Source organism: Trematomus bernacchii, unplaced genomic scaffold, assembly GCF_902827165.1.
Source record: "Trematomus bernacchii unplaced genomic scaffold, fTreBer1.1, whole genome shotgun sequence".
Lineage (NCBI taxonomy): Eukaryota > Metazoa > Chordata > Actinopteri > Perciformes > Nototheniidae > Trematomus > Trematomus bernacchii.
Genome location: NW_022988111.1, coordinates 3,234 through 75,322, shown reverse-complemented (window position 1 = coordinate 75,322; position 72,089 = coordinate 3,234). Strand labels below are relative to the sequence as shown.

At 43.2% G+C, this 72,089-nt stretch overlaps 1 protein-coding gene and 1 long non-coding RNA gene across 2 annotated transcripts; one reads left to right on the top strand and one right to left on the bottom strand.

Annotated features, from left to right (window-relative positions):
* Nucleotides 1-41,475: 41,475 nt before the first annotated feature.
* On the bottom strand, nt 41,476-47,579 carry LOC117475739. Its single transcript, XR_004555197.1, has 5 exons — nt 47,505-47,579; nt 46,457-46,510; nt 45,767-45,807; nt 42,843-42,941; nt 41,476-42,005 (listed from the first exon to the last, which is right to left on the bottom strand). It is a non-coding gene; the product is annotated as an uncharacterized LOC117475739 (long non-coding RNA).
* Nucleotides 47,580-58,367: 10,788 nt separating this feature from the next.
* On the top strand, nt 58,368-62,451 carry egr1 (early growth response 1). The gene is given in 5 exon segments (XM_034122089.1): nt 58,368-59,053; nt 59,901-60,563; nt 60,566-60,835; nt 60,838-61,140; nt 61,143-62,451. Coding segments are annotated over 5 exon segments (1,503 nt in total). The 5' UTR covers nt 58,368-58,842; the 3' UTR covers nt 61,199-62,451.
* The last annotated feature ends 9,638 nt before the right edge of the window (nt 62,452-72,089 follow it).

Here is a 72,089-nt window from a genome sequence, read left to right as displayed (position 1 = left end):
GCAGTCTGCGTGATCTGCCTGTAGGGAGGGGCGGGCCGGCCCTGCGAGTAAAGTAACGAGTAAAGTAACGAGTTACTTTATGTAGAGAGTAACGAAATAGTGTAATATATTACTTTTTTTTAAAGTAATATGTAATATGTAATATATTACTTTTTTTTAAAGTAATATGTAATATGTAATATATTACTTTTTTTTAAAGTAATATGTAATATGTAATATATTACTTTTTTTTAGTAACGACCCCATCTCTGTCTCTGTGTTAGCTGATTATTTTGTAGAATTCTGTTGAGTATTAAACAATTGCGTGAGTGTGAGGGTATTAAAATAAATTGGTCAGTAAGTCAGAGATGTGCAACTATATTTAACTTTTTGTTTTACATTTTTCTTTATAAATGATTATGGGAAGTGCCCTTTTTCTCACTTGAGCACCTGCCCCCCCCAAATGTCTGTGCACGTCCCTGGTCAGTCCCATCCTTTATAAAATTGACATCAAGCTGTATTGAATCACACTTCAAACTAATGATTTAGACCATTATTTTGTCAGGAAATTGTTTAAGGAGGTTATGATTTTAATTGAGAGGGAGACATTTTCTTATAGACTGCTAAACAACCGTACTTCTTTTTGCAACAAGTGGTGTCGCCCCCTTATGGCCATTACAGTAACTACAGGTTTAGCTCTAAACCTACAAAGACTGATAAGCTCCACGCTCATACAGTCATGGATTCAAGAATCAATTAAAGATTCAATTACTGTGAAAGAAAATATTATTGTCCGCAATTTACAAAAAAATGACATACCAAAAAACATTGTACTAATGTTTTACGGCTTTCAGTTTCAAAGGAGACTGTCTTGTAAATATAATGGTGTGAGAAACACTCAGTGTCGAAAGCCATCAGTGATGTATTGGTTGACAGAATAATTATGGACTGTGGCTAACAGGACTTCAATCAATCTGGAAATCATTTATTAGCCTTAGGCAGAACGTGCCTTCTAGCTTTTCTTTTTCTATTCTGGTGTGGAAAACCTTGCGGAAATCAGGAAAGGAAGGACAACTGAAGATAAGAAAGGTAAACTTCTGCACATGACATAATGGGTGTTTGCAGGAGATCCATACACACCTGTGAGACAGCTTTGCATTTAATTAGGCTCAAAACCTGAGCACCAAACGACAGTCCTCGGATGTCGGTGGCCCAGGAGCGTGAGAGCGAGGTGAATCCCAGGAGTTTTAGCGGCACTTATGTAAGCTCTGATCTGATGTGCTGGCAGGCCCTCTCTGCTTACTTCTCCACACTCTTTTATCTCCCCTTTTCCCCGCTCTTCTTCTCCCAGAGATTACCTCGATTACTCTGGCAAGACATCAGAAGGAAATCAGAAAACATGGAGAACGAAAGCAATGAATTACTGTTGCATGACTGAAAGTGTGGCTTTATCGTAGCTAGAGGGCAACTGCCATCTCCCAGAGTAGAGTACTCTTTGGTCAAATAAGAGATTCTGTTTTTTCCCCTCGTTTTCTTTTCCTGGATCATAACAGATGCATGTGAGCACTGACAGGACTGACAGCTCTATGTGCGTAAATAGCAGTTTAGCCATGTGGTTCATGAATAAAGTATTCGTTTAAGATCAAACGTACAGCAAACTTCAATTCAGTTGACAGTCTCTTCAAAGGCCCCGCAGAAGATGGAGCTGTGGAAGATACATTATTGTAAAGCTACATCACAACAGATGACAATATTTCTCATGCCATACTGTTTTCCGTGTTTAATTATAAATCTATATGTAAACCAAACCCTATTTTTTGTCCCACTGTGTTCCTGCGTTTACACACACCAGCATATCATCGGGAGTGATTGGCTCATAAAACATGTCTTATCTGCTAATACGGAATGAAGAAAGCCCATCATCTCGCCAAGACTTAAGACAAGCCTTTGGTTCCCCCCTGCCTTTGTTTTCATCTCTGATGGAAATAGCAACACATGGACCACTGTGTTTGTCTTTAAGATGGCACACAGCTAATCCTGTGTGAAGCTGGAGGGATCTCTCCAGCTACTCTTGTCAGCGTTGATTTGTCAACAACAATCTTTTCATTTCCTCTGTAAGCTGACACCATCTTGTCTGTGCGATAATGTGATAGAATCCGAGCGGGGTGCGCTCAAAAAACCAGCCTGCCACTCTGCTACAGAACAAGTGGTGCCTTTGTGGGTTCCTGCACTGTTGCTTTAAAAATAAAAGCTCAACAATTTAACAAACAAGCCAACCAAGAAAAATAGTTGACTTAACTGTAGGAACACAAAAAAAAATCATATACGTATATGGAGAGCCCATTTAATCATGCAATTGTTTGAAATAAGGGGACAAGCATTGAAGGTAATTAAAGATTTCTACCATGTCTGCCTGGCTGGTGAATGTGGAGCTATGAGCAGAAAAAGCAAAACAACAATTAAAAAACCTCAATAGGAACACCCAGCTTAAAGCAGGCAATCATGTCCGAGATGTTGGGCCTAAATGAGGATGTTGTTTTCTCTATTCTGTTCTGTCAATCTCAGCCAGAAAGCGATTTCCTCCTGAAGAGTGGCGGCCAGGGCTAAAAGCATGTTTTAATAAGCGCACTGACACATCCATCTTTGTTTCTGAGAGATAAGTCACAACGAGCGCAGAGCAAAGCATCCTGGGCTAGCTGGAAGGATGCCCATTGCTGCATATCAGTTGGATGTGCTTAGGCACACAAAAGCACACAAACGTGCACTTACATTCAAGCACACATGCACACACTTACATACAGAAGAGCTGTCACCCTAACTTAAATCCTATTTATCACCAAACCAATGGAATTTTTCCTTGGAGCCGAAGGTGGTTGGCATGTTCACTTTATGCCTTCTCGGAGATTAGTGAATTCAGCCTTGCTCTGTTCCCACTGTGTCTCCTTTTAAGTCTTCCCTCTCATACTCCCCCTTCCTCTTCTTCTTCACATCATTGCGCTGCATTAAATGTGCTTTTATTTGTTTATTTATTTATTTGTTGTTTTTCATCTGGGGGAAAAAGGACTGAAGTCTCAGATACCTGGGACTTATAGCTGGCTGGGGCTGGCAGCTGCGCTTGTGATTGAGGAGCGTGACAGAAATGTCCTCATTAGGTCTCCACAAATGCTGTGAAAAGAGGCATGCTGCACAGGAGAGGAAGAGAGAGGGGAAGAGAGGAGAGGAGAGCGAAGGAGAGGAGAGGAGGAGAGAGGAGAGGAGACGAAGGAGAGGAGACGAAGCAAGGAGAGAGGAGAGAAAAGTTTGCAAGCTTTTGACACTTGGCGCCTTTTATCTGTGCAGCATCTCAGGGTTTAAAGTAATGTGTGAAAAGATATTCATGCACAAGCACACACGCAGAGGCACAAGTTCACTCTCTCCCTCTGACACACAGTCACATCGTGCATTGGAGTAACTTTATGTCATTATTATACACTATTAATTAAAGAGAAATAATAGAAGCCAGATGAACTTCTGTTCAGCCTAATTATCATGTCTTTGATACCAAATTGCGCATAAAAAAGAGAGAGTTAAAGCATGGCGGTAAAAGAGAGAGAGAAATTAGTGTATGGTTCAGACTGGGACTTGGGACTTGGAAGTTGGTGAGAGGAGGATCTTACGCTGCATCCCAATATGGCACCCATAACCCTTCCTGGAAATCAAAGCTCAATTCTTTTTAATTACAGCATGAGTTGAGACACACACACACACACAAAGGAAGATAAAGACAGAGACAGACCACAGGGAGGAAAAAAGGGTGAGGAAATGAAGGGATGGAACAAAGGGGAAACGGCAGGGGGTAAAGGGGTTGAGGGAACTGTTGCTCAGGGGAAAAACGGCAACAACAAACAAACAACAATCATCCGTTTTATCTTGCTGCCTTTCTTCCACATCTCGTCCTCTGCGTGCATCTAGTGATCTCTGAACTCGGCGCTTCCACACCAACTCCCCTGTTGCCTTGTTTACATGTTGTTGCCGCTGCTGCCTTCGCTGCACATTGATCATTAACATCATTATATGTCTATGATACTGCATGTCGAGTTACAAATCAGCTTTCCTTCTATCCTTTCTGCTGGTCTAATGATCAGACTAACTTTGCAACCTTTGTTGAAATGTCTCTTGCCTTTAAAGTGCCGTGAAGAAACACCTGTTTGTTGTCGATGTGACCGCTCTCACTGCTGGCAGCTGCGCCGCCTGTGTATGAGAGATGAGATTCCACATATGAGAGTGAGAGGCAGGCGCAGCGATGCCGGACTCAACAGGAGTGACAACGGGGTGATCAGCAGCGGCTTTCGGGAGAGGTATTCAGCAATAAATGCAATGTGAATAAGTCAAGTAGGGAGAAGACACATGGATGGAGATGTGGTAAGAGAAATAGGAAAAGTCAAAGAGATTGGGGAGAGGGAGAGAGGGAGAGAGGGAGAGGGAAGGAGAAAGAGGTGGCACAGCTGAGGTTGACACTAATGAGGAGCCTTTGTGATGGGACCTGACAGAGGAGAAGAAAGCAGAATCCCCCGACACCGATGCTCCACAACACTCCTCCGCTTAATTGGGAGAGCCAGAGCCCACAACGAGGGTGTGTGTGTGCGTCAAAAAAGTGTGTAAATGTTTTAGGAGGAGTAAGTGAATGTAAGACAAAGTATACATTATATATTCTCACTTAATTAAGCCTACATATTGTATATTGGTGGATACATTTATAAAAGTGCCAATGTAGGTATTCACAGCTTGCTCCGTGTTCTTGGTGGATTTTCACACTTTTGGGTCCAGAATTTCACGCTTTTAGTTGATGTTGGCGAGATACGCAGCTTAGAGCATTACATGCACGCTGATGGCTCTGAGGTTCACACATCGGATATCTGCCATCTTATCACATTCTTTAAAAGTGTCAGGAATCCAATGTAATAAGCCTTTCCGTCTTGCAGCACCCACAAATATACATGCATAATGTACTCACGCACTCCAGAGCCCGCACTTACACGCTTGCATGAACTGAGGATTTGCACTCGGCATTGCAGTGCAGCACTCGTGCACAATGCATGCACTTAAAACGTGCACTTGTGTGCGGACACAAGTGGGGACACTCGTTCGTTCCCTGCGGTGCAGTTTCCATCTTTGACTCTGAATCAATCATTTTTTATTTATCAGAGGGGATTTGTGTCATGAAGGCTGATGCCAACTCCAATAAGAGGAAAAAACAACACAACAGCAGTGAAAAAGCCAAAGCAAATCCCTGCTCTGATGCGATTATAACACACAACCAAATCAGGGCTGACTTGAATAGACACAGAACACAAAATCATATTAAGGGAAATTCGATGTGCATGGCATTACATTGCTCTCAATCTCCCCTCTGTTCTTTTTCTGCTCTTCTCTCCCCTAATTCTCTCTTTGACTTTTTTACTCCATTTCTTCCTGTCCTTCTTTCTATCTGTCATCATCACCATCGCCTCCCGATTTTTCAATGCCAGTGACCTGAAAAATGTGTTGCCAGTGACTTATACGGTCGCTTCCTCCTCTCTGAGCTGATCCGCTGTTTTCTGCTGCCTGCAGTGAGTCTTCTATCCACCCTTTCCCCAGGGACAAACTGTGTTAGCTACTCATGTCACAGGTAGCACCCAGGCTTAACAGCAACGGATTGAAGCCAGACACCATATTATTTTCAACAATACCTCAGTTTTACGGTAACAGATGAAAGACAACCTCTTAAACACTGTTGAAATGCGGCCACAGCAAAAGCTCTTACAATAATGTTTGATTTTAATGACAAAATAGCTATGCTGCAAGCAGGTATCTTGTGAAAAAAAGGAAAACATCAGCTTTGCGATCAGCAAGAGAGGTGAGTCAGGGAGAGAAACTGCGAGGGGTGTACAGTATGGAGAGCGCGAGAGAGAAGAAGCTGAAGAGATAGATAGAGTAGGGTTGTTATGTCAGAGGCAGTCGAGCTGCTCTCATCTTGCCATTATCTCAAGCACCCTCACATTACCATAATAATGGCTTTTAACCAAATGTAACACTCTACAAAGCAGCACAGGCAGAATCACTTTTAACCAAATGTAAAACACTCATCGAAAGGCAGAATCAGAGGGGCTTAACGTTAACATCACCACAGACCCGCGAGTGCTGTGTGGAAGGCATGTGTGGGTTTGAGTGGGAGTTTCAGGCTAGATTTAGTCTAATGATGTAGTCTTGATTATACATATAATGTACAAAAATCATTTCTGTGTCATATAGGCACCCACAGATATACATCATTGTTCCACTGTAAATGTTCTGCAGCCACACAGAGACGTTTTCGATGTGTTGGTGTGTGTGTGTGTGTGTGTGTGTGTGTGTGTGTGTGTGTGTGGGTGGGTGTCATCCCCAATCATGCTACACGTGCTGTACATACATGTGTCGTGTATACGTTCGCGCGAGTGTGTGCGATTGTGTGAGTCAGAGTTGAGCTCCAGGTCTGGCCAGGTACTCTGCATGTGTTTCCCCCGTCCAGATGGCCTCTCGGCAGGCCTGGGCCGGGGCGCAGGGTGTCCTCCTGCCCTCCCACCCAGCCACCGCAGAAGGTCGACTCGACCGCGCCGCCCCCCCCCCGCCCGCCCTGCGATCCCGCCTTCCAGACCAACTGCTCATTGCCAGAGGAGGAAAAACAGCCAAAAAATGGCATTGAAAGCCAGTTTTTGCCATCTATGTCATTAAGCAGGTGCATACAATAATGACCTTCTGACCAGGTCAACACCTATGGAAATTACATGTGTCTCCTCTTCTTCTTTCTCTCTCATTGCTCACATTTATTTCTTCCGTCTTTTCACTACATTGCTCTATCTTCTTCCTCCTCGTCTTCCTTTCTTCCGCCGTGTCTCTAGTGTTACGGTTATGGTGCGAGTGTGTGTGTGCAGTGTGAGGTGCCAGGAGGGTGTGGAGACCCACAGATGGTCAGGGTGGTTCCCACTCAGTGAGATCTGGGTTGAAGCCCGGTCTCAGATTAGTGGGCCTCGCTCGTGAAGCACCTCCCACAGGTTTCTGGGCAGACCTGGATTTGACACAGAGGTTTTGTTTTGTTACAGAGCGACACTCATCGGGAAATCATATTGTTTCTGTCAGCTCTTAAAAACAGGCATCTCACCTTTGTGTGCACCAGACTGTGTATTTGTTCTCATTGTTTACATTTGAGTATTCCTGGAAGGGAGATTTAGCTGTCTGACCAACATGTGCATGTAAGTATTCATCTAAATTGCTGGGGTGCTAAAATCTTATTTCTTTTGTATTCTTTATCTAAATGTTGGGGTCTTTCTTGGCCTGCAGAGTTAAAAAAACAATGCAGTCCCTTGACAATTATTTCCAATGTCTCCTATGGCAGAAAAACTACAATAAAATAGCAAAACAAAGGCAACTCTCCAGCCACCACGACAAAAACAACAAACAACAAATCTATGGATACACATTATCGCCAAGAGGTTCCTGAATTTTTAAAACAGATTTAGACAATAAGTTAGAAAAAAGTTTCGGAAAATATTTTCACAGGTTAAACGTGTGCAGAGGGTCAGTTTGGGAGCAGAGGTGTCGCTGGTGTCTCTCTGGCTCTGTATTTAGTGTGTGTTCAAGGCAAGGGTGTAACTTTGGTTTGAGAAGTGGGGGGGACACAAAACAGGGGGTCCTCCGCAATGAAATATTTTCTCAATTTAATTCCATTTCCTGCCTTTCTACAAATATATTAGGGACTATAGTGTTAACAAATCCAAGAAAAATGTGTAGTGTATATAATGAGTGTGCACACTTATCTAGTATCCTATCCATGTGAACCTGTTTTATTTGTGATTACCTGACATCCTCTAGGGGGGTCCGGGGGCATGCACCCCGGGAAGATTTGTTTCTTTAAATTGAAGTTGAATGCATCAATCTGGTGCACTTTGAGGGCAACATTAAGAGATTTATGGATACAGTTCTCAACACTCATATGAAACAGAACTGTATATATTTCAATAATCTAAAAGCCATTAGAATATGCTCACAACCAATAACAAATCATTGATAAACTCCTCTCTCCTATCTTTATCTTACCTAGTCTGCATTTTTTCTTTTTATTTATGCATATTTGACTAATCACTCCCCTTTCAAACTGTGTTTTTTTTTTTTGTACTGACCTATAGTACACATTGGAAGGATTTCTTAACTTATTTTATATACAACTATATATTACATAGATGGAAATATTTGTTTACATAGATGACCAAACCGTTTGAGACCCACTGAGATAACTAGACTAAAGTTTACAACCGAATCACTCAGAGAGTCCTTTACCTCCCTGAGCTGACGTTATCTCTCTCAGTCCGACAGGAGAGGACTCTCCCTCTCCTTACTAATCTCCGTTAGCTCCGAGCTAGCACCAGATGCTAACAACAACCCACGTAACTCTCTCAGTCTCTCTCTCTGTCTCTCTCTCTCTGCTCTCTCTCTCTTCTCTCTCTCTCTCTCTCTCTCTCCTCTCTCTCTCTCTCTCTCTCTCCTCTCTCTCTCCTCCTCTCTCTCTCTCTCTCTCTCTCGCTCTCTCTCTCATCTCTCTATTCTCTCTCTCTCTCTCAGTCTCTCAAATGTCCGACAGGAAAGAGCTCTCCCTCTCCTTATTGTTGAAACAGCTACTAATCTCCATTAGCTCCGAGCTAGCACCAAATTGCTAACAACAACCCCTGTAACTCTCTATGTCTCTCTCTCTCTGTCTCTCTCTCTTTCTATCTCTCTCTCACAAGATTGCGCTCGTGCCACACACACACACAGACGCTCCTCCGTGACGATGACCGCTTTGCGTAAAAAAAAAAAAATTAAAATAAAAAAAAAAAATTAAAAAGTGGGGGGGACACAAATGGGATTTTGAAAAGTGGGGGGGACATGTCCCCCCTGTCCCCAGTGGAAATTACGCCCATGGTTCAAGGACACATCAGCACGATGAATGCCCCGCCAACACACCTCAATACTCTTTTTGGTAAATGCTCAGTAGATGCTATAGAACTGGCCAGACAGTAATCCTGATTAATGAGTGGACATGACAGAACGTATAGCGGGGTAATGGTGTCACAGTGTGTGGAGCAGCATCCCATTGGTTTAACCCGCAGCGTGCCATTACAGATCCTGTCAGCTCTCATTCTATGTCGCTCACATCCTTCACACACACATATATGTTCATGCACACACATGAATACATGCTGATACATACATGCAAGATCCCACACACACTCACAGACAAGCCCTAATGAATGAATTATAATCACAGTCAGTCTGTTTCTGTGTATTGGGTACTAATAGGAAGTGACAGGGGCTGCGGCGATGTACTCATCACTCCAGGCTCCCTGCCTCCCCCCCCCCTCCCCCAAATCACCCCGGTTTAGCTTTGACATTTCTATCTTTGTAGTGTGGTCACCTGTCATTCTTTGAGCTGCCTGTTAGCTCATCACTAACACAACTGCATGAGCATGAACACACACACACACACACACACACTCACACACACACACACACACACACACACACACACACACACACACAAACACACAGCAGGCACAAACTCATGCATTCTGCTCTAATCTAGTAGTTTCGTACAAATAATGTAGAAGTTTAAATGCCTAAACCCAAATACATTTTTGTCCGTGTTCAAAGTTCATGCAGCCTCATGTTGCTACATGTAATTGGTGTGTGATACAATACAATATTCTTTGTAGGGACATTTGTTCTGGATTCCTTCCTGCAGATCCAGAGAGGATAGAAATCATACATACTAAATACTACTTAATGCTAAAAGAAAAGACATAAAGATGTTTACAACATATTGCTTCTGTGCACAGACACACCTACAGTACTGACTATTGCCAAACACGTATGGCCTACATCAATGTTACCTTACATGTAAGTGTTGAGGAGTTTACTGTAATGGACAAAGTCAGGAATAAGTGTTTGTAGTGCTTTAGACTGCTCTTGGGAACAGGTGATGTCATCTATTTATCCTGATTTCGAAATACAAAAATCAGAAAAATCCACAAGGTAAACCATATTTTAAAGTGTTAAGGGTTACGGTTATGAGTTATTAGTAGGTTAACCTTTTTACAGACTTACAATGTCCCCCGCAAGTATAGTAAGACACGTTTGTGTGCATAAAAAGGTGCAGGGTTCAGGGTCTCCAGCATACAGCAGAGTATAATAAATTAAGCCTGCACAGCAAATATGTGGCTTCTCACCTCATTCATTATGTAATGGGAGTAACAGCCCTCCTCCCCTCTCCTCACCTCCCTCTCTCCACCCGGTCCTCCCCTCAGCCTTCCCCTTCTGTTCACCACCTGTACGGGAACAGACTCTCTCCTCTCTCTGCATGACACTTCAATCTGTTCTTCTGCAGATAGAAGCATTGAGTGTTGGAATTTAATAACACATTTTATTTGAAAGATCTATTTCTTGTCTCCTGCACGTGCTGGTCGTGGACTGATATGCCAGGCAGCCACCTCAGGTCAAATTCAAAAGGTTAAAGGTCTGACATTTGAACACAGAGCCAGCAGGGTTGATGTTCACATACACGTGATGCTTCACGCACACATGCACTTGCAGGCATTTCTGCATGTAGTGTGTAACTCTGTGTCCATGTGTGTGCGTATTCGTGCATGTGTGCTTGTCTGTGACCTTAAGCAAATGGCTCACCGAATTCAAGATGGTCTGTATTTGACATATAGGCTTGACAAGCTTTGCCGCTTTATTACTACTGTCATTTTTCATGTTTGTTATGTCGCAGCAACATTTTATCAGTACTGTAAAAAGGCTGATAATCCAAATGTGTGACTTGAGAAAAGGAGTAGAAAAAACGTGAGCGTGGGTTAATACAGATGGATACAGATTGAACAGCAGGTGAAAGGAAAAATCATTTACATACTCGCTCTCACACACATGCAGGTTATCGAGAGGCGGCAACAGAGGGCCGATGGTTCCTTCTTATTGCTAAAGATACAACTGATGACAATTTCATTAATCCTGTCAGTCCTCTCCCTCCATCTCTCTCAATCCCCCTCTTTTTCTCAGTCCCTTTATAGATGAAAGGCTTCCTCTTTTTCTGTCAATGGCCTGGAGTCATCTGAATTAAACATTGATTTTATCGAAGGTTTAGTTACTGCGCCCGTGACGGCTCGCTGCCTCCTCAAAAAAAAAAACACGTCTCATCGCAGAGGAACGCAGGGCCAAGGAGAGAAGGATGAAGGAGATGAGAGAGGCAACAGTGGAAGTTAGAACAGAGAAGACAAGGAGGGGGGAAGGAGTTTTTCGAGGAGAGGACATTAAAATGAAAGAAAGGAGACAGACGGGGACAGAGGGAGCCGAGGAGGCAGACACGGAGAACACAGGGGGGATGAGAAGAAAGAACAAGGGATTTGGCGAGCAGCAATTAAGAGAAGAAAAAGGGAGAGGAAGAGAGACTCAGCGGTGGATGAGGCAGGGCTCACAAAGAATAGAAAGGGGAAAGGGTTTTTTGAAGTGCAATGTTCAAATCTCTCTTGTGGTCCCGTCATTGTCCAACATCTGCCACAACTCATCTCTGTAAAAACCCCCTCCCTTTTCCTCCCATTCCCATTCTCCCTTACTCCCACCATCAGCAAAGACACATCGTTGCTTATCAGCTGGGCCACCACTGCACAGGCCCACGTTCTTCTTCTTCTTCTAAAATATTAAAAAAGCTACTGTTACAACATCCTCTCGTGCAGGCAGTCACTGTTGCTTGCAGCGAAAGGATCACAGATGAAATAATTGTGCTTTGACGTGCATGTAAAAACTCCTCTGTTTCAAATCCATAACCTCTAGTCAGAGAGGGAAAAAAAGGTTATGTTGACACCCAGCTCTCGAACGCACCAGCCAAAGTAAGATAAACAAAACAGGTTGACCCCTTGCTAGGAATGCACACACTTTGTAGTCACCCCCCTCTGGCCAAAACTTTTCTTCCTCTATGTTTCCTTCCCTGCTTCTTCCATTGGTGGTTTGTTGTTGGGCACCCTTAGGAGATGGGGAGATGAAAGGGGAGCCTGTCTCACGGGAGAACCAGCGTCGAACGGGGAGGCCCTGTGCCGTCTCAGTACTCACCCCCGCAGCGGCAAGCCAACTCTGGGATGAAACATCTCCACAGTGGGGCGACGAGGAGTTGGGTCGTCTGGTTCACGGTCATCCCTGAACAAAAGAACATTGTACACACACATTTGCACACAGACAGACTTTGGAGGATGTGCGTTCCAAGCGCGTTCACTGATAAAAAACTTCCTGCGCATTATTCATGTTCATAGGGTGTGGTAGACTCTAGGGACAGTGAGAAGCGAATTCAACATGGATAACAGCAAAAGTGCGTTAAGGAAGCAGAATAAAACTAATGGGCTAGTTTTCATAGAACTCATGAATATCTCTCTCTTCTCCTTCCCTCCCTCTACCCTCCTCTCTGAAGTCTTCTGGAAGCTAATGGCGGAGTTTCCCTCACACCCCTGGCCCTGGGGTGCCACAGCTTTGACTCCCAGAGTGCACTTCTGCCCGAGGAATACCTCTGCACTTGGGTCAGTCTTTCTATCTCTTTCTATTTCTCTCGTGGGGTTTCTCACTCCCTCACTTGCTCTCTTTTTGCTGCAGTAGGTATGAATAATTAAACCTGCGTTTCCTCTCCTCTCATGTCATGTCTCTGTCTGCCACCCCCCCTCCCTCCCTCCCTCTTTCCCTCACCGCTGTGTCTCTCACTCGGGCTGAAGTGTTATAACAGAAGTGAGTCATTTAGAAGAGGAAAAAGGCTGCAGATCAAGGAGAGTTGAGTTGAGTTTGGAACTTGGCATGTTACATAAGCTGTCACTGTGTGTTATTGGCTGAGAGAGAGGGATGGAGGAGAGATATACACAGGAACAGAGTGAGAGAGAAAAGGTGAGACTGTGATAGTGGTGAACGGAAAGAGCTATTAAGAAAAGAGCGAAGGATCATGTGTGAGTTACCGGCCTGTGGAGTTATGTTGCAACGTAGGTGATAAAGTAAAACTACTGCCCTTCATGGGAAAAGCACACATCACAATTGAAAAATAAAAACATTCAGAACCTTAAGGATCAACTTGCTATCATAGTTTAAAAGTTCACTTTGCTTTCTAGTTTCTTGTGTTGTCACGGCTTACCAACAAGCAAGTGGTCCAAAGAAATTCAAAAACATGTCCCATGTGAGGAATTAAAGTGTCTTGCACAATATAAGCAAACGACTAGTTCATTTGCATACCACGTATTCAATTCAAAAGGATGATGGTTTTCGATATATTAGAATAAAAAAAATAAAGAAAAATAAACATAATCTACTCTTGTTAATGACAGTAAAAAACAGGGCATTTTTATTCGTTTTAGGACTGGTCTAGATACACTTTTTCTATTATACCAGCGGGGTTTCCGATGCCCGAAGCCACTGATATCAAGACAAGAAAACTCCTCACAATGCATTTAGGGTTTTAACCCAATTCCAGCACCCTGACACTACACACAAAGCAGAAAGAGGGTGGTCAGGAACTAGTGAGCGTCAGAGGCACTATCCAGGATGAAACAACAACGATCCAGGAGCACATCAGGAAGCTGGCCACAAGTGATGACATGCAAAGTAAAGGATATAACAGTGGCTGGTGGAAAAGGCTGGTCTGAACGATAGCACTAATCATGGCAACACAAGATCCATAGAGGCCGGGGTCTACCATACCAGACAGGACCCCAGCAGGTACAGGCTAAGTCCCTGAGAGAGTCCAGCACATAACAGCAAGTACGATGGTGGCAGGTAAGGTGTACATGGAGCACTAAAACCAAGTGGCTGGCACAGTGTAGAACATCCATGAGTATGGGCTGGAAGGCCCACGGTAAAAATGGGCGGCACTTCGAAAGGTGGTTAAGAATAACAAAGCTAAGAGTGGTCGACAAACAGCAGGAAAAGGCAGTCGTGATAGACTTAGCAATCCCAAACAACAGCAGCATCAGGAAGAAGGAACAACAGAAGTTTGGAAAATACCAAGAGCTTAGAGGGGAGCTAGAGAAGATGTGGAAGGTGAAGGCAACCATGGTTCCAGTGGAGATCTGAGCATATGGCAGTCATTTCCAAACTGGGATAATGGCTCCAGCAAATACCAGGAACATCCGCCTAGTATACAACAGTGCAAGTCGTATGTACATAAGGTGTAGTATAAAATATAAAACCCTGGCGATCTCCATGTATTCCTGAAGTTTTATGTCCAACAGAAACATGCTCAAATAAGAGGAAGCAGCATTACGTTTTCATATACAAATATTCTTTCTGTTGGTAAGGTTCTGTATGTACTGAAATAACAGTACAATCACTTCTGTCTTCTACCTGTACAAAAACGTCCCCCCTCATTCTGCCGTGTGCATCAAAACAATCACATAACCTTGTCCATTTTCACCAGGATGTGCCCATTTACACTTCTCTTATCTGTGCACACATCTACCTCTTCCTCTTCTCTTTTCCTTTCTCTCCATCTCTCTGGCAACTCTTTTCCTCTTCCCGTCTCTCTTCCCTCAGGTGCCATATTACCATAATGACTTCTTGTGACGGTGATGTAGTAAGCAGCAGTATGGAAATGCAACCAGCTACGGCACACATTATCAGAGCTGAATGCATTAGATGTCATTTGTGTGAGTATACGGCTGTGCGGTCATTATGTGTTAAACAGGAGGGGGGGAGGGGGACAGAGGGTGGCAGAGTGATGGTAAACTATATTCCATTTACAGTACAGTTAAGGTATTCCACAGCGTGCGTGCAGAGAGGAGTGAGGATTAACAGGGAGATGAAAATAGGAAATGAAAATGGCCGCTGAACTGATGCTGGTCTGCGTGTGACAACACGACTTTCATGTAAATCTGTTCATATACTATAGTGACAGATGTAGGCTTACTAAGAGTGTAGATGGCATGATATGTTTGTTTGCTTTTCTTAAACTGTCTGCACTCTTGGTGCATATTTAGCAAAACTTTATGGAGGGCGTTCTTTTTATCTCTATCGTCCTGCCACTCGGTTCCAGACAGAAATGTCTCATCAACTTTTGGATTGATCGCCATTACCTTTTGCATGGACGTTTATTGTTGCGAGACAAAGCATCCAAAAGTCAAATAACTTTTCCTCTGGGGTCACCCTGAGGTTGCGCTCAATTTGGGGTTAAGAGTCAAATATCTTGTCAATTTTAAATTTGTTTAATTAAATTTGCTTCACACATTAATTTATTATAACCTTCAACTGTCAGACTACATAATCTAGATCTAGATCAGGGATGGGCAACTTGGATGGTGGTGGGGGCCACATAATTTATGTACTGGCCACCAGGGGCTGCAGATTCACTTGGAACACACACACACACAAATTCCATGTATTGTATGTAATTATTGACAAATTAAGTCTGACATCTTCATTGACATTTTACAATCTTTCAGGGAACATCCTCTAATATGCTCACTAAACAAATATCAGTTCACATAAATGTTATTTAATTTTTACAAGTGGCATGTTTGTATTGAAAAGGTTATTTAACAGTGGAATAAAACTATTTTAAACTATTGGAAAGCACGGAAAATGTGTGTGCATTGAGATTAACCATGGCATAAACATGAAGTCATGAACACTAACCAGACATTAGTTGTCTAACTTGAACCTAAGACACTTGTAGCCTGTCACTGCATTCCCCTTATTCCACAATAAGGGGAATGTCAACACAGACACCTGTCAACCCGCACTCTGCTGTTCCTCAGCGCCACTCCCCCTCCCGCTGAAATTATGAATGAAAAGCGTATAGTAATCATAGATAACACGGCAGGGTCCGTGACAGTTTGTTTTCATCTGATTTCAAATAAACAAAGTCTTGGTTTTTAGAATATTAAACTTGTTTCACCAAATTCAGATGATAAATACAACTTTTAAGCTTGTAACGGCATAATTACAAGCGGCAACTTAACGTCACAGCAGGCATAACAACAGCCGGTGTTTCTTGTGAGTGTTTCCCCGGGAAACAAACAGAATACACACAAACACGTCACAGATTATTTTGCGGTATTTGGCTGCCGAACGAAATCATGTATCGCGACGTAACTAGGAGTCTAGTGGACGGTATCAGTACTACAAGTAAAAAAAATACGCCTTTTGCCCACCCCTGATCTAGATCAACTAAATGATCTACATCAGGGGTACTCAAACTTTTTTTATTAAAGGTCCACTTGTGAATTTTATACAAGGTCAATGGTCCGGTTCAATGCCAGTAAAGTCGTCGTCGTCGGGACACAGGGTTCGGTCCGGATTGATTTGCAGTTCGGTCTGGAGTTTGAGAAGCCCTGATATATATCATCTAATTTGCAAGTCAAACTTAATTTAACTAAATGTAAACACTGACTTCCTACCAGGTATTTGTAATAGATTTAAAGTGTTTTAAATTAAGAACATAACTGGTATATAGTTATTATCGTCTCTGCCTCTCAGGTCCATATATTGTTGGTGGTGAATGGTAACTATGGAGCTTTTACATCTAGCCAACAGTCACGGTTTGTCGTTGGTTCTTTATAGCTGCTAAACAGTTAGCAATGTCAGTGTTAGGATGTTAGCATGATGATGTTAGCATTTAGCTTGAAGCACCATGACTGTACACTCTGGTTTTTGTTACTGAATGCATCATGGGGAGATTAATTGTGTTTCTGCCAGTGGCATACTAACCTGAGCTGATCTCTGTTAGCTGATTGTTGTTATACTATCCACTCCATTGGACATTGTTCAGATAGATTTGACTGTAAACCCTCCACATTACTCTTATTAAGGACACTAGACTAATCACTGAGAATTCAACAATAATCAGTTTTATTTTAAATCATTGAATCACACTGAAAACATGTTGACCTATTTTGTGTTGCTGACTGTAACGATGACTGTTTCTCTTCCTCTCTCTAAGAATACTGACCTCTTCCCTTCAACATAATGTTGCAGTTCTTCCTGTGTGTTTGCGTGTGTGTCTGTATGTGTGTGTTGCAGCAGGTGTGAGTGTGTGTTGGTCTCCTCACTGCAGCAGGACCCTGGGATGAGTCACTGTGTTGCTGTGGGGATGCTTCCTGCCCTCCTCATAAATATAAAAAATACTAAAGTGCAGAAAAATGTTTCTTTTTCAAAATGGGCAAGAAAATGAAGGGAACAAATATGTATGTATATGAATATTTCAGCATTTATATAAGCTCTAAGACTCTGAGTTTTGAATCATTGTTATAACATAAAGTGGTTTATTTGGATGCACAGTTTTGATAGGTGTAGATGCATACAATGTCTTAGTTTAGATGACAAAAGTTTTGAAACGCTAAGACATAGCTCATAGTTCATACGAGGCACAAAGATGGTGTGCTTTTTTTGTTAAGTAAAGGCAAAGAGTGTGAGGAGAAAAAAGGAGAGTGTATCCGTGGGCATGGCTTCAGGGCATCACACTCTGAGTACCAGAGAGAGAGAGAGACAGGCAGAGGAGAAGAGGAGCATCCTGTCACCTATCAATCTCTCCTCTTCAGGTTTTATTTATTTTACTGTTTTTTTCCCCTTCACCTGTTCACACAAATTGTTTTCCCTTCAACCTCTCTGCTTTTCAAATTATGCATTGCTCAGTGTGAGAGAACGTTATTGTTGTGAAAACTCGAGAGAGGGGACAAGGAGGCCTCCAAACTCCAAATCTCTCTTTTCGTCTTTAGGCTGTCAAAGTTATCGCTGTCAGTTTTCATTTACTGTACAATAACGGAACAGTTTACATTTGTAGAAGTTCAATGAAATGTGTGTTTACTACTGTATACTCTGTATTTCAAGTGCTTCTGCCACCATTTTTCCTTGAATTTTAAATAGTGTGTCGTATCCCAACAGAGCACATGATGGAAATCAGTTTTTACAGCACTAACTCTCTGTGATTCACACTAACTCGTCTCAGAAGCTTTTGCACAACCACATATCCGCCAAACTAGGTGAGAAAGTCAAGAATTCATGTATAGTCTCCACCCACTCAATCCTTTTCACAGTCACCAGGGACTCCTAAAAGATCACCAGTCAGTCATCACAGGGCCATCACAATCTCTCTTAGTCATATTCACATTCAGATTATTGCCTAAAATCGTTTCCTGCAGTGTGTGAGGGAAATGGCATCATGAGGAAACCCATGCAAACTCCACAGATGATGGGAGTTTGCGGTAAAGCAGCCGAGTCAAAATGGGACTTTAGTGATTTATTAAATCAGTTAATAAATATATCTCTGTTTTATAATCAGATTATGACACGGCTTAGTTTAATACTCGTTTCTGATTAGTCAATTCGGATATTTCAGAAGTTGTGAACAGACTTGAACAGATACAGAAAACCTCGATCAGTGCTGCCGTTCATTTTGAATTAAGTTGTTGTTGCTGCTGTTCCAGCCGCTGGTGCGTCGCAAGTTTTTTTCTTTCTTAGCAGAAGCAATACGATAATTTCCCATGAAGGGCAATACAATTATTTAAATTAATATTACATTTGTTGATTTGTATAGCATGTGGCCTTGTGATTTGTAAGGGAATATATTTATTTGACGTTATCTATTACCGTATTCCAATACCTACCGCTTTTTGACAACTGTACAATTACAGCTCTAAAATGATTGCATCTGCTTTTGACGTTATACTCAAGAATCACATCATGTCTGAAACTGTCCCACGATGAAGAATATGTAGAAATCACTTCAGTTTTGTCCAAATCAAATTTAATAAAATAAAATAAAAATGTGATAATATAGCTGTTGACATTTAATGGTAGCCCTGAGGGCAAAACAGAAAAGCAACGAAGAAAACACAACAGAAACATCAAATCACAACGGCAATTCGCACAAAGGAAAAAACTCAACAAAAGACACAACGGCAAAACATAACCACACAGCATTCAATTTACCTCTTAACCCCCCGGTAAAATCACAGCACACTTATTTTATGCCAAGGTCTGGTACGGTTCAAAATAAAATGTCATATGTAAATCTTGATTTCAGTTTTTGCCAGGCACTAAAATGCATAAAAACAAGATGATTCAACAAACATCCACCATAGTGATAAGATCAGCAGGTCATGAAAGAAAATAACAAATGGTGGAGAATACTGTAACTCTTAGTACAACAAGGTGGTGTCTGCTTTCAATGAAAGTAGCTTCTAACATCGAACTAGCGGTTTTGTGAAGCACATCTTCTATTTTTACTGTAAGTCTGGTGACAACAGATAAAAGACTTAAATTCAAGAATCAAAAACAGAGAGCTGGAAGAAAATTGTTGTACTTGTGACAAGGGTTTGGCAAACAGGAAGAAAGAGGGAGTCAATACAAGGAAGGAACCAATAGGCGCGTTCACACCGAAGTACTTTTACCCGTACTTTGGAGTGGAGTGAGCTGGGAGTCCCAGCAGCTTCTACTGAAGCCAGTCCCCAACTCCGGGGACTTCCGGCCGGGAACTTCGGGTGGCAGTATACGCCGTGAAGTGGTTTGCGGCCTGCCAGTAAACCCAAAGCAGAAGAAGAAGAAGTGACGTCAGCGGCTTCATTTGCCTAATCTTCCCTCAGGGAACTTATTCCGGTGTGAACGCGATCTGTACTTTGTTCCATGGGGGAACTAAGTGCTGGCACTAAGTGCTGGGCACTAATGTAAGTACGGCAAAGTACTTGGTGTGAAAGCGGCTACGGTCTAAGTAACACTGAAACACACAAGGAAATGTCTGAAAGGCAAAACTATGAAAAGATTGGGGAAATAATGGGAAATGAGGAACAGGTGAAACTAATCAGGGCGTGGCAGGCAAAACTGGCAGGAAAATACACAAGGCAGGAAGTGAAGAGATCTGCTACAAAAGAGGAGGTGAGTATCAAAATAAAACAGGAAATACATAATAAACGACACACACACAAAAACAACAACTGCATAGTCTTAGAGCTGAGCGAACATTTACCGTTTGTGGCTGTGATTCTATATCCTAACATCAGGAGGGTGACCGCTGTGAAGTAAACAAAACTGAAAAGTTAGTTTTAATGTGTTATTTTTTTATAACTACAATAATACAAACTGCCGAAATAACTATTTACCAGCCCTTTTTGTTGTTAAGGGCTACTCGTAAACTGCTGCTGTTGGTGTAGTATTTGCTCACAGTAATCAGATCAGCCATATGCATGACATGTGAGAAAAATAAAAGTATAGCTTCTTTTAGAATACTGCCCAATGGCGCTCAGATTTGAACAGAAGTTAATGTGCGAGGGTCGTTTATTAACCACTTGTGGCTGTTACAGCCCGCTGCTGCTGCTGCTCGGCTGAAGCTAAATAGTCTCACTTTAGATTTACACAGACCTGTGAGTGCTCATGATCTTTTCATGAGGTGGAAACAAAAACCTTAAATATCAAATTACAAGATTAGTTATTTCTACGATACAAAAAAGATGGATCTATAACATACATACATGAATTATCTAGTGCGAAAAATTGACTGTGTCCGTCTGTATTTGTGGTACTCATTTTAAATATTTCTGTTTGTCAATGTTATATGTTAACAATGTCTACTCTAATACCATCATAAATACCTTCACTTCTTTTTTCCGTGGTTGCTGTCGGTGTCTGCCGTCTGCAGTTAGTGGGACTTAGTGGGACAGATGGAGGAATCCCTTCTCATCGCCCACCCCTGCTTCATTTTTCATCCCCAGGGAGGACTCACATCTCCCTCAACACAGAGGTGTTTTCAAATTAAATACTGTCTAATGAACTGGAAAACCTGCCCCCACCATGCTTTGTGTGTGTGTGTGTGTATTAATGGAGTAGGTGTGGAGAGCGGGGCGAGAAAATGAAAGAAAAACTGTGTGAGAGATTAAAAGAGAGAGGTATTTGCATTGCAATCTAGTGATTGCACAGCCTGTGTGTGGCGTCATGAAGCGTGTGTTCCTTAATTGTATATCTTTGCAGTTCCAATTGCTTTAATTCCCTGTAATTAATCAGTAATTGCAGTGAGGAGCCATGCACAGCTTCGCTCTGAACGCAAAAGAACTTTTCAATATGGAGTACATAAATATAGATGAGAGAAAGGAACCGGCAAGGATGGTGTGAAAACACAGGATAAGGAAAAGAAAGAAAGAAAGCAAGAAAGAAAGAAAGAAAGGAAGAAATACAGATAGAAAGAAAGAAAGTAAGAAAGATAAAACCTACTATATTTAGTACTCTCTGAAGGCCTGGACCACGAAGTATATGGCAGGGTCTCATTTCTCATTAATGTATTCTGATGCAAATGAAAATGAGAGATTACTGGTGAAAGTGGAGCAGTCCCTGAAGACTTGCAGCAGTGCCTCTAGTAAATCCCCACAACTCAGAGGAGAAACCATTTTATTACTCGAAGGTTTCCCCACAAAACAGTGAACCCCATTCAGGCAACATTTCACTGGACCTCCTGTTCGAGATCTTGAGGATCATGTGTTTCTGTCTTTTATTTCAAACATCTTGAGGATAAGAGTGCATATTTCTATGTGTGCTGACGGGAAGGGTGTGGCAGCTGTTTGCTGAAGGATCCCTGTCCCATCAGTCCACCAGAGAGAATCCCTCCCACTCACCATACTGTTGCAAGGTAATCCCCTCTTCCCCGTCTCCCCCTTCTCTCTCTCTCTTACTGTACCCTCTCTCCCTGCCCTCACTTTTTACCTCACCCTGCCCCCCTCATTAATTCCCAATTAAGACAGCAGCCCACCCACTCACAAAACCTCCTTATTGCACATATTGCACATAAATGCGTTTTCTGGTCAGACTTTTAATTTACAAAGGTTTGAGCTGAGGCTAGCAGACTCACTGAACTGTGTGAAAGCGTGTGTGTGCACGTGGGGGTGTATGCCTATGTCGTATAATGATCGCTTCTCTGTCCTTTCCCCAATCCAGATCAAAGCAAACCTTTGTCATTCTCGATCGTTTTTTAAATGAGAGTTGGTAGCTGGTCTTCGGTGACCTGCTGCGCCCCCCCCCTCCCCTGCCTTCTATCTTCCCCCTTACACCTCCCCACAAACCCCCTCCCTCATAAATGGCCTAGGCTCACTCATAACAAGCTGGATTCTCATAGATCTCCATCAATTTGTGTCACACCAGGGATTCCCTGAACAAAGTTGCCTTTGCCACATCACCCACAACAACTATGCATTATTAAGGCTAGAAAAACAGCCTGGAAAGTGTGTGACGCAGCCTTGGTTACAGAGCTAAGACGTACAAAGAGGTGCGAGAAACAGAAAAAGCCGCAGATGAAGACCGAGGGTGAGAAAAAGAGATGAATGACAAAAGGTTAGCATTTTAAATGGCAATGTGGCCACGAATTCCTCAGTAAATTGGACTTCTAAGCGTAACATATATTTTTTCCCACTTTATGTATTGGGCATTCATTTAGGAGATTTCCCAAGATGCATCTCATCCGCGACTAGCTCATATCAGCTTGTCTGTGGTGAGGCTTGCGTTGATCTCTAAACACTAGGACAATGCTATTAAAATGTGAAATATCCATGTCGAATAAAGAGTATAAAGGGCTTTATGCTCATCTCTAGAGAGATCGCAAACAGCGCACGGCGACACATGAAGTTTACAGCTGCAGCAGCGGATTTACACATACCGTAAAGTGATATACAGTGTCCAGAAAAGGCATTTCAAATAAAAAAAACATGAAATGTAACCTGACAACTCCCTTAAGGGCAACAATTCACCTTTAAATGTAATTTATGATGTAATGATCTTTTACTAGCCATACATGATTCATGAGCAGGTGCAGCTTCCTGTGGCACGATTACAAACTGGACAATCAGGGTCTAATTTGGGATTTAATTAAAGGAAGTCAACATGAAGAAGCTGCACTGACAAAAAAAATGTAAAATATGTTAACTTGGAGAATGCTTCATCGAGTATTTAGCCACTAATGAGTTTAATTTAACTTCAGCGCTGAAAGGTCATGAACCTCAACATGGGCCCATTTGACCATAACATCACTGTACAAATTAACCTTCAACCACTGTGGAGATCCAGGGTTGCTAATACAACCACAAGGAGGAATACACACAATTACAACATCAAATATACCCTCAGTGACATATACATCTACAAGGGGTGACAATGCAATTGAAGGACTGCCTGTACTGGCTCTCTCTTTACATCATGACTCTGAGTTAACAACCAGCAAAGCCATTTCTTTAAACCTCCTAGCGAAACCTTTATGTTTCCTACTTCCTTTCCCCCTACTTGCTTGTATTACATTACATTACATTACATTACATGTCATTTCTTAGACGCTTTTATCCAAAGCGACTTACATACATTCAGTACTTACACAGGAGCAATTTGGGGTGAAGTGTCTTGCCCAGGGACACAACGACATGCAGTGGGACTCGAACCTGCTACTACTGATTCGAAGTCCAGCACTCTATTCACTTAGCCACAGCCGCCCACACCCTTCCTCAAACTCAGCCTTCATTTTGATCTCAACTACACACCTGCTCCACAGCTACAGTAAATATAATCTAGCTAAATTAGCATAGCCTATGTGGTAGTTCCCACTACAGAAGGTATCTCCTGAACCTGCTGAACCCAGCAATGTTGTCATTTTAACTCAATCATGACCCATCCCTAAACCCAGCCAAGTGGTTTTTGTGGCTAACCAAACCTTAACAGTTGTGTTGTAAAATCAGAAAACACACATTTATTAAGAGTGATTTCTAATGGTTTTGGAAGGAGAAGACAAACAATACTGTCCTTTCATTTTCAGATCAGACAACGCTTCAATGTGTCGTTATACAGTAAATGGACAATGCATGTTTTTGTTGACTTTGTAACTTGTTGATGGGTTGTTAACATCCTGTTGGTTATCACCCCTCCATGATATAGCGCTGCCGCTACACACGCACCTTACTGAATTCACATCGCACCTTTACCTTCTCAACAGTCGCAGTAATAAGATCAAACTTGCTTGGTGAAACCCAACCTTTGTTTTATTCGATGGAGGCATGAAATGAGATTCTATTAATACTCGCAGCCCAATTGGGCTGGCTGGCTGACTCCCAGCGGAGACAGCACTGAAAAGGTTAGGTGCGGCAATTATGCAGGTGGAGTTGTAGAGGAGATGGGAGTGAGGAGAAGATGATTCTGCCTTGATCACTGCCTCTGAACAAGGTGTTATCAGCTGCAGCAGAAAGAGAGAGAAGGGAGAAGGGGGGTGAGGAGGGGAGTTTGGTTTGCTGCCAGAACGGCGTTAATGACTCGCCTTGTTTTTTGAAGCGAGAAGTTGCCTTTTCAAAGGCAAGGCAATTAGAGGGGGACTTGTTCCGTTGTGCTTGGGCTACTGCAGTGACTTAGTAGAGCTGTCACCCACCGGCCAATCAATGGTGGACAGGAGCAACCAGTGAGATACAGGAACACACACGGTGATATGACGTAATGGCTGCGTGCTACATATGTTTCCCTGCACAAACACACTCTTTAAACGCAGATATTCCCTCGTTCTTTTGTTTATCTCAAAGAAAATAGTATGCTTGCGTTAATGTTTGAGTGATGCATACAGTATCGTTATTATATGTCTGAGTGATCTACATCGCAGCCACACTCTGTATGTGAAGCACAGGTGACACAGATAATTGGGACCCTTCAAATCTCATTATGCTGCCTTGCTCAAAAGAAGAGAGAAAACATGGAGAAATGTGCCCCCTCTAGCTCCCAAACCTCTCTCTCTTTGTCTCTTTGGATTATCCGGTAGCGCAGCAACACACCCACCATTACTTTGCTGCCGCTGCTGACCCCAGTCATTCATTTAATTGGCTGTTAATTGCTATTCTCTCTACAAGACACAATGTATATGTGGAGCTATATTTAGGCTCGCCCCTCGATGGCTCTTCATGCTAAATTACAACTTTCAGCCAGGCGCTGAAGGGCCCCATTGTGGCCTGTCGTTCTCCCCCTCTGTGACTGACTGACAGGCTGGGGAGGGAAGAGACATCCCTCCCTCCCACCCACCCTCCCTCCCTCCCTCCCTTCCTACCTCCCTCCCTTCTCCTCTCCTTTCTCTTCTCCCTCGTTCTATGAGCTGCTGCACTGTATAAAGTCTGACACCTGGATCTGGCTGCGTGTCACTCCCTCTGTCCTCGTCTGTTTGACATAACAGCAGCAACTTCTCATCTGTTGCCAGGGACGTCTGAGCACTTCACCCAGCCTACACCCTGTCTGCTGTGCTGTGTGAAAGAAGACATTTTTATCTAACAGGTCTTACAACAGAGTAAAAAAAGTATTTTATCATGTATGACTCACTAATTTCCCAGCGTCTGTTTCGGTTCTATTTATCCAGAATATCTTATTAGGGTTAACCCTATCCCTAACCCTAACACTATTATCAAAAATGATTCTAAAACTCCCCCTAGCTTTAAGTATAACCATCAAAATATAATGTAATATTAAATATAATATATCATATATTTGCATTAAAGTCACTGATGCAGCAATGTGTTCATCACTTTAATATTGCAGATGGTAAAAAAGGAGAGTATTTGTTATTGCTATATATATTGCCGGATGGCTTGTTAATTTCAACAAAAGATCAATAGAATTAGTCTTTTCTAACAACAAATTATATGTTGACTATATTTTGTATTTTGAAGCTGAATCTGAATTTTCAAATTGAAGTTATTAAACAGATGAACTGAAGTACAATATTTGTCTCTGATTTAAGCAGAAGTATAAAGTAGCAGCAAATGGAAAGAAAGTCAAGTGCATGTACATCAAAGCTGTAATCCTTCAGTAAAAGTTATTTGTAGATACTGTCCACCGCTTATCATTAATGAATGATTTCTGAAGAAAACATCAAAGTTTGATTCCTAGAATTGGTTTATTATTTTTGTTATTCTCTACCCTTCGCTGGCCCTGCACGTCCACTTCGGCACAGAGCAGGCCAGCTGCATCTGAGTCATGTAGGATTGCATTTTAGACTTACACACACACACACACACACACACACACACACACACACACACACACACACACACACACACACACACACACACACACACACACACACACACACACACACACACACACACACACACACACACACACACACACAGAGGAATGTTTGCGACACAGATGTGAGATTGATGGATAACAGTGGTCAACTGCTGACGTCATCTGGTGGAAATCCCAGATTACTCAGCCCCCCCCCCCCCCCCCCCCGCCTCACATGTCCATATCTTGTCCTTCTCTCTTTGTATCTATTATTCTCAAGAGCAGGACAGACACAGCACCGTTAGTTCAGGTTAGATGAAGACAGGAGGGGAGACTGAGAGAAGCGGGGAGGAGAGAGGGTGAGGTGGGGGGCGGGTGTTGCTGATTTATGGCTCTGACTTTTCATTTGTAATACCCTGATTATCTCTGGGGAGCTGGGTAGGAGGACGGTGGGGGCCTGGTGCTGGTGAGAGGCCTGAGCAGCTTGATAATGTGTACATGCCCACAGCGTCGGGGGGATATAAGGCAACACAAATGCGGCCCTCTGAAAATGAGACGGAGAGCTGAGCACACGTCTTGTTTCGGCAGATATAATTGTAAAATAGCGTGTCTTTGATTTCTCTCCAAATCACTTTTGTTCCCTGTCTTGATTCTGTCATCATTTAACATCTCCGCACCTATTTGATGGAAATTGAAGGTGATAAAGACTTCAAATGAATATGCACTTGCATTGAATCCGTCCCTTTTGCTTTTTTAGTTTCTGCAGCATGTGAATCCAGCGAGACGACGAGATAATTAGTGCAAAGTCACTCCTAATGACAACTGCTAACATTAGTTACGAGTCCCAGAGACGCAAGTGTGTCATCAGAGAAACACAGATTTGTACAATTTGCAAAGTGAGATAATATTCTCACTAGTTTCTTTAACTGAATATTCAAGCATCAGGACAAACTGTATTATTGAAGCGGTAATGCTACTTTTGTGTGAAATGTGACAGATGATGTCTCTTTCACACATAAAGTGATTTTCATTTTTTGTTACAACCATTTGCTCACTTTCTCTATCTCACACACACACACACACACACACACACACACACACACACACACACACACACACACACACACACACACACACACGCACACACACACACACACCACACACACACACACACACACCACACACACACACACACACACACACACACAGCTGTTGAACACGCATAGGTAAGCTCGGCCCTGGAAACCCTCATCATCGCCCAATCGTCCTAATAATCATCATCAGAAGATACACTGTTGTTATCATAATCAGATCTGCGGCGGAACACAGCTTTAACGAAATGCAGCATGAACCCTGCTCATAATAATTGGTATGGTTGTGCAGGCACGTTAGCCGGGAGTGCATCTCCAGTTTTCACACGGTGCTATTATCCCAGCACATAATACCTTGCTGATTATCCATTCAACGAAGGCGTAGCTATCGTAACCGTTATGATAATAGCACGCGCGGCTGTGATAATCCACACAACTGGTGCTCTCCCTCTCTATGTCAGATGCTAATGATGATAGTGGGTGGTCATGCACAGAAACAGCAATGGCTGGTGGGAAGCCTCTCTGGGTTCAGTGCTGAGCCGATTGAACGGCACACCGCCGTGTAAATCCATTTGACCCCTGAGGGGCCCGGCGTCGGACACGCTGCTGGTGAGAGGGTGAGGCTGGGGGCTTTTGCGGCTCCTTCTCAGCCCTGCGGATCATATCACTAGTGCAGATTAGCTCATTTAGCTGGATTGATTAAGTTAAAAGGAGACACCTGTTTACCCTATGGCCTGTTAATATGTTGCCATGACAACAGCCAAGGACCCAGCGTCTCCTGCGCTCTCTGTCTATTTCCCACTTCCTCCTCAATCTGTGCACACACACACACACACGTACACATACACAACCACACAAACACACACACACACACACACACACACACACACACACACACACACACACACACACACACACACACACACACACACACACACACACACACACACACAGATGTCTCTCCACTGAGTCTCTCCACCTGAAGTTGCTGAGGTAAGAAGATCAGGTTTTCCACTCAGTGGAGCGAGAGCGCTCTCACCTCTTCCCCATGGTCCCCCCAGCAGCACCTGTGTGTGTGTATGTGTGTGTGTGTGTGTGTGTGTGTCTGCATGTGTGTGTGTTTATGCGTCTCTGTGACATTTGCCTTCTAAAGTGGAGGAGGCTAAAGCGCACAGGTGCATTTCACATGTCCATAAATCGTTGTTGTTGTGTGTTGAAGGGATGTTGAAGGTATAAATCATCATGTTATCTAAAGTTCTTGTGCTGGCGGATCATTGCTCAGACTTTTCATCCACATAGCTGCAGACAAAAGCAGCGCTGAGCGGGGGTAATTAAATGCATCGTAGGTTCAGGTGGGAACTACTCAATTTGACTCTCAGCGTGATAGAAAAGTTTGCAGAAGTGGACAGGCCGCTGGAGGATCACTTGGCTGTCTTACTTCTCGTCAAGGTGTTCTGCGTTTGTCTTCATCCTCTCCGCCTGCTTCCCCCGTTTCTCACTCTCTTTCACTCTGTTTCTCTCGTTCACACCTTACATCCCATGGTGGTTGACATGTGCCTCTGTAATGTCTCTGACTCTGTCTCTCCCACTCTGCCTCTCAGCTCCATTTAGGTCACCTCTCTAACCTGAAACAAAGTGACGGTGGCCCTTCACACCTTTTTACATGTCTTTCTTCCTCCATTTCCTGTGTTGCCCCTGTCTTTTCTCCTCCAGAATTTAGTTTTATACATTAGTTGTCGGTCTGTAGTTGCACTTAAAGGATCAGTGTTTTGTTGATCTGTCACATTTCATCTCCTCCTCTCCTCTCCGTCTCACTCCTCTCTCCTCGGCTGTTTGTTTCTCCCCTTGACTCTGGCAGACTCATTATCTTTGTAGAACAGCAGTGTGCGTTCGTCAGCAGTGATTAGCAATGTTTCACACTTACATCGTTAAGGAAAGACAGTTTGATAATTGACGAATGAAGATATGGCATTCTCTAATCTTCCCGTGCAAAACTGTGTCATAGTAGATAGAGGCTTCGGTTGAGTTTTCCATAACATTAAAGCTTGCATTGATCATAATCCAATTAATGAAGGAAAAAAAGGGAGGAACGGACAAAAAGGACATGGAAAAAGGAAACGCTTGCCTCATTAAATAGAAAGAAATCAACTGTAATCAAATTGCTGAGTTCTCAGAACTGATGAAGTGTACAAATTTAAAGATCTAATGAAAAATTCTTGCAGTTAACATAATTAATTTGCAGCCCTTTTGATAAGTGGTAATGACTTGGAGATTATTGGTTTAAATGAATAGTTTTGTTGTACAGCTGCGGCGGAAGAGAGTAAGTTTGTGAGGGGGGCGTTGGGGGCTGTACGGGGGAAATACTATCCTACTTTCAAAGTTCCAGAGGAGATGAAGCAATGTTTTAAAAACACAATAAGACAATTAGGCTCTATAAACTAATTACTGCCGCTTTAATTCCTTTTCAGATTAAACTGCAGTTGTAATAAAACGACGTCTCAAAAAATATGTTTGTATGCAGGGGGGGGGGAATAAATACACATTTGTAATTAAAGGTGGAATAATATTTTTCTCATTACACAAATATTTGCAGAGGAGATAAAGGTGCAGACATCAATTCTGAAGCTTCATCTCTCTCGCTCTGCATGGCGATGAATTAGAGGAGATGCCGCTTTGCATCGCCTCCAGAAACAGACCAGCAGCCTGCTAACCGGAGGTGAGCCGCTCAGAAGCTTCTCTGACAAGATATTAACACACAATGCAATGAGTGAGGATTGTTTTGCTCTGAGGCTTAAAAAGTGGGACACTTAACTTACAGAAAAGGGAACTTTTCTTTCATTCCTGCAATGTTATTATTGTGAGAAAGCGGTGGTAATGTTATTATTCCTCAGATCCACCGCAGGCTTTTTCTCATGCTGTCAGCTAATGTTGATGATGCCCCCCCCCCTCGGTCGTCGCTCCACACACTAACAGCATCGGCCCTGATGGACTCAAAACAACCAGTTTCAGCACGACTGACTCTCTCTTATCATAATTTGATTATTTTAATGATCTTGTTACTAAACCTCAGACGCTGCACTTGCATACACCCGGAGGGAAGCCATGGTTGAACGCATTGTATGAATCTCACATGAGGCTCTGGAGATGTCCAAGGGTGACAATATACAGTGGTGTGTGTACTCGTGTGTGTGCATGTGTGCGTATTAATGTGTGCATGCAAATGTGCTCGTGTGTCAGTCGCCACAGACAAACAGGCAGACCCAGTAGCACCAAACACAGCCACGCCGCCTGACACAGAGAGGTTATGGAAAACTATTCACATAGCCCAGTGCATTATCAGTCAAACACTAGAGCCAGAGGGGGCTTGATTGTGGCGTTTCATCATCGCTTATTGAATTATCTGGATTAATTTAACGCATTTAGGCCTGTGTGTTTTCCCCAGCTTGCAACTCTCCCATCTCTTCGTTAGCGATAATTACACTAAGTGGGTCATCTCCTTCTGAGCTTCCTTTCTTTTCTCTCTCCCTACATAGCATTAGCATTTTCAACTTCTTAAACAAAGTTTGGTGAAAATTCTAATGATATAAACGTCGTGATTCACTCTGCATTCTGTGTATGAACGCCTTGAAAAGCAGGCGGTTGACTCAGAAAGTGGAGGAGTGGAGCGAGAGAATAGCAGGGTTGAACTAGAGGTTTTCAAACTCACCTTTAATTTTATTTAACTTTCTCACACATTTAAGCTCTGAATCACGCGTGGGCACCGCTGGTCAGTAGAGCTACACACTGAGTTGTAGCAGAATACATCACAACTCAGGCTGGTTGCAAATGTAGTGCAGGAGGCCTGATTATGTAACACATGCCAACATTTGACTCCAGTGATACTACAAAACGGGTACAGCATGTTTCTAAGATTCTTTTCAACTCATTGCACTGACCAAGAAAAAACTTTAAACAACTATTAGGCGATGAAAGGAATTAAATGGTTGCCAAGGTAACAGCAGCCTCAAATCACATCCAGCAAGTGTTGGTGTGTTTAACATTTTTGCACGAGAGTAATCTGATCTAGAAACTGCTCGACAGGCAGAGACCAAGTATGTGTATCTGACTTTCTTACCCAAAACACACAAAAAGAGGGAGGTGAGGTCAACATGAGTCACACTGAGAGCAAAATGTAGTCAGAGTGCACACCCACTCCATGTCTCGCCCGAATCAGCCAGCGCTATTGCAGAGAAAACCTCACAGAGGATATTTGGCTGTTAAGTCGTTAGACAGCTCATTAACACGTTGTTTAATTGGTGCCTAATTGATCATGGATGTTTCATAAAGCTGTGAACCTCAGGGGTGTGTGGGGACATCGGCAGACTCTCAGAGGAACCATGGATTAGGCTGAGAATAGACTCACAAGCTGTGTGAGCCACTCAGCAAAAACCTCAATTGTCTCTGATTTTGGTTTAAGTTCAGTCAAGGAAATTGCTAAAGAACTGGTTTCAGAGTGATTCCTAAAGGGCCAGTTCATTTGAACCTGATGTGATCGATATGCATCAGGAAGTTAAAGTTGTAAAATGAGAGCAAATCAATTATATGAGGCGCAGCTGGGAGAAAGAACAGTGACTGAAGTGTCATCTATTATCATGCAGTGTCTCTTTTCTTCTCTCTCAATCACACACAGACAAACAGCAGCAGGGTAATCTGTCCAGCGGACCAGCTCCACATCTCAGGTGGTCAAAACAACAACAAAGAGGCTCCTGACCTCTCTTTGCTTTTATATTTCCTTTCCTCTGCCAAAACCTGATGATGAAAGGAGCACACACTGGGGTTCAAACCTTGTACCACTTTTCAAATTGGTTTTAATTCAGTTGAAAGTAACTTTCTCATGAACCAGATACAAGAAACGTGCATGTGCAATCCATATGCTCAAAGCCCTGCCTGTACAAACTGTTACAGAGTTGTGTGCTCACATTGAAACCACTGGCCTTAGAATTAAAGTCTTTATAGGTTAATGGATCATATCTAGTAAACGGTATCACTTTTTCGCTTGCCTCCTATTTTTGTGCTTGTTTTTTCACAAGGAGCGCTCTGCTTTCTCCTCCTGTCATTTTGTGACGAGAACTCACCTGTGAATAATTCATGAGGAGCGGCACATACGATTACACTGGTTAAAAAGTAATGAGGCGCTGCCATAATAAAAGGTTGTCTTGCATTGTTTTACCTAGTGTCTCTCACACACCTATGTCGTTTCTGGCCCTGAGTTCACATGAAAGCACATCCTTGTTGCCCCTGACAGAGCGCAGCGCTAAGAGAGAGAAAACAAGAAAACAAAACCACGGCCTGTGGAGCAGGTGGTTAGAAAACAGGCACCACAGAAGCCCCCCCCCCCCCCCCCCCCCACCTCCCCACCAGCACAACGGCGTGATCTAGCCCAGGCTACGAGCTGTCACTGGGGGCTTTTCATGTCTGAGCTCGGGAAAGATCAGTAGACTCCCCGTCTGAGCTCGGAGCCCTTTGATAATCGATGGAGCTTACAGTGGTGCTTTGTAACGACAGCGACCGTTCACAGCCCAATCATACTGCACCGCCGTCCTCTCTTGTTTGTTCCCAGGATTGTGCAGGCTATTTCCTGTTTGACTTAAAATGAGGCCTTGTGTTTTATGGGCATGTCAGTGTTGACAGCGAGGAGATACAACGGCAAAGCTTCGTGTTTTTGAATTTCAGTACAATATCAGCAAAGCTCAGATAGTCTTCTGAGCAGTTGGAACATATGTACAAGGCTAACATGTTTTTTGCATAGCCTGTGACGCACTTTGACTTTTGTAGCAGTGAATGAACTTCTTACAAAGAGAAGCAATGCTGTGACATGAGTCATTAGCAGAGTTGGGTGATAATATTACTTTTGTCGGTAACGGAGTAGTGTAACGCGTTACTTTTATAATTCAGTAATCACACTACAGTTACTAACATTGCCCCGACACGCGTTACTTCGTTACTTTTATAAAATCAGTCATAATCACACTGACAGACAAGAGGGGTTTCCGCCGCAGGTTTATATGTACGTAATCTGCGCGACTTGCGCGTCCACATCTCCGCGTGCAATGCTGCATAAACATGGCTGAGTCAGCGATAACTTTCGAGGGGTGGAGGTATGCCCATTATTTTGAGTTCGTCCGAAGAATAGACAGGAATGTGACGGTGAGGTGCAAACTGTGTCCAGGCCAGAAGCTGTTATACACTGCTGCAAACACCACGTCAAACCTCAACAAACACGTGCAAAGAACACATGCTAAGATGAAGCTAATAGCTAAGGACCGGACCCCCGAACCAAGAGTGAGGATGTTGTGAGTGCGCCGCCGCCGACTCTAAAGCGGCACAAATTAGAATTTGGAGGACCGGTAACCAAAGCAGAGATGGACAGGCTTGTAGCATCCTTCATAGTAGAGGTAATGTTGCCCATTTGCACAGTGGAATCACCATCGCATCGTTCAGAGATATACTGCGCAAAATACAGATAGCAGGAGACAGAGGACAGCCATAGTCAGAGCTATCTGGATCAGTCTTATGCGACAATGGAACCTGAACTAAAGAGAACATTTGAAACTTTAGCAGTCTGCGTGATCTGCCTGTAGGGAGGGGCGGGCCGGCCCTGCGAGTAAAGTAACGAGTAAAGTAACGAGTAAAGTAACGAGTTACTTTATGTAGAGAGTAACGAAGTAGTGTAATATATTACTTTTTTTTTAAAGTAATATGTAATATGTAATATATTACTTTTTTTTAGTAACGACCCCATCTCTGGTCATTAGTCACCTTCAGACACTTACAAGTGACCATGTTTAAATAACAATCCACATACAGTAAGCTGTATTGATCAGTCTTGAAGTGATACAGCACCCAACTGAATGGACACATTAGTTAATTGAATTACTAAAAGGAGAATTTTAGGTCATGGAGAGAATGATTATATTGCAGGAGTTGTTTGAGATTTCTGACAACAAGTGTTCAAGCTTACAATATGAGAGAAAGAGAGGGAGTTTGATAATACATTTTGGGTGGAGTATCACTTTAATGAAAACAGAAGCCATGGGTTAATGAGACTGACTAATTGGCTTCCCACCAGAAGATAAAAACATGATGATTTCAAAGATGGAAAATGTGTCTGAAATGATTTTAATCTCAGGTATTCTCCACCTCCAATCTATTTCTGTCTGACAAATACATTATTTAGTGTGAATCTAATTAAGTATTGAACATGCACAGATGGTGCTCTTGACCTCCTGTGAGTGCAGTGCGTTGTATGTATATGCTGCAACAACTTACACACGTGTCTCTTTTTGCATGTGAACATACAGTTCTTGGGTGTCTTCGTGTTAGTGCGCACACCTAAAGAATGGCATTCACTCTGTATCACAAGGACATACTGTTATGTTTTTCTTTGTGAGAATGCACATTTCTCTGTATGTGTGTGTGTCTAACGGCATGTAATCACAGTATGATTCATACACTGACGGATGAAGAGAACCTGTTCATTTGCTGTCCCCCTCGGTTAGATAGACCTAGTTAATAAGCCATCATGCTGGCGACATTGTGACATTTCCACTGCCTGCTCTATGTGCATCACACACACATGAATCTGTGTGTGTGTGTGTGTGTGTGTGTGTGTGTGTGTGTGTGTGTGTGTGTGTGTGTGTGTGTGTGTGTGTGTGTGTGTGTGTGTGTGTTCCCCGTTGCTTTACAGTACCCACTGAACAGGACAAACAGCAATGACCAAAATAACATGTGGGGAGAGGCAGAGAGAGACCAAAGTAATGGATGAAAGAGGACAGATTGATTGAAAAGCAGATATATAAAGAGCTCATGTAGTGGAGGCACACAGTGTTCACAGCGAGTTCACGCTCCCCAAGGTTGTTTTGATATTTCCGAGCCACTTCCTTCAATCCGGTTGCTTCGTATAGCGTATATAGCGCTATATGGATTTAAAAGTACTCATTTATTGTGTGTGTGTGTGTGTGTGCGAGCGTCTGTGTTTGAATAGGATATACAGTTTGTGTTTTGTAGTGTATCCTCGGTCAACCCCCAATGTACATACCTTTCTCGTTCTCCCTTTTATCCCTCAGTTAGAGGTGGAGGTCAGCAGCTGTACTGGAGGCACCGGGCAACTCAGAGATCTTCCATTCTTTACGTTACAGCCTAAGAAAAAGTCAAATAACAATGAATGCGATTTTTTCCTGTGCTTTTAACACTTTCTCTAGTTGTTATACTTCAAATATGTTTGGCCTTGTTCACATTATGCACACTTGAAGGCAACATTTTCTGCTTGTTGCCAGCTCACCTCTTTTATTGCCATTCATCACTCTCTCCCTGTCGGCCTCAGCCTCTTCTCATTTAATGTCTGCAGTGTGCTGACCCAATCAATACTCTAAGACAAACATGCTCGGACATAAACACACATACATGCAGGTAAAAGAACACACACACACCGAATACATTAAAGGGACACATCTTGAACATTAATCACAGGGGCTCTTGCTTTATGGATAAAAAATGTTTCTCAATGATGCTTCATACAATAATGCTGCCTTGAGCCTTGTGCACGGTATGCTCAGTGTTCAAGTGGTGAAAATAAGAGAAAAACGCTACTAATCAACATTTCACTTAAGCTAGCGAGGGAGTAACATTATGCACAAAACGCAGAGGCATAATGATAGAGAAAAGAGATCAGGCAGTTGGGAATATTTTCCACACAAATTTAAGATTACGAAAGAAAACCAACAGACCAAGCATCGGAAAGTACAGTAAATGTCCATGGCCTTCACAATTTCTGAAACTCAAAAAAACATGCTTTCATTTCTACTTTTGAGATTGTGAACGCCACTAAATGGATCAAAACAACCCAATGTGAAGGCAGCATTAGAGCACCTGAACATTACACATGGAAAAAGTGACTGGAATTGAAGCTGAAAAGCCAAAACAGGCAGATAGGTGGACTATAAACCATCAATGCATCCAACCAGCTGCACAGGGATGGCATCAGCCAGAGAGGGCAGGCCCCGATTAGCATCCTGGGAATGTGCATGCCGGAGCGGAGCTGAGGTGAAACGACTTGTGTCCGGTCTGCGGGACCACTAGTGGCTGACAGCCTCATCACGCTCAGCCCCGAGCGGCCCGTGTGCAAATTGCACTCGCTCGCTAGCGGAAAGAAACCTGATTATGACTTTTTAGCTTTTCAGATTCTCCCTGCCCCTCGCTGGGCAGAGGATGCGCCCAGTCACAGTTACTCAATCCCAGCTACTGGACGATTAGGCACCGTCTCACTCCAAGCATGACCGATTCTTCTGCTCCCCTCTCACACACTCGTCGCTTCCCGGCGAGGTCAGGGGACAGACGAGCCGAAGACTTCATTCCTTACGCTTCTGTCGTTTAAATCAGGTCAGATGAGTGTCATCCTCCCCTCCCCTATAAGAGCATGGTAATCTGATTCTTTCTACTCATGCCTCTATCCGCTCTACTCTCCTCTGCCTCTTGCTCCCTGGGTTTATCCCCAAACTCTGTCTCGATGTCTTCATCACGGTTGTGTTATGATTGAATTATGGCCTCTGGAGTGGCTCTATAGGGCCCTATGTGGCTGCTGTGCTGTCACCGACAGACCTACATCTCCCCCCCCCCCCCATGCTGCCCGGGCCTCTCTCTCTCTGCCTTTACACTATATGCTCGCTTGCCCTATCCACCCCAGCACTGCCCTGTCACCTCGCATCACAAGGGAAGAATGAAGAGCAGGACAAGAGGAAGCAAAACAAACACTGACCTCATGGCAGCTTCTCTGCCTGCAACATGTATGTGTATGTGTGTAAATCCACGAGATGTGGCAGAGCTGGGGACATTGTGTATGGTTATCAGGGAGGTAGAGCAGTGTTTTTCTTAAGGTTTTACACCAGTCCTCCACGCTGACCTTTCTACCTCTCTGCCTCGTGTTCTTTCTCTGTCTCTTATTGTCTTTCTCGCATTACAATTTGCAAATGCCACCTACCTTGACTTTGGTTTATTTTTTCAATGATGTATAGTTCTCAAAATCCTCGTTATTCTCTTCACTCAATTAGATGGGCGAGATGAACACATTGAGTATTTGCCTGCCATCTGTTTCCCTTGCTCAAACTGTACAAATACAAAACATCCCTGTTATACTGTAAATTCCATCTCTCTGTAATATACATACAAAGACAAAGACAATTATTTGCAGAAATGCACAGATACGTAGCAGTGAATTGAGGCGGGGGTAGTGTGAAGGGGGTTGGGAGGCTATCCAAACAGGATGGTTAGAAGCATGTTGTTTTAATTAGACCTGACAGCCTCCTCTCAGAACATGAATAAAAAGCGAGACCTGGACTCATGCATAATGGTTTGGTCACAAAAAAAACGCGTGGCTCACACTTCAGACACATGTAATGAATGCACAGATTAAAGCACTGATAGTGCAGAGGGCTGAAAGAAAGTATGTGTAAAAAAGCAGAAGGAGTAATGACTCAGTATCTGAAATCTTTGTACAGTACATGAAAAGAAAATGAAAATCCATTTTCTATTTTCTCTATTGATTCCTCCTCTTTATGAGGCCCTGAAAGCAACACAATATTTGATCTGTTGCGTTCAACTCTTTTCATCTTTCAGAAAGGAAGCAACTTATTTTTCTTTCTACTGAATCACGGGCATTGCGGAGTCCTGGCCCCTGATTTTCATCACACTTGTGTGACTTACCTTTACTACCCTCGCTTCCTCCTTCCCTCACCTCCGTGGCTCTCAGAATAGTCATATGCTCGTTTCCAAGGCAACCAACCAGGACCTGTGTCCGGGGAGGGTTGACAGACGTCGAAACGAGCAACATGAAACAGTGGTAGCTCACAAAACGCCAAATACCTTTTTATTAGACTGTTGCAACATGAGTTATAAGCTTGTGTGATATAAATAGCAAGTTAGAAAAAGTTACACTAAAATGCTTACTTGTTTCATTCAGGACTAACACAAGTGGTTTAATATTTTCCCTCGCCAAATGAATGGAGCGAACTAGATTTTTCAGGATAAGCTGTATTCCCCCCGGAGGACAAGAGACTTAATTTTCATTCCCCCAGGGTCGCTACACCAAGTAAGCCCCATTAATGTAAAGCGAGAAATAAAAGGCTTACAAGGAGTGAGAAAGGAGAAGAAAACTCAGTGGGCCTGCACTAAGAGAGAACACTGCTATCAGTTGTCTAATTAATCTGTTGGCACGGTGATGGGGAGCGGAGGGACGAGGAGCTGCAGCGACAACAAGAGACGAGAAGAACAATAGAAATCTCAGTCTCACACTTTTTCACTGGGGTGTTGTATAATCCTGTTATTTTGAGCAACAGAAGGACAATTAAAAGCAGGGCGCTCGGTGTAAAGCGCTTCAAGGGTCAGAGATTTTTGAATTATCTTGTGTTCATTCCCACAAGGGTGACATTACACTTGTGACTTGACTCTACACAAAAATAATGTTTTCCTTAATATTGCTTGGGTTAAAGAAGACCTTTAAACAGGCATGCACATTTTAGCTGACAGATTGCAAATTGTCAGGCTGCCCCTCAGAGTAATGCTATTACTCTCCAACAGGAGGGGGTGTTTCTCGTCCTCTGTTGTTGGGGAACTCAACTCAAGACAGAGAGGCCTGACAGGAGAGTTTCCCAAATATACCCCAGCTTACTCCAGCCCCTGAAAGACAAGGTCAGTTATTTTAAAGTTTTTTTCTTTTACTTATTTAACTAAATTGGAAACTTTATATGGAGAGGAAGAGCAAAACTCAAACAAGAAAATTACCAGAAATGCGCACATTTAAAGAAAGTGGCCACATTTGGTGCAAGGTTATCAAAGCATCATCACTCACCTTAAATTGAAGCGTTGGTAGAATTGTATTTTGTGAAGCATCTTCCTGTTTGAAAGATAAGAGTAATGTTTGGATTGTGTTATGAAACCCGTACGATCTAAACTAAGTGAGAGAGAGAAGACGCTGCTGTTGTTGAGCATCGGCTGATACTAGATATCAAATCAGAATTAATTTGCAGGGGGATCTTTTCATTACACTTGGAACATCAGTCAATATGTCTGTCCCGGCTCCGGCTCTAGGAGAAAAGCTTTCTGGTGCAGACCCAGGTTCAGCCTTCACTCTTCAAACCCAAATCCACGGGACAGAGCAGGAGTGCAAACACTGACTGAGACTCTCACAGATCTTAAAAGAAAACGTTGCTTAGAATGAATAACTGAAACAATGATATATGTATCCTGAATTACATTTTTTCTTTTTTACCAAAACCCTTTGATCTGTCACCAAATAGTTAGAGTCAGCTCCATTTGATAACCAAGTTATTTTTTACTTTTACAATAGAAATATTCCTCTAAATTCTCTTTGTATTTCTTGAATTCTTTTTGAGGAACGACAGTCTGAAATGATCAAGGATAGACAGAGCACAATCAATCCTTGGATTTCTTCTCTTAACCAATAATTATGTCCTGATTATGGTTATCTACCTGTCAATCAATAATTAAAAATCATCAAAATTACGAGTGAGAAAAAGATGCTGCTTCGTTGTGCGGTAGATTAGGAAGTCAGAGTCCTTCACTTTTCTGAGAGTAACCCTGCATTTCCCTGTGATGAAGTCTTAAAGATCTGAGGAGCATCAAGAGACATATCTAAGAGAAGTGCCTTCAGTTTTTATTCATGTTCCTTCCCTTTTCTTTTTAAGTGATCTGCAGCTTCAGAGAGAGGAGGGAGAGAGAGAGAAGGAGGGAGAGGCAGAAACAGAAGTGTTTTCCAATAGAAATGAGAAGAGTCAAAGTACTCCTCAGTTGGGCTGAGGCTGTCACCGCTCAGTTCAAAACACTCTGCCATGCAAAACAGCCAAAAGCCTCTGAAACCTGTGAAATGACTTCACTTTGAACATCAGGGAAACTCGTTCACAAGCAGGTCAGACTCTTTCAAACTTTGAAAAATATTTAAAATGTCATTCAAATAATCAGTTCCTGGTGGCAACATCTGAATAACGATTACTATTTGAAGTTCCACATTTCTGTTTACTTTTATTTGTCTTTGTCAATGAAGATCATTGTTTAGTTTATTGGCAAGCATCTAGGAGTAAATTTGTCATAACCACAAGCATGCAATGCAAACACACACACACCCACACGCACACACGCACATAAACACACACACACACACACGGACACATAAACACACACACACACGGTTCTCATATTCTGGAGGACAGCTGCAAGGGTGTGGAAGCCTTGGGAAAATGGATCATGGATAGAGGCCAATCAACTTCCTCCGTAGCCAGCACCTGTTTGTCCGTATCTGCTGCTGACAATTTTACAATAGGAAGTGATTATGAAAATATACAGGGAGTAATAAACACAGTCTGTGAGTAAATGCAGTAGATTACTGTCACAAACATGCCTTTTCTTTATGTTCTTAAAATGTAAGTTCTACCGTACAGTAAGTGTAATGATTTTCTGCCTGCATGTTTGTCACTGAGGTTTATTCAACAGAGATTATGCAAATGTGAGTCTATTACACATCCTGCCCTAATTCACTAAACCCTGTTATAATTAAGGCACACATCCACCGTGGAGAAACCCCCCCCCCCCGCACACACACAAACACACCACAATAATAAAGTGTTACCTTGAAATATTCCCTCGACCAAAAAGAGAGACGAAGCGGTGCTGAGATGATGACAGTTAATACGCACTGATGTTTTTGTCACTCTGAAAACAGCGCTGAGATTGTGCGTGTGCACACATGTGTTAGTTTGTGTCATGAGAGAGGTTGTGTGTGCATGTGTGTACGAGCTGAGGGGGGGGTAGACGATCTTCTCTGAAGCGGCCCAGGCAGGCATCAGCACTCAATCATCCCAGATCTGCCAGACGACACCAGCAGAGAAAACACATTACCCGTGTCGTGTCGCCTCGTCTTCTTCTGTTGTCTTCTCTTTATTATATTTAGGGCTGCCTTGCCTCAGGGTCAGGTGACAATCTGCATTCTCTTTATACAACTTTTCTCAAAACTGTCTGGAGTTTTTTTTTTTTTTTTATATTGCATTTTTCAAGTTTTTTTTCTACCTCTCTGTTAAAGGGTAGCTGTTGATGGTTTTGAATCCCTACATGAGTCCCTTTGCAGATGACTCTGCTGGCATGGTGTCAGAAAGAAACTAACAGAGAGCAGCGCTACGCATTAGACAAAAGATGAATACCCTCAGAAGGGAGGGAGGGAATAGAGAGAAGAGGCAAAGAGCCCATTTGAAGTGCCTGTCTAAGTTTTAGTAAAAAAAAGCGTTCTTTTACAACAGCATATAAATATATAAATGAAACACTTAAAGACATTATCAGGCACTTTTATTCCCCCTGCCTTTTGTGTGCTGGTTGAGGTGGGATACAGAAGGGAAGTAAACACATCTGCATATCTGAGTCATTGGATCCAAGGGAACTGTTATGGGCTGTCTCTGCAAATCTCTTCTCTGTGCTCCGTACAGCCCACCAGCAGCTAAATAAACCCCCTACCCCGCTGATGCCGGGTCGGTTATTTCAACAGTCTTCCTTCTAATGTGCTTGGATTTGAGGGTGGCCAATCTGATTTCAAATGGCTGTGTACCCTTTTGGTTGATATGTTTTCAGGTTTGCAGCAGAGGAAGGCGTGGCCTGTGTCGCTGATGTTTAGCGTCCAGTTGACGGTAAGTTGGCACAGTTGGCGTAACAGAGTGGGCCAAGACCGGTCAGGCCCTCTGTCTCCACGGTTGCCATCACCTGGACAACCAAGCGTGCCAAGCCTGTGGCAACATCCGAGGGATCAGAGGAACGGCATCAACTGGCAGCCAGCGCCAGGACGGGGACGTTTTCTCTCTCCACCTGCTTCATGGCAAGCTCATGTAAACAAAATGCTCACACAACACTTCAGATAACTGCCCGCAAGGTTGCCAAGCAAGACTGTTTTCATAAAAAAAGACAAGATAAAAGCTTGATGTCGCCTCAAGTGTTGCGACCAAGTTCCTCCATAAAGCCAGATTGTTGTTTGGTACGTCATGTACAACAAGTGATAGAATAAGGGATCAAAAATACTGACAATATAATTGCTATACCCAGTTCCCCTGTAAATGTTTGAACGCTGTAGGTTGTGGGCCGTTATCTATGTGCGAATATATATGCAGTACAACACAAAACGGGTAAAAAATCCGCCCCTAATTTCCCTCACTGTTTATTATAAGATGTCAGGAGGTCATGGACAAATGAAGCACTTTAGACACCTTAATGTGTTGTGTGTTCGTTTTTCCATGCCTGGTTTCCTTCTAACCTTGAGATCCTTTCCTTTTTCTTTTATTCACTGTTTCTTACTTATGTGTGTGTCCATTCCTTCTGGTCAGGAGGACTCTTTGAGTGTGGCTGTCACCCTCAGGACCTGGCTCATACAACAGGAATAATGAGCAACTATTCTGCTCTGTCGCAGCGAACCAAACAAGGTTTACAAAGGAGAAGGACTCCGGGGGTCAAGGCTGAGCACTGGCTCTCTTTCCCCATCTCAAACAGGCCACACACACACACACACACACACACACACACACACACACACACACACACACACACACACACACACACACACACACACACACACACACACACACACACACACACACACACACACACACACACACACACACACACATACATCGCTTCTTTATGACTTCCACTTACTTGAGTACGTCCCCATGGTAACCTTGTCTTCTGCAGCAAATGACCGGGATGTTGTGATGGGGTCTCGGCCAAAGTTTATTGATCCACAAGATTTGGTGCCTGTTTCAAAGAAAAATCGTGTTCTGCGTTGTTGAGACTTGCAATCGATAAGAAGAAATCCCTGGATACAAACTTGATGAATTTATTCTCAGTTTATGGGCTATGTTTGTGTGTTCATTTCCAGCCCTATGTTCCAGCAGATCACTCTGAGTCTATTTGGTTATGCTTTGGTATGCTGGGTGTGTGTGTGTGTGTATGTGTGTGTGTGTGTGTGTGTGTGTGTGTGTGTGTGTGTGTGTGTGTGTGTGTGTGTGTGTGTGTGTGTGTGTGTGTGTGTGTGTGTGTGTGTGTGTGTGTGTGTGTGTGTGTGTATTTGTTCCAGGGGTACTTCCTGTGGTTATGTCTATGCTGCAGAGATGATTCATGACTTTTGGCGTTGTTTCAGTGAGAGAAAATTCACACTATAAATGTGTCTCTTTTCAACACTCTATGTCACACACACATAAACACCAACACAAAAACACACAACAACACACACAAACTCTCTGGTGCTGTTATGTTGCAGTGTTCCAACTCCCACACAAATAGACAGAAATGAGTGCATCTTCGTTCATGCTTTTTGAGGTAACTGACACAAATGAACCAAAAATATATTTAACATGCACTCATTTCTCACTTCTTCTGACTAGAGGCTCATGATTGGGGTTATAAATATCATAATCATGTAACAAAAGGGAAGATTTAAATTCATTCATATAAATAAGCAGTTTATATAACAGACTCCTTTCATAAATCTGTGTCTTAATTCGATGCTCCGCTTTATCAGGAAACGCTGCAGCACATTTGCGACTACAGTACAAAGGATAAAGTCCATTTTTCTGTGTTCTGAGTGCTGAGCGGAGGTCACGGAAAACAATAGCCCACGGGAAGTCAGAGCAGCTACAAAGGCACGAGAGCTTGAGAATATAAAAGAATATAGGATATATATAAGTACACTTGTTTAAAAACTAATTTTGGGGTCCAACATTTTCTCCAACAACACACAGAATGAAACCCACAGTTAGTCAAAGCAGCAGCAGTAAACTGTGCTGTTCACCTTATCACCACATCGTGTTATCGTAAAGGGGAAAGTCCGCGCACAGGAAACTTTACAGTTCACTTACAGTATCCAATTACAGTTCAGTCAACATTTTTTCCTTTTTCAAATGAAGCCACAACTTCCTCATTGCTGATTTTCCACGCCTCTTTGTTGCTCTCTTTCTCTTTTTTCCGATTGTTGCGTCACTGGGTTGTGGCTTTCTCACTACTCATAGTGCACAGGAAGTGTGTTGTGACAAAAACAGGTCCCTGTCAATGTTTCCACTCCTCACTGAACACCACAGAGCTAAATTTAACACCAATAACAAGATCACAGGTGCCCAAAATACTCACTTCCACATACATAGAGGTTGAATTTAACCTCTCTGAACTATTTATACTTAACCATGTTAATATACTTATGTCTGGGCTGAGGTTAAGTTTACTCTGTGACGCAGTCTGCCACAAAGGAAACCGACCAAGCCAATTAGCGAGCCATGGGCTTAGAGAGGAGCTAGAAAAGACACTACAGTTAGCCGCTAAAGCTTAACCGCCCATGATCACATGAATGAAGTAAACAGATTGCCACCGACGTGTGTGCATTCGACACCTGACCTGAGAGCCAGCACACAGTTTTGACGCAGAAGTCCTCGTCATCGATCAGTATATTGGATTAGTCGTTTACTCTGGCCAAAAGTGTGGCCAAGACACATGAGGACACAACTTCTGACGTCTGTGTGTGTTACAGAAAACACGTATATAAATGTGCATCATTACTCAGTCTATCAGCCCTTTTCGCCAGTAGTCACATTTTAGGAACTGAAACGTCTGCCTCCTCATAACCTGCAACATCTGATGTCACATGTCGGAGTAAGAATAGAACAGAAACGGCTATTTTAACGACATGCATGGTTTGTGCGCTTCGAACCACAGAAAAAAGGAAGGGTGACAAATGTTTGCTAATAATAAGTATAGTAGCAGGCAATGAATGGAAAAAGCAAAAACGAAAGAGGAGTGGAAAAAGAATTATTTGAAAGAGAAATATCCAACATGTAAAAGATGTGAAAGAGACCATGGATCAATCCCTCTGAGGGGAGACATGAGAATATGTCTGTGAAGGACCAGCCGTATCAATATCAGCCCATTTATCTGGAGCAGTCCTCTCTCCACTCTGTCTTTGTGTCGAGGGTATTGTGAGGCCTGGACTGAACCCACATCTGTGCTCTGCCAGCGTACAGTACACTCAGTAGCAGTGCAGGAGGGGTGAGGGGGGTTGAGAAAGAGGCCAGTGGACTTGGACAGCAGCCAGGGCCAGAGTGGGTTTAACTCTGGCTAAAGTTACGCACTGCTCACAGCGACTGGCTCTGCTCACTCTGAGCATGGGAGCAGAAGCCAATAGCGGGACAATTACACCGGGCGCTGCCGAGTCACGTTGGCCAAAGTCTGGTCTATGTCCATGTGGGTGTAAGTTCAGCCACACACACACACACACACACACACACACACATACACACACACACCATACACACACACACACACACACACACACACTGTACACTCGCTACACACTTTGTTTTCCCACAAGTTGCTTTAACACCGCTTTTACAGAAAGATTAACTTATTTACATTTTAAGTTTTTTCAAGCTTTAGGATTTTTATACTTAGTGAAACATTCAATCTTGTTTGTTGCTGGCTGAAGCATTTTCATAAAATTATATAATAAAATTGCCAAAATTCAGCCCTGGTGTGATTTTTTGTGTTTGAATAATATTTGGCTTCATTAATGCATTTATGAAAGTTAAGCTTACCAGAAAGCCTCCCTCATATCAAGATCTGTCACATGTGAGACCTGAAAACATAACACAGACAGATATATATATGAATGTACACTCGATATACAGTATATACCCCCACACACACACACACACACACACACCACACACACACACCACTAATTAATTAATTACAATTAAAACATTCACTAAAAGTATTACCCAATTTAAATGAAACAACTTTATAATCCCTTAGAAGAATGACTGTTTCTAACTTCAGTGACGACCCAGCACACGTCATTTTGGTTTAATGGGTTAAAGGAAAAGATGAACAAGTAATCAGAGGCAGAGTTTCTTTTCTCTTTGTTACTTCCCTCCCTCCTACTCATTCCCTCTCATATATACTCTGTCTCTTCATCCTAAACTTGCAAAATCTCTGTCCTTCTGCCAGCGTTGTTCTACAGATAGGCTGAAGTAAGATAGATGTGGTGGGGCTTTGGAAAAAGCAGATTAGCTCTTTTTATCACTTGTAGAAAAGGAGCAACAGGGCCGGCTATAAATAGGCAGATTTAGTCCTCCCCACCACTCAGAGCTCGACAGGAGATCAGACTCAGGAGTTCAACTTTAAGACCAGGGTCACTGTGTTACTATGGCTACACCGTCATGGCAGAGTATGAGTCAGGGGGTGTACATAAGATTATTTGTGTGTGTGTGTGTGTGCCCCACCTTAATGTTCTCCGGGTCCCTTCAGCAGCAGCAGCAGCAGCAGTCTCCCAGCCCCTGTAGAGAGAGAGCATGTTGGGTAACAGCAGTCTGGAGTTCCCCTGGACTCGATCCAGACCTGCCCTCCTTCTCCCCTCTCTCCCTCTCTCCCACCCGCTTTCCCCTTCTCCCTGCTGGCTATTTCACTGAGGAGAGATATGGCTTTATGCATGTGTGTGTGGACATGCTTGGGTATTCCCAACAGCCCATACAGTACAACTGCTGGTTTATTTGTCCTGTTCACTGCGGGTTGTCTCCTTTTGACATTCTCAGTGTTTAAACACCGCCCTTCCTCTAAACACTGCTGCTGGACTGGCTTTCCATTAACCCCCGGTAGGCCCAATAAAGTATTACATGGAACTGAACTGGAGTCAGTGTAAGCATCTCGGCGCGTCTGTACTGACTCATTTTCTCTAGATCCCCATTCTGAAATGAGAAATTAAGCTTTCAAAACAAATTGTGCCTATTTATGGTTCTGAGCAAGCCCAGTAAAGAATACCATCATCAACACAATCATCATCATCATAGCAACACATGTTGAGTAAATTAATGAATGAAACAAATCTGTAAGATTGTATCTCAGGGGTGATTAAGGTGGGCAGACTCTTAAAAAAAACCCTCTAAGAGATTTACAGTAACTGACATGATTCAGGTACTGAGAAGGAAGTTACCTATTTCTTGTTTGAGCTGATTCAAAAGTTCAACCCTAAGTATTAAATACAAGCATAGGTACAGTCAGATGTACACTATAGGTTCCTTTTTTCACTATCAAATGCTTGAGCATGATTCTGTAATCGACACATCCAAAACACAGAAAAGTAAATGGTTTGAGGTCAGATAATGAGAATAAGCAAGTTCACAAATGTGAAATATGTCAATAAGGCAGCACAATTACATAGAGGGCCTGTTTTAGCATGTTTACCTGCACCCACTACATTCAGTGTTTAGACTTCGTGCCAGAAGAGCAAGCTGCCGCACGCTTCTGCCACACAAGCACACAATAGTCACTCACCCTGTCTTCCACCCTGTGCTGACAAAGCACAGCGTCACAGTTTCCGAAACCTCTCCTTCCACTTTTGCATCACCCTGCATGCAAAAAAACAGAAATGTGAGTGTGCTGGTGTAAATGGAAAGTCATAAACACCAGTGACAGCAGATGAGTTTGATGTTAGAGTACATGGAATGACTGTAAACATACTGTACATGCAACATGGTATTACAACACACATTATCTCTCTCTTTATTTCCCTTCTGAAGTGAAGATGAAACTATTTCTTGTTATCATCCAAAACCACATTATTCAAACTAAGACCAAAGTGGAAACTGAAGTTATCTATTGTTATTGAGAAGTTACCACATAGTGCAGGAACAAGAGGCGGATAATAGATTTAACTGAGGGAATGATTTGCAACTGCTGACGTCAGCAAAGTCTAGCCCAAAAAATATTATATCTGATTATAAAGTTTCCATAAAACACTTATGTGCCGTGATTCAAGATGGTCATCTGAATGTTAAGATTGTGTGTTTGTAGTCCCTCTGATTAAGTAGATAATTGATTTAAATTGGATCAGTTTATTTGTCTGGTTGGCCTTAAACAAGACCACAGTGGTGGATGTCTGAGCCAACAGCCACTGAATGAGAACGAAACACAGGACAGCTTCCTCTTTCCACCCATCAGCCGCTCAGCTCGCTGCTCTGTCGCTGTTCTTCCTTTCACTCTATCGTTTTCTCCGACTCAGCCCAGTGATATCACGGAGCAACGGATGTGATGTATCACTTCCTGTTTTGTTTCAGTCGCACTGCCAGCGACTACAGAAGTTGCAGCTTGCTGACAGCTGTGAGTAGAGCTGGAAACATGCAAAGTAACGAGGTCAAAGGTTAAAGCTTGCTGATTGTAAAGTGTTTATAGCCCTAACAGCTGCATCTAAAGCCACTGAACATTTGTTGTTGATTTTAAGGCACACCTTAAGGTTGTCTTCTGTTGTAGGCCCAGTCTTATACAGGCGTCTTCAAATCGAGTTCTCAAACCGTACATGTTCACAAATCACTGAGGGTGAACTTTTTTTGCATAACCAACAAGCAGGGTTCACATTGCTGGAGGACAATACTTTGTTTTACTGTATTTTTATATATCGTTAACTATTCTGCCAAAAAGAGCAGCGGTAAGAAAACTGCAAACTCCTCTCCTCATCATCTGTCGTTAGTTGAGAGCCTCCATGGTGACAGACAGGCTGTGACACCAGCCCCTGGTAATAGAAGGCAATTATAAGCCCTGGCGAGAGCTCTGGCAATGGGGGAAAAACTTTATACAGCCCCCCCTCCTGGGGCCCTGACATGCAGACACAACTGAAATTAATTGCTACAAAACATCAGGCAAGCTTGACGCACACATGCGCATAGTCAAAACTCCTGGAAAGGAGAAGAATGTGAAACAATACCCATCATGCAACGTTGCATTGATGCTCGTGTGGAGGCAGAAAGAAGAAAGAAAAGGCGGCAAAGAGAAGCAACAGAAAAACAAGTTAGATTCTTCCAAACAAATCATGTTTTCATCTAAATAAAGAAGCCAAGACAATAGACTCGGTACCTGGAGACCCAGGAGGACTATTTCTCCATGGCAACAGTGTGGTGTGTGACAATGCCGCAGTGCGAGGGTTTGAACTGCTAAAGCTGTCTGGGAATGCAGAGATAGATTGGGGAAGGAGAGGAGACTCAGAGAGTGAGACCCATGGAGGGCCCGTCTGTGTGCTCGTAATGAGAACACACACCTGTCACATTCCAACTGCGAGAAATATGGAAGTTCATGACTTTCCAAATCACGCTATTTTACTCTTTGACTCTTTAAGTCAATACAGAGAGAAATCCCTGTTTCCTAACTAAATTATGACCTAAGCCTGTTTATGTTTCCAACAGTGCATATCCAAAGTTCTCACACGTAACATTTCTCTCGGTGTTGCTATGGAGTTGTTCCCCTGTCTGGCTGTTAGAAGAAGCAGCACCATGTGGCCTTCGTAAGGATATTTATTTTAATTGTGTGGGGTATTGCGGCCAACAGACTGTCAGGCTATATGCAGGGTGTGTGCGTCAGCACACTTGTGGATACATGTACTCACGTCGGCCCTCTGACATGATGTGTGTGTACAATGTTTGGTGGGTGTTTGGGTTCAGTTGCCACGTGCACGCCGTGTTGCATAGAAAGACAAACACAAATAAGGACACGTTGATGTGGTCTTTGTGTGTGTGAATTATTGCTGAAAAGTGGGTGATAAAGATAATATAAAAGCTTTTAACTTCCTGTTTGATCAGTACTCCTTGTCTTAAAATCCTGGGATTTAATTGAGATTACAGTTCCATACTCTTGACTCTTTAAAAAAAACTGGAGGCAGACTGAGGTAACTTGATGTCTTTCAAAAACTGTACACTTTGCAAGTCTCAACGCCGTCCTCGCCCATTTCTCCTTGTCAGCATCACCCGACAACCATCAACATGCAATCTCCTTTGTGTGTCTTTATTTTTATTTGCAGTGCGCTTTATAGAAATTCATTACACCGTCTGCCGCCAGCGTAGGCAGAAAAACATTCCCTCGGCTCAGCTGAACTCTCACCCTCCTTTAATGTAAACACTGCTCCTCAGTCACGTTTCTCCCATTAAGGTAAATGCCTGCATTATGTATGAATCTAGACTTCTTAATCCAGTTGCACCATTAACCCTGCACACCCAAATGTTTTCATAGTCCTTGCATTAAGAGAGGGAAAGAGAGACAACTGTGACCCTGCTCCTCCATAGAATGTAGATAGAGCTAAACTAAATTACTTATAATTAATTATCACTTAAGATGCTTCATTGCCCTGGCTGCAGTTTAAGTTACAACATCTGTTGTTGTTCTTCAGTCCAAGTGACCAAAGTGACATTTGGCCCCCCGAGCCTTTACTCTTAAAACCATTGTCCCATGAGCCAAATGCTTCTGACAGTTATTCATTTATTCATTCCTCCCTCCTTCCCTTCCTTGTTGTTTTTTTCTTTTTCGTCTTCCTTGGAAGCAGTAAGATGGGTGTTGCTGTTGTTTGTCGTCTGTCTGTCGGCCTCGTCAGCCGTCATGCCTGTTGACGTATGGCACTCGGAGTTAAATGATTATCGTATGATTGTAAAAGGTTTGCGGGCATTCTGATGCAGACCTGTCTCCTCAGCCCGTAGGCTATCCCATGTTGCAGTCTCAAGCTGGGGAAGAGGGGAGGGTTGGATGGTGGAGGGGAGAAGGGGAAGTAGGGGGGGGGAGAGGGGCTTACCTGAATCAACCTGTCGTACCTGCCCTGAGGCCAACCTGTCAACAACCCAGCCGCGACAGTCGCTTTCTCTTCCAACTCTGTGTCTCAGTCACTTCTGGCTCTACCTTTCCATCACTTCCTCTGCCTGTGAATCGCTCCTTTTTCTCATTTATCTCTCTGCCTCTCACCCTCTCTACCCTTCAATTTACTTCAGCTCCAACACTACAAAACAAATAACTCTCACCTGGGCAGATGTGCCTCCATCCAACTGTCATTTCATTTCACAGCAAGGTATAAAGCTCTGGCCATTGGACCCATGGAGACTATTTGCCTTGGCAAGTTTGGATCTGACTCAAAACTCAAATAAACTCTGGAGAACAACTTGATGGTTTGTGTGTGGGTGTGTGTGTGTGTTGTGTGTGGTGTGGTGTGTGTGTGTGTGTGTGTGGTGTGTGTGTGTGGTGTGTGTGGGGTGTGTGTGTGTGTGTGTTTGTGTGTGTGTTGTTGTGTGTGTGGTTGTGTGATTGTGTATGCCCGCCTGCCTGTTTGTATAACACAGGGTTTAGACAGGTCATCCTTTGAGAGACAGGGTGACTTCAGTTTGCCAAATGTTCAGTAGCTTAGGCTTTGTGTTTATAGCTCTTAGTTCAGAAATGAAAAGATAAAAACCAAACGATCTCCCCTTTCTTGCCATTCTCTGAAAAAACGTCAAAGCGGCAAGAAGTGAGCAAGGGTGATGGCGTGACTGTCTGATGCAATAATAAACCCACGCTCTTCCACATAAACAGATGTGGACTGGAAGTGCTCCATATCACTGTGGACTAAAGCAAACTCACGACAGAAATCTGAAGACTGTAGTAGAACAAAAACAGGTCTGTGAGTTTGGATGTTTTCTATCTGCTCCAACTATGTATGCACATGAGTCACACCCAAACGTGTTCGCGAAAGACAACAAACCAGTTGCTGCTCAGTCTGGACGCTGAGGCAACATCTTTCTGCCTGCCTCACTCCTAGTCTCTTCCTGTCTGTCCTCGCTGTCCCACATGAAGACGTCAGCAGTGTGGAGAAGCATTTGGTTTATAGTCAGCTCAGTCAATCAGCCAATAAGAAGCGTTGTTCCGGTTGCAACAAGGTACAACATCCAGGCAGCTTTGAAGTATAAACCTGAAATGGCTCTGGTTTGGTCTGTCACCAGATTTATTTTTCAAAAAGAGACTGACAGCTACAAATACCAAATTGTGGAAAATACTCCATTAAAAGTATAGTCTTGTGTAAAATCCCTAGCTGATGTGAGTGGAAGTACAGAAGTAGTATCAGTTCTGCAGAAAAATTGCCTTTTTAACTGATGTATTATTGTTGATTTCTATACATACATAGACAGCATGTTTAAGTGTGTAGCTAACTAGGCGTGTTAGATTGAACTTATTGTTTATACAATAGGTGGTTTCAGAAAGTGGTTTCCAACCTAGGGTTTGGCCCCCCTCAAGAAGTTCACCAAGATTTGAGAGAGGTTAAATGGGGTAAGTAAAAGAAATACAAATGATTGCAACAAAATTCATTATCATATGTTTTCTATGCTAAGAAAGTAATTATCTATTTAATGGATATTTAATGGATAATTATCTATTTAAATGGACTCGGAGTACAACAATAAAGTGGCATTCGATAGAAATAAAGACAAGTACCTCAAAATTGTACTGGAGTCCGTCAAAGGATCGAAATTCCACCTCACAATCAAGTAACAGCACATCAGGTGAATTTACTTATCTAGGCAAGGTAAATTCAATTAGATTTATAAAACATATATTTGTTGTTTGGGCAGTGGCTTAGTTTGACATATGTGAAGCTAATGCATTAGCTTCTTAAACCCCAGAGAATTACTTAAAAAATATAACATTGAAGATGGCATGCACACAGCTATCCTAAAATATATCAGTTCTGTCAACACGCTGGAGTCTTGGTATACACAGCTCAGACAAACACAGAATAGTGTTTTGGGACAACCTTTAAATGTTACCGGTTGCTGTACTGTGACCGCTACATGGTGCGGGGAAGCCCCGACTTTCAGCGCACCACCAGTGACTCATCTGGAGCTGAAAAGGTCAGAGGTCAGATCTTTTGTAACTAGCATCAAACAAACAGGCCGGGGGCCCAGTGAGTCACATCCTCAGGGACGCGCTGGGGTTGGCTTTGTGCTGTGTTTGGTAATTGTGTCTGTGTCACCTACCACCTTCAGGAGGCAACAACAGGCAGATAAGCAGATAGAGAGGCTATTCGATGCCGGGGCCCTGTTTCTGTGTGATACGCTTACACCTTCCCTGCTCCACGGCCCTGGGGGTGAATACCACAGGGAGTGATGCTTGCAGTGACTGTAAGTGCGAGCAGATTGTTTTTCAAACGTCGTCACCGGGGCCTAAAGCTTTAGTAGGTCAGCTCCTACAGTAAAAGTAAACGTGTGATCTTACCCACATAATCATAAGCCGCTGACACAAAGCTAGCATTCCACAGCAGCATTCCTGGACTCCTCTGAACAGACACTAACTGTCTGGCTGCTTCAGCGCAGCAACAGGTGGTGTGCTGTAATCCTCGGTATTGTATTGCAGTGGGCTGTCTTAGATTTCAATAAGTGAGCCATGGTTTGTGAAGTGAAGCGCCGAGTGGAGGTGTCAAGTGTTTAAAAAAGACAAACTGTAATGATGTCTTCATCGTCAGCTCCTCCACTTGAATTTTCGTGCATGTCAATTAGTCCAAATATTTGTACACAACCTCTTTGGTTTCTTCAACGTTTCCAACAGATTTTATCCCTCTCACACCAGTTTGTCTTTTCCCAGGCGCATCTCACTCTGTGTGTAAAAGGTCAGGCTGCACACTCCTGCCGGCGTCACTTTAAAAGCTGGGAGAAAAATGACATTTATCAAAAACCCTCCTCTCCGTTCTCTGCTCCTCTCCCCATCACTCTGAGGCTATAGGCTAATATTCAGCATGTCACTCTACCCGAGATTTTCAGGCATCCACTACCCGAGATTTTCAGGCATCCACTCATATCCCATTTAATTATAAGCTCTCCCTTTGCGATATCATCCTAACACATCAATGCCACATTTCATTTTTTATCATCTGAAAATCAAACACTCTGTCCTCATCCTGCTTGGCAAAATACAACTACTGTATCTGTGCTCCAAAATAACCAGGTCTCCTCTCTCTCTCTCCTCTCTCTCTCTCTCTCTCCTCTCTCTCTCTCCTCTCTCTTCTCCTCCTCTCTCTCTCTCTCTCTCTCTCTCTCTCTCCTCTCCTCCCTCTCTCCTCTCTCTCTCCTCTCTCTCTCTCTCTCCCTCTCTCTCTCTCTCTCATTTTCACTATTCCCTCCCCCATCCATCCCACATTATGTAACATGCAGGCTTTGGTAGCTGTCATCGTCCAACCTCTAATCTCTGTCCGCCCATCATGGGAGCACACAAGGCTGAACGCACCTGTATGCTAATAGAGGGATTGCACTACTGGTCCGGGTGGGAGGCCTGGGTGGAGAGGATGTGACGGAGGAGCGGGACTGTCTGTCTGTCTGTCTGTCGTCTGCCTGCCTGCCTGTCTGTCTGTCCTGCCTGCCTTCCTGTCTGTCTGTCTGTCGTCTGTCTGTCTGCCTGCCTGCCTGCCTGTCTGCCTGCCTGTCTGCTGTCCTGTCTGTCTGTCTGTCTGTCTGCCTGCCTGCCTGTCTGTCTGTCTGCCCTGCCTGCCTTTCTGCCTGCCTGCCTGTCTTGTCTGTCTGCCTGTCTGTCTGCCTGCCTGTCTGTCTGCCTGCCTGGCTTTGGCTGCTAAAAAAGGCCAGCATAAGGCTTGTTAATGCTCCCACGTACAGTATGTGGGTGTAGATTCTCTCGGTCTCTCTATTTTCAATTTTTCTATTGCCCTCACCTTTTCCTTCCACCTTCTCCTCTCTTTTTCTAAACCTGCCTCCATCTCCTCGAGATCTATACATATCACTTCTTTGCTCAATCTCCCCTCTCCGTTTATTTTGTATGTTTTTTTTGGCTTCCGTATCCTCCTCATCTATTTCTCTGTGATAGATTGGTGCATGATTAAATATCAACATGCGCTTGTGCTGGGTGTGTTTGTGTGTGTGTGTGAACACGGGTGTGGTGGCTGCGTAGGTAAAGGGAGAGCCTCTCTTTCTCACCACCGGCTGGCAGAGCGTTGGAGTTTCATCAGGCGAGGACTCCTCTGGCTGCTTTGTGTGGGGAAAACACTGAGAGAATGAACTGGCTGAATCAAACACACACACAAAGATAGAACCGTACACACATCTACAAACACACACAGATACACACACACAACCAGAGACTAATTCTCCTTCCCCTGAACTTACAGCATCTGGCTTCCACCCCCTCCATGCATCAGAGGGAAGGGAGGCCCAAACAGACACTGTGAACTGTTTATCATCTTTATTACTTTATTACTTTTCCGACAGTTTTCCCTAACCTGATTTTATTACATTGTCATCAGATGATGAGTTCTCTCATCTGCTCTCTTCGCTCTTTCTTCTTTGCTTTGCCACAAATGTTATCGACCTTGGTAACTGGTGCATGAAAGCAGCAGTGGATGCAGAGTTTAGATTTGGTATCACTAATGTTTACATGGACTGCCCCCCCCCCCCTTTAGGGGAATTCATCCACAAAAAACACACTGGACGCTGCACTAGGTCAGAAACCAGAGGAGACTGTGAGGTCCACCTCAGACGGACAACTTTTGGACAAAATGTCCTCTCCATTAAAGGCAGCTCATTGTGGAATAGCCTCCCAACTGAGTTAACGGGATTGTTTCACTCTCAATAGTTTTAAAGGACAACTCAAAGAATGGTTGAGCAACAAACAAACGTGCAATCACCGCTAAATGCACTTTAATACAGGGGTAACTCCTCTTGCACTTTATGTATCTCTTTATCTTATCTTGCACTTTATATAGCTGCTACATTGTACTGCCATGTGGTAAATGCTTGTATGCTGCTCATGCTCTTCCTGCATATCATGTATTTATTCATGTTCTTGTATGTTGTATGTGACGGGACTACGGATGGAAATGAGCTCAAAGCTAAAATCTGGCTCATTTACACTTGTAAGCATTATTTTGTTTTAAAGTGTTCATCAATGTGCACTGTCCCGGTTCAAATAAACGATTAAATGAAAAAATCACCACCTCACCACAGTTACAGTCACTTTGTGCAACTCACCATCATCAAGTCCTGAGCTTCTGGTCTGTTTTCCCCCAGGTCTGCAAGCGCAGTGATCTTCCTTGCTGAAAAACTAAATGTAAACTCTGGTTGTGGGAGCGTGCATAAAAACAACACCGCTGTGCAGTGCCACATACACCGTCAAAAGTGATTAGATTTGAGAGTGTCTACGTATCTGACTGTATGAATACAACATTACACATTATCCAGCTGCGCCCTATACTTCAGGCTTATTTGGATTTTGGGAAGGAGCCTCTGCTCCAGATCATCCATATATGTACAGCATTTTGCTATCAGTCTAATGGGGTAAACAGAGGGATTTGCCAGAGGCTAAATGGGAAACGCCTGGGAGATAAAGCAATCCAGTAAAGACCAAAAACCTACTGTGTGTACCTGAGTTATGTTTGTTTTCATATCTATCTATCTATCTATCTATCTATCTATCTATCTATCTATCTATCTATCTATCTATCTATCTATCTATCTATCTACCTACCTCCTATCTATCTATCTATCTATCTATCTATCTATCTATCCATCCAATCTATCTATCCTATCTATCTATCCTCCATCTATCTATCTATCTATCTACATCTATCTATCTATCTTCTATCTATCTATCCATCTATTTATCTATCCATATATCTATCTATCTATCTATCCATCCATATCTATATATATCTATATCTATCTATATATATCTCCATCTATCGAGCTATCTATCTATCTATCTATCATCTATCTACGTATATAATATATATATATATAGATATATATATATATATCTATCCATCTATCATACCATATCATCTATCCATCTATCCATCTATCCATCTATCCATCTATCTATCTATCTATCTATCTATCTATCTATCTATCTATCTATATATCTATCTATCTCTCTCCTTTTATTTTAAATGGTTACCAAAGGGCATTATGAAATCAGTAGGCCTATCTTGAGTCTAAATCAAAGGATATTTGAAGAACAGGGGTCTTACCTGCGCCACCCTCTCAAATGCATCAGCAGCATCTCTTTTCTCTCTCCTTTTCCTTCTCTCTCAGGCCACCTCAGAGTGTCCTGCTCCCGATGTTTCACAATTCACAATGAGGTTGCTCGCATATAGATCCAGTCAGCAGCAAGGGAAACACATTGATTTCCCGTCAGCATCCACCGAGGAGTGCTGGCGCGCCATCCGAAGTTGGAGCAGCCGGGGGGAACATCGGTATCCCGCAGGCGTCCTGGCAGCTGTGCGCAGCGTTGTTAATGCGGCCCATTAGGCCGCTGAGTGGCAGAGAGATTCCCCGAATATTGAGCCGGGGACACCCCTCAATTAGACGGATCGCCCGGCACCTCGTCAGCATCCGCGGCTATCTGTTCTCATTAATCAATGACACAGCCGAGAGAGATGGAAAGTTAATTTAGAGGAAGTTTGCTATACAGGCCAGCAGAGTTTGCACAGGATAGGCCTATATTTGTAGGCTCACAGCATTAAACATGTACTCACTTATAGGCTATCAAATGCCAAATTCAATGTAACATGCCGGCTAATCATTCATAATCGATAGGACTAAGGACCTATACATGCATGTCAATAGCTTCCAACCATAACGCTGTGTAAAAAAACATTCCCTAGGCTAAAAAGGAAATGGTAAAAGTCACTTTTTATCTAATTTAACTTGATCGAACATGTGTTGCCTATGACGATATATATGCATTAGGTTATTACATTTGTGATTAAAACGTTTCTCGATCTTATTTAGCGCACAAGAAAGCAGCATTTAAGTTTCCAAAATTTACAAAAAACACGTGGAGCAGTCCGTCGGTTGCACAAAGACTTTCCAATACAGTCTAATAGTTCAGCTGAAGCTGTGCTTTAACCCAGGGAAGCAGGATTCTGCTGCTGACATTAGTTATTGTGAGCGCTGGACATGATTTGCACTCCAGCCTCTCATTCACTGCCAAGCAGCGATCAGCGCTGCCTCAGGAAGTTCCAAATAAGGACAGGGAAATGGAAACCCACCGGAATAGGTCCTTATGTAGTCACGACCTTATAAGGCACGGCGGAGCCGGGCTTTCCGGCAGCAGCGCAGCCTGCTGCACAGATGGGAAATCCAAATCAAATCTATGGGGCGACGGGGAGAGGGCAAGAATTATGCCGCTGTCGGGCGGAGCTGTTCTGCTATGAAGATACATTAATTCGGGACAGAGGAAGAGCGGCGTTGTCTTCGCAATTTACTGCGAGAGCTTAATATAAAGTCTCTCCACTCTGCTTTCCCTCAGGCCAGCGTCATGTGTCCTCCACTGCAGTGCCTAAATATGGGCTTCCTCCTCTCCAAATATGGACATCTACGTCACAGCAAGAGGGTATAAAAGGAGCAGGGAAGCCTCTCAGCTCAGAGAGAGCCCTGAGAGCCCACAAGAGCAACTGTTAGAGCAGCGATAGATAGACAAACACATAGAACTCCCTTACTGAGAAATATCACAACAAAAGTGAAAGTCAATTCAAAACATATCCATCCAAGAGGGTCAAAACCTGATTGGATCAGCCATTTAATACATAGATAGAAAATCAAGATTGATCTGTTGATTCATTTCAATGGATCTAGGGAATGAGTATAAAGGACACTTTTGATTTTTTCTGAAAGACAAGTGGATTTTTACTCATCTCTGAGAGAAAACAACAGGACAACTGGAGGACAAGAGTCACGGAGCAAGAAAGAGAAAAGCATCTTCCTCCTCACCAGCAGAAGTGTACAGCTGGGTTAAGTGATTCCCTCCACCTGCGAGGCACCGCTCTGCCAGCGTGCATCCAGCCTCCTGCACTCATCACCAGCCACCAGCGCAGCTCCAGCACCAGCAGAGGATGGCTTCAGCCAAGACCGAGATGATCCTCCCGACCCTGCATATCTCAGAGCCTCTGAGCTTCCCCCACTCCCCCATGGATAACTATCCCAAGCTGGAGGAAGTGATGATGCTCAGCACTGCAGGGACCCCCTTGTTCGCCACCTCCGCAACTGAAGGTGCAGGCTTTGGCTCCGGGGACCCAGGGGATCAGTACGACCACCTTGCTGGAGGTAAGATCTGGAGATTTGCCTCTTTTGCTCTGGTTTTCTGTAATGCATGTACAACTGAACTGAAGATTACAGAACATCTGCTGAGCTATACTCTACCAAGAAATAAACAGCTGCATGACTTTAATTATATTTTCATAATTATCATTATAGCTTTAATTAGAATTATTACGATTTGTTTATTCATGTATCATAGAAAATAGCTGATAAAGATTTTAAGTTACAAGTCTGGATATATTTATTTGTTTCATCATAACTTATGTTCATACATTTTATACTTGAAATGCAGACTAAATTGGATGTTAAACTGACTGGGCATAATATTAATATAATACAAACCCACAAATAACAAAAAGAAGGAAATTAAAAACATCTTACTTAATATCAATTTATTGATTGCTTTAAATCCTTTCTAACTCTCAGAGGACTCAACACTGCTCAGTCACCGCATGCCTCACACTCCTACAGCTCAATTCAAATTGCATTCCTAAAACCAGCTGAACTGCAGTTTCAGTAATCAATTGCCTCAAGCTCTGTGATGGGCTTCACGAATGTGTGCATGCAAGACAGGAAGACATAAAGAATGAAAGAAAGATCGAGAGAATGTGAGCAGAGGAAAATGCTATCATAAACTTGCACAGCAGCTATTGTTGAGATTTGAAAGGTATGGTTTTAGAGTTTGGGGTGAATAGTTTAGTAGTAGGGGTTTTCTATGCGTGGGCTACTGACTGATCTGTCTCAGAAGAGAAGGGTGACACACTGTCCAGCGCTGTGGCAGGACCCCTCCTCTCCCTGCCTCTGGATATTGACAGTTTGATTAATATCCTCTCTTTCTCTGTGCTCCCTGCAGATACGTTACCTGATATCCCCTTCGGTTGTGACAAGTCCGTGGGAGAGCAGACTTACCAGAGGCTTCCCCCCATCTCTTACACAGGCCGCTTCACCCTGGAGCCCGCCACCTCCTGCAGCAACAGCCTCTGGGCGGAGCCCATCTTTGGCCTGATCACTGGTCTGATGGGCAATATTGCCCCCAGCTCTTCCTCCGCTCTTTCACAGACCACCTCGTCTATATCAATCCAGTCCTCCACTCCATCCTCTTCTACCTCTTCCTTATCTCAGAGCCTCAGTTCCTCCATTCACCACAACGAGCCCAACCCCATCTACTCAGCCGCCCCAACCTACTCCAGCCCAAACTCTGACATCTTCCCGGACCAGGGCCAGATCTTTGCCAGTGTGACTGGAGCAGTGCAGTACCCTCCTCCTGCCTACCCCAATGGCAAAACCTGCAACACTAACTTCCCTGTGCCCATGATTCCTGACTACCTCTTCCCTCAGCAGCAGGGAGAGATCAGCCTGGTGCCCCCTGACCAAAAGCCCTTCCAGAGTCAGTCAAGCCAGCCCTCCCTCACTCCTTTGTCCACAATCAAGGCCTTCGCCACCCAGACTGGTTCCCAGGACTTAAAGAGTGTCTACCAGTCTCAGATGATCAAGCCCAGTCGCATGCGCAAATACCCACAAGGCCAAGCAAGACACCCCCCCACGAGAGGCCCTACGCTTGCCCAGTGGAGACCTGCGATCGTCGCTTCTCCCGCTCTGATGAGCTGACACGTCACATCCGCATCCACACAGGCCAGAAACCCTTCCAGTGCCGCATCTGCATGCGCAACTTCAGCCGCAGCGACCACCTCACAACACACATCCGCACTCACACCGGTGAGAAGCCCTTTGCCTGCGAGATCTGCGGGCGCAAGTTTGCCCGCAGCGACGAGAGGAAGAGGCACACAAAATCCACCTAAGGCAGAAGGACAAGAAAGCAGAGAAGGCAGGAGCAGTGGCGGGGACAGCAGCACCTGTATCAGCTGCTTCACCTGCCTCCAGCTATCCTTCTCCCATCACCTCCTACCCCTCTCCAGTGTCTTCTTACCCCTCTCCCGTCACCTCCTGCTACTCCTCTCCTGTCCACAACTCCTATCCATCTCCTTCCATCGCCACCACCTACCCTTCGGTGTCAATGTCCAATTCCTTCCAGTCCCAGTTAGCCTCCTCCTTCCCTTCCTCAGTCGCCTCCAACATCTACAGCTCCCCCATTCCCACCCACTATCAGACATGCAGAGCACTCTCTCTCCAAGAACAATCGAGATCTGCTAAGAAAGACTTATAATAAAAACCTTTTATAGTCTCTGAGCACCTCTCCTTCCTTACGGTTATTTGAGGGGAAAGAGATCAGCATCAAAAGACTTTGTTTTCCCCTCCAAAAAGCACTTTTCTGTCTGCTCCCGGTGCAGTGTTAGGTGAATCTTGAGATTTACCTGAAACAGAGAAAAAGACACATGTCAAGGACTTAGCAAAGACAATAGAAGATGAAAACGGATTTCTTTTGTTTCTGTAAAACGAATGCAGCACTTCAAATGCATAAGGGACTCACCAGAGAGAGCATAGAAACCGGCACTGACGGGTCTCTACCATAAGGTACACACAATCCAAGAGACTAACAGATTGCCAGCAGTTGTGGCACGGTCGCCCTTGCAGGCACTCGTACAGTGCAAAAGACATTGAATGATATACATAAGCTACCATATATGTATATTGTACATGTGCCATGTTCCATTTTTATCATTCTTCGGTACCATTGATGTGAAATATTATTTGCATATTTGCATTGTATTATTTGAAGTGAGCAGGGCCATATTTTCTACATACTTTCTCTATTATGTAGTGATGATGCTGTGTCGTTTGACATTGTTTGAAAAAAAAGCACTTAAGTATTCGAGCATGAGTAAGAGTGATGTTAGTTTCTGTTTGTAAATATCATTCACTGGTACTATATTTTCTCTCTTTCTCCCATGTGACATATCGCTTGGTTATATGGAAAAATAGAGAAATAAAAAAAATACATTTAAAATGACAACTAAACAAGACAAACGCTCCCGTAATTTGGTGCCTTTTTGTGAAGCCTTGCTGATGTTGTGACTCGGCTGTGCGCGAGAGAGGATGCACTGCATCTCGCCTTAAGGGTTGAGGGAATATTTTGTTACAGAATGTAAGTCATATCCGAGGGAGGAAAAGGGACGAGCTATGAGGGCACCGCTTCATTTCATTAGAATGTAAGCAAAAAATGACAAAAACTATAGAGTATTTTTGTAAAACTTAAGTGTAAATATCCACATCTTCAAGAGCTGAATGTTGAAGTTACCTACTGAGTAGGCATGGGATTCTTTTGTATGTTAATACATGCAGTTCATTATTTTGTGGTTATCTTTATTTTGTATTTGTGTTTGTTAAAACAAGTGACTGTTTCTGGCTTCTGAACACATTGAATGCGCTTAACTGCCAATGGGATATTTGGTGTACAAGATATCCTCCCAGAAATTAAATATAATAAAAATATAAATATATATGTATATTTGTTCTCATACTTTTTGTCAGACTTCCGTGCTTTCAAATATTACACTAGTACTTCACACCATTGCAATTACACCACACCCTTAATTTCATCATGTACATCTCTCATACATGACAGCTATATTCCATCATCCTATATGTTAATCCTGAGCAGATTATTAGCAGATTTTTCCCACAACTCCACATCACAGAGAGCCACCCTTTCATTTGAGCAAAATCTGCACAGCATGATCTTATGGAAGCTACGTTTTAATCGCTGTTCTCCAATTGAACCCTGTATTCATGATAATACTAACGCATGACTCCCATGCCTATGAACACTGAAGCTGAGGAATTCTTATCTAGATTCAACATGCTCTTGAAGATATTAAGCTTATCTAAATTTACATTTCATATAAGATTGTGCGATACACAGTGGCATTACTGTTGAGATCACAGACTTCCAGCAGAAAATATTTTTTTCCTCCATGCTGTTAGAAAAAGGGAAAGGTATATTTTAACCCGACTGTGCTTAGACATGCAAAGGGGTTATTTTCACAGAGTGCAGGTGAAATCCATCACATGATAATTACCTTCTTTTCTGCAAATGTGCTTGGCGAGATGCTGTCACCCTGTAGCGAATGAGCTGTTACACACAATTGGGCAATATCCGTGTAGGTTAGGCTGAATTTTTGCATGGGTGCAGCTGAGCAGCCCTGAAGGTTTAACCACTGTTTCTTTTGGTTTTCCAAGCGGAATATAATAACAGCCCCTTCATGCCATCATTATTCATCTGCCCCTCTTCCCTGGCCAAAAACATTCTTGCTACATGTTTGAGAATGAAAATAAAACAGCTTGTTCTTTTTAGCCTATGTAGACAAGAACCCTGCTAAAATGTTTTCTCTTGAAGCTTTGGAGTAATATGGTATTGTGAAATGCACTAACCAAAATACTCACAAATGCAAACACAGCTAAAATAGAAAGCAGGAAAACAAGAAGAAGAGAGTGACGGAGGAGAAAGGAAAATAATTAAGATAATTGGTCTCCTGATCCCAAAATGACTTTCTAAATTGGGACTGATGAGGTGAGTGCGTGTGTGCGTGTGCGTGTGTGGTGTGTGTGTGTGTTGTGTGTGTGTGTGTGTGTGGTGTGTGTGTGTGTGTGGTGTGTGTGTGGTGTGTGTGGTGTGTGTGTGTGTGTGTGTGTGGTGTGTGTGTGTGGTGTTTGTGTGTGCGGTGTGTGCACATGTAAGCAGGCATTTGTGTGCCATATACAGAGTAGCTGTCTATAGCCTATGCAGTTGTTTCCCGCTGTGTGTCTGCCTGACTGCTGCCGTGATGTGTAAGTATGTATTTGTGTGAAATTTGCCGTGTAGGCAGCCGTGGTTCTGCTCTGTGTTCTCTTAGTTAAAGCTCAGAGTCCCCATGAAACAGATCTACCTGGACCCCACGCTCTCATCTGCTGACACAGTTGGCAGGTGTGTGTCTGCGTGTGTGTGTGTGTGTCTAGTATAAACACTCCTTAACAATTCAGCAACAGGCTGCAAAAATTAAGCAACGGAAGGTAACAAAGGTCTTTTTGGATAAAATATGCATCACTGCTACAATTCTATTAATCCAACTAAAATGGAAAGAGTCTGTCTGTCTTTCTGTATGTCTGTCCTTTGATTTTCTCGCCTTCCCTTACACGTTAGAGGCTATACTACAGAGAAAAATCAAATCAGCACTTTGATTGACCTCTTAGTTAAATCATCATGAATTTAAGAATATATTTAATTCCAATATAGAACCACATCCAGCTTTTCTTGGCAAATCTCAAGACTACTTGTGTGCCTTAAATCCTGAAATCTGGCATTTCCTGTCATTGTTTACAGCATATTTTAGAACCTGGCTGCAAATCAGGAGCCGTTTCATACTGCCATGCTTTTATAAAACTCTTTTTGCTCAATATAAAAACCACAGGCTGTGTTTCTCTCAGCCTCTTTTGACATGTTAAGAGACAACCATTATTGTCACAGTCCATAACCAGGATGCTAGAAAGAAAGACAACCAATATCCATCAAAGTACAAGGGAATTGTGTAGCCCATAATATCCTCTTGCTCTGATTCAAGGCTTCCTCGCATTTCAAAGCTCACGCGCTGAGTCTGTTCTGTTTAGGGAGGTGCGAGAGGAGCGCAAGAGGAGTTGGGAGTGCTGTTGCGTCGTGGCTTCACACTATTGTAACCCACAATGGAGCCACCTCACGCCCCCAACAGGCTTCCACTTCAAGAGCCCTGCCTTTGTTCAAAAATGTATTTGTTCTCTTATTCTTTTTGGGAACTGTGTAAAACAAAAAAGGACGAATGGCAAACCATTCTTTCTCCCTCAGCCCTCAAACCCCACCCCATTACCACCTCTCTGCCTCTCTCTCCCTGTCTGTCTCTACCTTGCTCTCCCTCTCTGGTAGAGCATATTTAGCTGGAGATGCTAATGATCTCCCCCCTCTGTATTCTGATGCAAGGTCTGTCTACACTTTTCCCTTTCATCCACATACAAATGTGCTCTTATTGCCTCTTCGCCCTCGGGCCTTTTAAGATGCCTTTTTGAAATATGCCGTTTGATAAGCACATCATTGGCCAAGTCCCCGCAGTGATTAGAGCTCTCTTTAATGTGAGCAAGTTAGAGAGTGAATGAGGGGCTCCGGGGCCGGCAGCTATCCCTTCTCCTCTGCCCTCACCCCTTGACATGTCCCGGGCCACTGGGGAGAGACCAGTGTCGGGAAGGACGACCCAGAGCCCGATTGCGGACCAAGGCCGCGTCAGTCATTTCTTCACGCTTTATCTCCACATGGAGATGAAGAACGGGAGGAAACACACTGGAGGATCTCCTTCATAGAGATACGGTGCTGTATGCTGGAAGCCTGTACTTTATCACAGGGATGTGACAGGAGGGCTTCTCTCTAATGTCTTTTAAATATGCTCCATTGATCTAATGTTCAGAGCCTTGCTTTGCCGCTTTCTTTTTTCAATCTTGCCAATAGGGAACACTGATACAGTCGTCAGGTGTTTTTTCCTACTTTGCGCATGCACTTGACACCTGTTGAGCCTTTAGGGATAAGTAGGTTATATTTAAACTGCTTGATTTCCAGACTCCTCAGATACATTTCAGGTAGATTGCAGCATTTATACATACAGTACATAGCGTTCAGGAGACGTGCTTAGCATAACACAATTCGAAAGAAACACAGAAAGTGTAAGTACGACAAATCCGGACAAAATTCAGACCAACCTGAAACAACACACGCTCAGAGACACAAGCACATAAAAGATGTTCAAGATGTCACACATTTGCTCTCCATTTCTGGGTTAAGATGTGTGAAAGTTTTGCATGCTTATCAGCTGTGTACCTGTTCAAAACCCAACAGATGTAAGAGAAGCACAACTCACAAGCATCTTTGAAATTATTTGTGGCACAAAAGAGATTTTTGACGCATCACTTGCACAATAATCTACAGGTGTCCTGGCAACTTTAGCTCGACTTAATAAGCCATGCTTGTTTGAAGTACATGGCTTTGAACAGACAACAAAACAGTGCATGCTTAAGTACCTCCAAATATGACACCTCTTCAACTCAGCATCAAGCACACTACAGCTTCACAAAAGGCACCTGGGTGGCTCTGAAATGCAAACAGGCCCTCATAAGTCTTTTAAGGCTAGTAAGTGGGCTCGAGTTGTTTTATTTTCTGTCTGCGATTCTGACTAACATATACTATCCCTGAGCAGGGTCTCTGACTCTGAGTAAATAAATGCAGTCATGCCTCTCAGAGACTTGTCTGTTTTTATTAGATAGATGCATGTTCTGCAGCAGATGGCCTGCTACTGCAAATAAGAGGCTTCTGGTGGAACCGTGCAAAAACATCAATTCATAAATAACAATCATCCAAACAAAAGAATGGTGAATACATCATCATAAATATTAATAAATATGAGTATATTGGCTCTTAACAGGAACAATTCTGGTCCCGTAATGCTCGTCCTGCTTGTTTTTCATAAAACTGCCTGGTTCTATGATTCATTTTAATCCACATGTAGCAGTAGAGATGCCTTTCAGGTTCACTGGTTTCGCTAGAAATGGGGTGGGGTTCAAGAGTTCAGAACAACCCCCGGTTGTCACAACAGCCCAGATTAGAGGTGAGAGCTACAGCGCTGAGAGAGAGAGTGTGTGTGTGGTGTTGTGTGTGTGTGTGTGTGTGTGTGTGGTGTGTGTGTGTGTGGGTGTGTGTGGGTGTGTGTGTGTGTGTGTGTGGTGTGTGTGGTGTGTGTGTGTGTGTGTGTCTGTAGGCTTTCTGATTGTATAAAACTCAATTCACATTCATATAGAGTTTGGCTTTTATTTACATGTTTCTGGACTTTTTCATTTGCATATTTTCAAGAGGAGCACTGCTACAACCACTAAGTACAACAGCGTTTTGGGGGGGTCGGGGGGGAACATTGTGAAAAAATCTCACAAATCTGAAAGAAATTCTATTTTCTATGAGATTAAAGTCAACACTCTCAACTCTCAACAATTCAAAGATGCAACCTTGCCAATGTTTTCCCGTAAATTATAATTAATTAACAGAGTATTTTGATTTGTTTCCTTCAATATGGCTTATGAGAAAAGAATGTTATCTTCCTGGCCCCAATATGGCGTCAATAATTAAAGGCCTTTAAAAGATATAGAAAAAAGTTAAACTAATCACCCCTCGTGAGCAGATCAGGGCTTCCTGTGTTTCACTCTGATACATCAAAAGCTGAGAGAGAGGGGCAGAGAGCTAATAGAAAATCTGTCTCCCCCCACCCTCCAGATGTGCCCTGCACCTGTCATTCAAAAGGCTGAGGCCAGGTGTCTGATCAGACACCACAACCACCTGTTCTTCACTTATTAGGTCCTACCTGTGGAATGAGTCAATGATGAATAATATAATCTGCCGCGGTAATGAAGCTTTAGTTATACAGCTGAAAGAGGAAATCTCGCTATATTCAAGGCCAAAGATAATAGAATCAGCAGTAGCAGAAGATATCCTTTGTCTTGATGCTTTATAGTTTTGACAGACAATGGTGATGTGTGTTGTCGCTGCTCTGCTTTCATAATGCAGCTCAGGTATCACAAAAGCAGCGCTCCGCATCCGACTGCTAAGCCTCGTTTAAAGGCTGAGCCATAATCACATACTAAAAAATAAGAGATTCAGAATGTAGAATTAGGTAAACAGGTGTGTGTGTGTGTGTGTGTGTGTGTGTGTGTGTGTGTCTGTGTGTGTGTGGTGTGGTGTGTGGGTGTGTGTGGGTGTGTGTGTGTGGGTGTGTGTGTGTGTGTGTGTGTGGTGTGGTGTGTGTACGTCATGTGCCTATATGCTGCAGCCATAAGGTGTTATCAGTCTCATGGGTGACAGCGTGATCGTGAGGGAGTGGGAGAAGTGAGATTTGGGGAGGAGGAGGGATACTGGCAATGTGTATCATCATCTGGCCAGGTTTCCTCTCCCCCCTCACTACAGCTGTCCTCCCCGTCTGATGAAAGCCTTTCACTGCTATATTTGTCCCACAGTGATGAGGTGGAACTAATGGCCACTTTCACACCAGCTGATGTCATCAATGCTGCGCCTGGGGAGCAGGAAAGTGGGAGCGGCCGGCTACCTGCTGGGAGCTTCTGTTGTCACCAGTACATGCACACACATGTATAAATGATTTACATCAACCGGCTTGTTTCATACTTAACTGGGGTAACTCCCAGGTTAGCACTCTCCAAGGGTCTGCATAAATAAATAGTTATACATATTAGGATTTGCTTTTTTGCCAATGATTAGATCAAGCCTGGCAAAGTTAACAAAATCCACTGATTTACCGCACAGACATGAAGAGTGGTTTCAATCTTCTCATCATTTTTCTGCAAGAAAGCAGTGTATTTTCCAAAATGTCAAACAAGTTCTTTGATTTACTGTAATCTAATTTTCTGCCAATTTATATAGACATAAATCCCAGCAATCCATCCTCTTTTCCTCGTTCTTTCTCTGTCTGTCTTTCCTCCTCTGCCTCCCTAACAGCTAGTTAACAGTAAGCAGTGTGTGCTGTGGTGAGCCGAGCACGGCCACATCTCTGTCACATCCACACCGATCTGTCCTCATTTAGGTCCTGTGACTGCATGCAATGCATGTCAGCATCTGTCAGCTCTGTCAAGTGTATATGTAGGCTTTTACGCTTCCTAATGTGGAACAGTTGACAGGTTATTACTGCCAAAGTGAAGTCATGAGCCTTGACCACAGCTATAACCCAACTTAAACCTGGTAACATTTTGGCTCAGCACTGAAATGCTTTGACAAGGTGAGACAAGCAAAGTTTTCTAGATAGTAAACTCAAACATCTAGCCAAAGGTAAAGCTGTGCATTACTTTGTTCTAGCTATCCTGTTTCCATTAGGATACATCTGTGATCAGATCATGAACTCTGAACGCTTTCAACGCTTCAATCGTTTGGCTATAAATACCTCGGATGCCCCCTCAGTGAAATTACCCCTTCAGCGGCCCTATCTCCTCCTGCCCTCCATCATTTTCATCCTCTAATGTACGTGAAGCCGCCAGTAATGGTGCTAGATTACAAAGAGTGCGCGTAGCTTGTGTGTGCGTGTGTGAATTTTTGCAGCTTGGAAATATCCCTGCAGTTAAGTATAATTCACACACAGAGGGTTGCACATTTGACCCATACACATGCCTGCAAACACACTTCAGTGTGCTCTCTCTACACCTCAGGGTCTGTGTGTGTGTGTGTGTGTGTGTGTGGTGTGTGTGTGGTGTGTGTGTGTGTGTGTGGTGTGTGTGTGTGTGTGTGTGTGTGTGTGTGGTGGGTGTGGTGTGTGTGTGTGCATTTAGCTCTGTACACTGCCGCTTAATAGAGTCCTCGATTGTGAGTAATGACCCCAGCCCTATTTTGTTATTCTATCCAGACCAGCGGGCTAAGAGTTGCTGCGAGGATGAGAATATTCTCTCTCCTTTCTCTAAAGCCTACAAATGATGAGAAATTGCAGTTAAATTAATGTTTTTTTACTCGCTCGTTGTTACCAAATACCCCTCATCCATCTACCTGTGTGCACTTTTATATTGTTCGACGTGACTGTTTCCTTTAACAAATTATTGCTTTTATTTTATTTTATTGTCCATGCTTGTGTTTGATTACTCTTTATACCCTTACATGCTCAACAATGTTCTACCACTAAAGCTTTGATCTTGACTTAGGGCCATATTCCCTGGCAGCCACAGACACACACACCATGCAGTGATGCTATGAAGCCTCTATATTATGAGGTATGATCCAGAAAGACTTGACAGTAGGAAAAAACATGAGGGTGTGTGCCTCAGGTTGAGGTGTGGATGTCAATGTGTATGTGTGAACGTTTGTTTATTTGTGAGTGTTTTTGTCTAGGACGATATTTTACACCATCTACTGTCCATCCTCTCTCTCTCTTATAATTCCTTTTGCTCAGTCTGCTGCTCTTCCTTGGTGTGTGTGTGTGTGTGTGTGTGTGTGTGTGTGTGTGGGGTGTGTGTGTGTGTGTGTGTGTGTGTGTGTGTGGTGTGTTGTGGTGGTGTGTGTGGTGTGTGTGTGTGTGTGTGTGTGTGTGTATGTGTTTGTATTAGTGAGAGAGCAGGTGCAGGATTTAAAATGTCACTTTACAGATTTATATCTGATTGGAGCACTAGCTGTTTATCAGGAAACATCTGTGTGTCTGTATGTGTCTGCCTGTCTGTGTGTCTGCCTGTCTGTGTGTCTGCCTGTCTGTGTGTGTCTGTGTGTCCGTGTGTGTGTGTGTGTGTGTGTGTGTGTGTGTGTGTGTGTGTGTGTGTGTGTGTGTGTGTGTGTGTGTGTGTGTGTGTGTGTGTGTGTGTGTGTGTGTGTGTGTGAGCAGTGAAATCTTATTGTCAACATGAATGCAAAGACGGCCAATCAATAAGCAATGAAGTATGAGCCCACAATAGTGTTTCAGCCATTGATGGAAAAGTGTTTGAGTTTTTGGCAGACATTTTAACAGCTTCAGAAAGGCAAAGCGAGGAGGAGAGCAAACAGGTCACTAGCATTACTGAGGCAGTTTAACTGAAAGGACTTAAAACACAGCACGCAGATTTCTTTCTGGCCTTTGCTGCAAATTAAAGCACTTTGAATGCCAGGGCTAAAAGATATAGTATGGTACCAAGCACTTAAAAAGGGAATATGAATCATTTTTCCATCGCAGCGTTGCTATCTTCATTGATCCAGTCTTCATTCATTACAAAAATGAACTAAAATGTTCATCAACAAGTTTTCTTTTCATGACTAAGACCAAATAATACCAAACAATAACAGAGACTTGATCAACTTGCATTTTGTTGGACCAAAAAAGACAAGCCTAAAATGTGGCTTAATGAATAATTGTTAAAAATGTATTTGTGTCCTATTTCGCTCACGCCATTTGGGATTACAGCAGCACCTCACAATGAGCAAAGGAGGAGGACTCAAAGTAACTGAATTACTTCCTATCCAGTTAACAATGAAAGAGCAACAGAGAGAGGAACAAGGGGTTATTTATACTGTAAGACAAGAAAATCACAAAAAACACTGTAAAATAGTTACTTACGGTTTTCTTTGACTAAAATCTGACTAATGCCACAATTGACAAAGGACTAAGAATACATAGAAAACTAGCACTGCATTTTGCAAGCTAAATAGAGTTCGGTGTAACATGACATTTACTCTCTATATGATATACTGTCGACACCTCACTGTACTTAACAGAGCAGTTACATTACGTTACTGCACAGTGGAACAATGTATGTCATTGGTGCAGAGAATGAATGCTGGCCTGCGAAGTGTCTGCTATAGCAATAAGCCGCTAGCTGCAGGCTGTACAGAGAGCGCAGCAGAAACAGAGGGAGGGAGCGCTGGAGCTGAAACCAGAGAACAGGCCCAGCCCAGCCCGGCCGGCGGCCCACCACCACCCCTGCAGTCTCCCTCAAGCCTTCATGTGATCCCCTCTCCAGAAGCCAACCAGTAGAGGAAATGTCAGTCTTCTAGGCAGCCAGGAAACCTCCATGCCCAAACAAGGAGCTTCCTGCCCTGACACAGCTCTTCCTGTCGGCTATGTAAGGACTTTCCTGCTCCTCTCTCTCTCCCCCTTGTTTTCTGTGAGAGTGTGTCTGTGTGTCTCTCTCTCTCTCTCCCACTCTTTTGGCAGGCTGCCCTGCGGCGAGCTGCCTCAGTGCAATCCTTTTTTTCCTTGCCCTCTTAGGTGTGTGTGTGTGTGTGTGTGCGTAAGTATGTTTATTAAGATTATGTTATACACTTACCAAACAATGTAGCATGTTGCAACACCGTTCTATATTATGTATAAAGTTCCCATTTCTCTGTTTGTAGGTTCTGTACACCTTTAGAAAATATCTCAGAAGGTCCTATTGCTGTGTTGATGGAGCAGATAACCTCATCTTGCTCTTTCCAGTCGTCTGTTTTCCTGTTTTACAGACTATAATATACACCAAAGCTGCCGCCCAGCTCTAGAGCTGTCTGGTAGGTCTTGTTTTGAGACACACCTCTGAAGTTCAGAGCCTTTGTTCACAATGTTGATAGATGGCGAGATAAAATGTCTTCTTATTTCCTTTTATCAATCAGGAATAAGTTAAA